This window comes from Hippopotamus amphibius, chromosome 11, assembly GCF_030028045.1.
Source record: "Hippopotamus amphibius kiboko isolate mHipAmp2 chromosome 11, mHipAmp2.hap2, whole genome shotgun sequence".
Classification (NCBI taxonomy): Eukaryota; Metazoa; Chordata; class Mammalia; order Artiodactyla; family Hippopotamidae; genus Hippopotamus; species Hippopotamus amphibius.
This window is the reverse complement of record NC_080196.1, coordinates 24,322,354-24,391,200: the sequence shown is the minus strand read 5'-3', so window position 1 is coordinate 24,391,200 and position 68,847 is coordinate 24,322,354. Positions and strand designations below refer to the sequence as shown.

Here is a 68,847-nt window from a genome sequence, read left to right as displayed (position 1 = left end):
AAAATGTTTGCAATAAAAAATCATTAATGTTTTTGTTTTGTTTTGGCTGCGCTGCACGGCATGAGGGATCTTAGTTCCTTGACCAGGGATGGAAACTGGCCCCCAACAGTGGAAGTGCAGAATTCTAACCACTGGACCGCTAGCAAATTCCCCAAAATTGTTAATGTTAATAATAAAAATAAGATAATTGGAGGCAAGATGTATGAAGATATCTACTACAGCATTGTAAAGGCAAAAACTGGAAACAACCAAAAATCCATCAACAAGGGGCTAGTTAATTCAATAAGAATACAATGGAATTCTCAATTTTTGTGGCTTCTTTATCTTCAGAATGTAACTTGATATTTCTGTGGGTATCTTTTAAAACATTTATCTATCTCCCTTCGACTATAGACTCTTTGAAGGTAGGTATCACTCCAAGTTTTAATAGTCTGAAAGTCAAATATTCTGCCCTGTTATTCCTATAAAGATACAAATAATTTTTTTTAAAGCTTCAGGGCTCTTTGGACCTCTCCCACACTCTTTTTCGGGGCATTCATAACTGATGACATGAGACACCTGACAAGCACGCAAACTAGGCCAGAGAAAAGAGGAGCAGAAAGAGCTCAAAAGCCCTGCTATCTGGTACCTCCACATTTTGTTTAAGAGAAGAGAGTAAAACAAATGTACCAAACAAACGCAGGATAATGATATAAGATCCTATATATCTGCAAGCCAACATTTTGTGACGTGTATGGTTTCAGAAAAGAGAGAGATCCACTAGGGGACGGGGGCGGGGGAGAGGGGACATGTGGCCAGGGGAAGCATTAAGGATTTGGGGGCAGAGGAAGTAGCTTGCTTCTTTGTAGCATATACACTATTTGCCAGGAACTTTAGATAGTATCTCCTTTAATCTTCACAATGTTCCTGCGAATAGGCACCTTCCATTTCAGAGATCTATACCTGAGAGTCCAGAGTTTAAACACTCAGGCTACAACATCACCTGGATGTTGGATGGATACCCAGGACTCCTGCTTCCAAACCTGCCCTGTTTCCATTATCCTATCTCAGGACTCCAAAGAAGGGGGAAGAATTTGAATGGGTGGTGGGACTGGGGATAATGCATGAGATGCATCTGCACTAAAACAGTGGAGAAGCATCCCTCCCTCCTCTATGCCCTCCTCAAAGAATTGAAATCATCCCCTCTGATTTACCCAGAACTCCTTCCTCTCCCTCTCTCCACAATGGCTAGAATTGGGGAGGAAGGAAGAAGAAATTGCTCTTGCCTTTTGTGGACCCTTCTTCTGGGGTCTCTGCCTTTCCACCTTTTACCCTTCCCCACACCAGCCTATTGGCTTCACAATTGAGTGTCTATTGAGTGCCAAGAGCTGTGCTTGCCTCAGGGGATAAGAAAGTGAGTAAGACAGCTCCTGCTTTCCAAGAGTTTACTGTCTTTGGGGAACAAAGACACTAGAGAAAATTGTAATAATCTCCTTCTGTGTTAAAATTAGGTGTCATCGCTATCACTGGAGGGAGGACAGGGATAATTCGGGGAAGGTGACCTGGATGCAGCTGACACATTGCATGTGACAAGTTCCAGAACTCTCTTTATTGGAATTCAAGTCCAGACACAGGTAAATAATGTCTTTCTGACTGAATTCCTTTCAGTCTTCCTGAAAGATGAGCAAGTTCATTCCAGAAAAGGGCAGACAGGTGGGGTGAAGAGACCACTCCCCAAGGACACAGGCCCAGGACACTTGGGTTCTACTGCTCACCACTGCCCACCCACACTTCTCCTAGGTCCATCCTTCTTCCAAAACTCTGACAATCCCTGATTACATTCCAAAGTGTTCACCATGGGTACCATGGCCATAGCAGCCTCAGGACTAGACGATTGAGAAACGAAGCAGAACTGATCCTGGCTGAATTAATAGGGAAGCTGAAGTCTCTTTGAGGCAGAGATAAACCTGGCAGTTCAGCCTCTTTAAAAGCTTTAATTATAATTCCAAATGGCCTGCAAACCCATGAAAGGTCACTCAACTGATTAGCCATAACATCTACAGCTGATAAAGATACAGGGACAGCAGCATTCTTGTGAATGGAAACTGTGGAGACTGGAAACTGCTTCCCTGTTTGTGAACATAATCTTACAATATAAATGAAAATACCTGCCACCCCCGACTCAGCAATCCACTGTGGGGAATATCTTCTATAGAGACACAAGGTGAAGAACATATAAGGATGTTTATTGTAGCTTTATCTGTAGTGTTGAGCTGGAAACAACTCAAATGTTCATTGAGAGAACGACTAGAAAAATTGTGATATAACCATATGATGGACTATTGTGCAGTTATTAAAAAGGAGTTTAATCTATATGTACAGAGGGATGTCTGTGAGTTGCAGACTACTTTGAACAGTATTATCCTATCTCTGTAAAAGCAAAAAATAAAACCCTTAAATACGTGGACATCTGATTGTACGGTCATTAGAGAAACATCTGGAGGGGATACACAGCAGACTGTTAATGTGGTTACCTCTTGGTGGTGCAAACAGAATACACTTGTTAACTTTTCTTTTATAAATTTTTGGATTGTTCACCTATAACAAGAAGCACATATTGCTATTATACTTTAAATTTTATACATATCAAAAGGTTCTTTGTGATGGTTGCACAACAATGTGAATGTACTTAATGCCACTGAACGGTGCAGTTATACATGGTTAAAACGGTACATTTTATGTTATGTGTATTTTACCACAGTGTAAAACAAAACCAGAAAAAAACAGATGCTTCTTCAAATGCTCTGGTAACTGACAATGGAAGTTGGGGCTAGGCAGAGGCTAGGAAATCAGACATGAAAGTAGATTTTTAAAAGCATAATATTTAATTGATGAGGAGGGGTCTGAGCATAAAAACACTCATAATCCCATGGTGACCGAAAGGAACAACTTAAACCCGCAATTCCACACTCAGGATGGACCAAAGCATCGCTATCCATCAGTGTAGGGCAGAATCCCGGCTCTCACTAGGTTTAATCCAATGGGATTCAAGGAAAAGGAAAAGTCCCGCCTCTCAAGCAGCTATGGCCCAATGGGAGCCTCCCCGGGTCGCAGCTAGAGAGCCGGACGGGGTCGGGGGCCCGGCCTGCCTGCGGGGAGATGCGGGACCCAGTCTCCGGCCATTTCCTGCTGGTGTTCCTGCTGTGTTGCTGCACATAACCCCTCCACGCCCGACCACCAACCCTGCAGCGAGAGGCTTGTCCCCCGGGGAAACTGAGGGCAGGTGCCCCACCCCCAACGCTTGAGGCCTGACTGTGCCTCACGTGGGCCTGGTGTTCTGGGATCACTCAGTTGTGTCGACCCTCTTCCCTCCTCTGACCTGTGGCCTTGGCGAATCCCTTTGTGAGCACTTCCTGCCGCCCAGCAACAGAGGCCTGGGGAGACAACGTTGCCTAATCTGAGAGAGGACCAGGCCAGTAGTGTGGGGTAGGGTTTCCTCTGAGACAGGTTACCTCTCACAAGTACATTACCCCAAAGCCTCTCCCGCCGCACTTCAACCTTAACCTTAATCCCTGCACCTAGTCCTACATCAGGGCAGGAGATGAACAGAGGGAGAAAATGAGTTTTATATCAAAATGATATTTGCAAACCCCCACTTACTGATTAACTACTTCGTGCCTGGTGTGAGGGCTCCAAAGATGGATAAAATCTTATCCTAAAGGGTGTCATCTGGTTTAAAACAAAACAAAACAAAACAAAAAAAGCTACTGAGTGAGCAGATTAATGCAATAAAACGTTAAGGATGCTATCACAGCAGAATGTGTAGGGTCAGGGACTTCCCAAGGGAGGAAGTGAATTCTCCATCTGGAGGTGCAGAAAGGCTTGAAAGGAAGTGACTGAAATTCAATAACGTTTGAAGATAAGCAGGACCTCAGGCAGACAAAGCAGAGGCGGGGAAAGGGCGCTGCAGGCCACTGGGCAGTGAGAGGGGCTTCTGGGAATCACAAGGAGATCTGAAAACCCGACAGAGACCAAGGGTAGGAAAGCATAGGCTGAATCAGAGCATGTTGATTTTTAGAGCGCTCCTCTCTGCCCTTGCATTCTGAATGTTTACTAACATTAAACTATTGACTCTCAGCCATGGTCCTTAGGTCTTGTTTGCCTGTGTTACAGACGAGAGAGAGGCTTAGATGTCACACAGCTTCACTAAATTTTTACTGCTGGTATGTTGTTGAGTCAGAGGCATCAATCCAGATTTTTCTGATTCCAAATCCTAGTCAGGTTCATTTCCAACAGGAGCCAGGCGGAGAAACTGACTATTTTTGAAGGCAGTGGGGAGGGTCTCATTGAAGGATCTCAGGCGGGGCAGTAAAAGGATCAGACTTGTATTGAAAAAGCAGCTGTATGAAGGACAGGTGATGGGAGCTGCAAGGGTAATGAGAGATGTCCAGAGGTGAGTGGGTTTTTCCTGGAGAATGTGCAGAGGGTAGGGCTTGAGGAAGTGACTCAGAAAACCCAGTAGTCATGGCTGGGGTACTGGAGCCAGTCTGCGAGGCTGAGGAGAGGAGTCAGTTCCCAGGCAGGAGAGTGACAAGAGGAAGTGAAATCCAGGCTCACAGGGGGCTGAGAGACCACATCAGGTGAGGGCTGAAAACTGTTGGTAGATTTTACAATTAGGAAGTGGATGGTAGGCCAGTCAGCCTGAGCTCTTGGGCACTTCCAGTGCAGCCAGCCTGGACTGACCTGTCGCCCAAGCTGAGTGAGCACAGCTGCTGGGCCCGGCCTGCCTCTGAACACCTGCTGCGGGCAAGGAGCACCTGGATAAAGCATCGCTGAATGCGCTGCAGCCACCCGACTTCAGAAATGAGAATTCATTAGCATTGAGTCTGGAGATGCTCCTGTTCTTCACAGCTTTAAAGATCACTGTGCCTATTGGGTTATATTTCAAGATAAATCTTATTATTTATTTATTTTTTGGCTGCGCCACTGGGGCAGTCCAAATCTTATGTTTTTGAAGGTGCCTCTGGGATGTCCGATAGGGACATCTATTTTTATGCTGTTATTGTTGCAGCGCTCTCCGTCACGTGATGCTGGCCCTCTTTGTTTATGTGACCTGGAATGAAGGCTCATGACAGTGGCTTGAAGGCAAACAGGATTAAAGTGAACATCACCTTTTGATACCATTAAATTGATTTTTTTAAATGGTAAATGACTCTAGGATATTAATGATTTCCGTAAAGTTGAAGGAACATGTTAAAATAAAAAAAAGAACCTGGCTGGTGACCTCAGCCAGGTCAGCATCATGCTGAGATGGAGGCAAAAGCAAGGTCTGATGGGGCAAATATTTACAAAGTGGAAGAAAAAAAAGTTACATAAGAGTAGAATCTAATATTTTGTTTTAAAAAGTGGGTTCATGGAAAGTAACCTTTGACAGCACTCACCAAGCTAATGATAGTGGTTATCTTGGGAGGGAAGGGTATTGAGGGGCCTATCACTTTCTCTGGGTGTTATTCTGAGATAGTTGATGTTACTTTATTATCAGAAAAAAAGCAATCAAGTAAAATATTTTGTTAATTAAAAGTGAATGGGGCGGACTTCCCTGGTAGCTAAGTGGTTAAGAATCTGCCTGCCAATGCAGAGGACACAGGTTCGAGCCCTGGTCCAGGAAGATCCCACATGCCCCAGAGCAACTAAGCCCGTGCACCACAACTACTGAGCCTGTGCTCTAGAGCCACAACTATTGAGCCCTCGTGCCACAACTCCTGAAGCCCACACACCAGGAGCCTGTGCTCTGCAACGAGAAGTCACCAGAATGAGAAGCCTGTGCACTACAATGAAGAGTAGCCCCTGATCTCTACAACTAGAGAAAGCTCGCGTGCAGCAACAAAGACCCAACACAGCCAATAAATAAATAAATAAATTTATTTATTTATTAAAAAATGGATGAAAACCTAAATGTAAGACTGGAAACCATAAAACCTCTAGGAGAAAATATAGGCAGTGCAGTCTTTGATATGTCTTAGCAATCTTTTTTTGGATCTGTCTCCTTAGGTAAGGGAAACAAAAGCAGAAGTAAACAAATGGGACCTAATCAAACTTAAAAGCTTTTGCGCAGTGAAGAAAATTATCAGCAAAACAGAGAGACAAGCTACTGAATGGGATAAGATATTAGCAAATAATTTGTCTCCTAAGGGGTTAATATCCAAACTATATAAACAGCTCATATAACTCAACATCAAAAAAATCAAACAACCTGATTTCTAAAATGGACAGAAGATCTGAATAGGCATTTTTCCAAAGAAGACAAAGAGATGGCTAACAGGCACATGAAAAAATGCTCAATATCATTAATCACCAGAGAAACGCAAACAAACCCACAATGAGATATCACTTCACACTGGCAGAATGGCTATCATCAAAAAGACAACAAACAGTAAATGTTGGTGAGGCTGTGGAGAAAAGGGAGCCCTAGTGCACTGTTGGTAGGAATGTAAATTGGTACAGCTACTGTGGAAAACAGTGTGGAGGCTCCTAAAAAAAACTAAAATAGAACAACCATATGATCCAGCAGCTCCACTCCTGGGTATATATCCGAAGAGAACAAAAACAGTAATTGGAAAAGATATATGTGCCCCAATGTTCACAGCAGCATAGTTTATAATAGCCAAGATATGGAAGTAATCTAAGTACCCATCAACAGATGAACGGATAAAGAGGAGATATACACCTACAATGGAATGTTACCCATAAAAAGAATGAAATTGCGCCATTTGCAACATCATGGATGGACCTGGAGGATACTATGCTTCATGAAATAAATCAGACAAGGAAGGACAAATACTCTATGTTTTCACTTATATGTGGAATCTGCAAAATAAAACAAACGAATGAATGAAACAGAAAACAGGAACAGACTCATCAATACAGAGAACAAACTAGTGGTTACCAGTGGGGAGAGGGGTGGAGGGAGGGGCAAGATATGGGCAGGGGATTCAAAGGTACAAACGACAAGGTATGAAATAAATAAGATAGGGACTTCCCTGGTGGTCCAGTGATTCAGACTCCGTGCTCCCAATGCAGGGGGCACAGGTTCAATCCCTGGTCAGGAAACTAAGATCCCAGGTGCCATGTGGTGTGGCCTAAAAAAAAATAAGATATAAGGATGTAATGTACAGCACAGGGAATATAGCCATTATTGTATAACAACTTTAAATGGAATATATTCTACAAAAATATTGAATCACTCTGTGGTACACCTGAGACTAATATAATATTATGTCAACTATACTTCAATAAAAAAAATTTAGAGGAAAAAAAGTGAGTAGAAGCTAAGGAGTAGAGAAGGACAATTTATCCTAGGAGCTTCTTTTGAGAAGAGAAGGAGTGATTCTAAAGGGAGATATTTCTGGAAAAGGAGCTAATGATAACAGCAGCTATGTTTGATTAACAACATGTTTTAAAACACATAAACCAGTTTTCTTTTTTCTTTTTTTTTTTTTGTTTTTTTTTTGTTTGTTTTTAGAGGGGAGGGGTATTACCTCTAATCCTCGAAGATAGGCACTATTACCTCATTTTATATATGAGAAAAGTAAAGCTCAGAGAGTTAAATTCTTGTCCAAGGCATTATATCTCATGAGAATCACCAATGAAGTGCTTGTTGAAAATAAGTTCTTGGGCCCCACCCAAACCTCCTGAGTCAGGCTCTAGAGAGGAAAGCCCTAGGAAATAAAGAGCCCAGGTGATTCTTAGGCTCTGGCAAGTTTGAGGAGCACTGTCATGAATCCTCCTACCTCTCTATTCCTCTGCTGAATAGAGGGGAATTACCAGGGGATCAAAGGGACGCCAAGGAATAAACTTTGGACAAGAAAGGGATGGCCCCGTTAGCGCAGTACAGCCCATAGATGAGGGTGTGTGTGTGTGCGTTGTGAATTAGCCCACCATTCTCTGAGTAAGAGTTAGAGGTCATCACTGAAATAAAGGGGTGCAGTAGAGTGGTAGATGGTTTGAGCCTGGGTAAGGCTTTAATGCCACTGGTGTACGGAGCAGAAGGGGGATGGGTGTTCTCTTGAGAGTGGACGGTCTCAGGAAGACACTGGGACATGGAAGAGCAGCAGGAGTAGAGATGCTCAAACATCTGTTTTCTGAGAGTGTAGAGTGAAGGGAGTGCAGGCAGGGAGTGGTGGGAGATGAGGGTGAAGTAAGCCTTTGAGGGGCCTTGTTTAGCCTGCTAAGGTGCTTGGAAGTCATCCTGAGGATGAAAGGGAGTCCTTGAAGGAGCAGCAGAGAGCTATGCAGTCAGTCACAGTATTTCCAGATTGATCACCCTGATTATATCAAGGAGGACAGGTTTTAAATGGTTCAGACCAGCGGGAGGGAGACCAAGTGGAAAGACTCTGGCTCTAAACCAAGCAAGCCGTGCTATGGGCTTCTTTGAAGAGCATAGAGAGGAATGTGCAGATTGGAGAAATGGGAAGTTAAAAATGGGCAGGGAGGGACTTCCCTGGTGGAGCAGTGGTTAAGAATCAGCTTGCCAGTGTAGGGGGGACATGGGTTCAATCTTTGGTCCAAGAAGATCCCACACGCTGAGGAGCAACTAAGTTCGTGTGCCACAGCTACTGAGCCTGTGCTCTAGAGCTCGCAAGCCACAACTTCTGAGCCCATGTGCCACAACTACTGAAGCCTGCATGCTCTAGGGCCCCTGCTCTGCAACAAGAGAAGCCACCGCAATGAGAAGCCCGAGCACTGCCACGAAGAGTAGCCCCTGCTCACCACAACTAGAGAAAGCCCATATGCAGCAACGAAGACCCAACACAGCTATAAATAAATAAATAAATAAATAAATAAATAAATAAATAAATAATAATAAAAAAAAGCCCATGTGGTTCAAGCATCTTAGTTTGGTCTGTGAGCCATTCTGTTCTGCCATCTCTGGAAAGCTTCATGGTACTGTACCAGGAGGCTAAAGTGACATCAAGGTAATTTCCCATACTACGACCCACTTCTGACGTAAGCAAGCAGATAGGTTGGATGGTGATGCCATCTGCCAGGAATGTAGGATGAGGGCCAGATTGTTCCCTGGTGGGGGCTAAGAGGATACCCTCAGTTTAAGATATGTTGAATTTGAGGTGATGTAGGACATTAGGTCAAGATGGCCAATAGGTGGTTGGATACACTGATGTGAAGTGCAGGGATTTGGATCGTGGAGTCATTACTATTTGGAACTCTGAGCCTGGGAGACTTCCTAGGTGACGCAGTGGTTAAGAATCTGCCTGCCAATGCAGGGGACATGGGTTCCATCCCTGCTCCAGGAAGATCCCACATGCTGTGGAGCAACTAAGCCTGTGGACCACAACTATTGAGCCTGTGTGCCTGCAACTACTGAAGTCCACATGCCTGGAGGCCATGCTCCGCAACAAAAGAAGCCACTGCAATGAGCAGCCCATGCACCATAATGAAGAGTAGCCCCCAATCACCAAAGCCTTTGTGCAGCAACGAAGACCCAGTGCAGCCAATAAATAATTAAATTTATATATTGTTTTAAATTAAAAACAAAAAAAAACTATGAGCCTGGATGAGATCCTGCAGGGCAACAAGAGTTTCCCTTCCCATTGTTCACTCCCCATACCTCCACCTTACTCTTTTGCTGTCCTAGTGAGGCCTACCTCCTCACCTTCTCACAGAAAACTTGTGGAATCATCTCTCCGTGACAGTGCCCATTAGAGATAACCCTTTCCCACCATTTCTTTTCCCCTCAGCAACCTATTCTCTGCACTGCAGCTTCATGGTTCCTTCCCAGCCCAGCCCTGGGCAGGCCCTTTATGAATTCTCAAGGTCTTGGATGACCAGTCTTTCTAATAGTGCTGCAAGGAGGGCAGGTAGGCAGATCTCCAGGCATCCTGGTCCAAAGCCATGGGCCTAGCGGTTTGGGGAAAGCTGATTCTCAAACTGAAGGCCAAAGCCCAGCAGCTTGTCATCAACTAAGAAGCATCACGGAGCAGAAGAATCAGAGCCAAGGTGATGGGGAGCCAAGGGAAGAGCTCAAAAGTCCTAAAGACATGGAGCTATGCATTTATTATTGTTCAACTAAAATTTATTAAACTCAAAGCCAGGCACCCTGCTGAGCACTCTAGATACAGCACCTTTCACTGAGATTCTGATACTGCCTCCTCCTCCTGGGAGATTTCATCCCTGATTCCAGACACTAGTGTGTACCTAATGGTGCCCCAAAGATTGGATATTGTGTATTGGGTATTGGAAAGAGTAGGACATAAGTGTAAGACTCCTACCCTTCTCTAGTCAGGGAACCAGGCTAGAGAGTTCTCCACTGTCTCAAGACCCCCAAGCTTTCCCTTCAAGTGAAAAAAAAAATTGTATCCAACTTTTTCACATCCAGGGTCTGGGAAATAAATGGCCTTTGTCTGACATAGCCACCTCCCCATCTCCACCAGTAGTTATGGGAACCCCGGACACCTGGTCAGGGTCCCAAGAGAAGTATATTTCTAACCAACATCATGTTTTTTGTGTTGCTTTGTTTTGTTTTCATCTAGCAAATATCTGAGGGTCTGGTAAATGCTGCTCATGGTGCTTTATCAATAATAAACATTACGATTGCAGCTACTGGGACATCCCTGGTGGTCCAGTGGCTGAGACTCTGTGCTTGCAAAGCAGGGGACCCAGGTTTGATCCCTGGTCAGGGAACTAGATCCCATATGCAGCAAGTAAAAGACCCCGCACGCTGCAACTAAAAAAGTTCTGCATGCCACAACGAAGATCAAAGATCCTGCCTGCTGCAACTAAGACCCAGTGTGGCCAAATAAATATATAAAAAAAAAAAAAATAGCAACTACTAGTTCTTGAATTCTTATTGGCAGGTATAGCATCAACACTGGCATGCATTATCTCATTTGATCACTACTGTTATCTCCAATTCCTAGATGAGGAAAGAGAGGCTTAGAGAGGCTCAGTTACATTTGCTATGGACAATATAGTGAGTAGTGGCATTTAGATCTGGGATTTACACATGTTGCTGTGTAAGGCATATGGTAATAACATTTAAAAAAATACATATATATTTATTTATGCTGTGCTGGGTGTTAGCTGCAGCACGTGGGACCTTCTGTTGCGGCATGCGGGCTCATTCACAGTTGTGGCATACATGCGGAATCTAGTTTCTGGACCAGGAATTGAACTCAGGCCCCTGCACTGGGAGCGCAGAGTCCTACCCACTGGACCACCAGGGAAGTCCCCTGTAGTAATAGTTTTGGAGACAGATGGTTACTACTTTTCGTGATGATTATTTCAGAATGTATGCAAATGTCAAATCACCATGCAGTATACTTGAAACAAATATAATCTTGTATGTAAACTATACCTCAATTAAACAAACATGACGCGGCTTCCCTGGTGCTCCAGTAGTAGTGGCGCTTTCACTGCAGGGGGCGTGGGTTCTATCCCTGGTCAGGGAAGTCCCTCATTCTCAAGGTGCAGCAAAAACAAAACCCAGAAAACCAACCCCGCCCCCGCCAAAAAAAAAAAAAAAACCCATGATACTGGGCACAGGGCAAGGGTCCCTGCCTTCAGGAGGGCTCAGTGTGGTCAGTACCATGACTGTGACATGAGCAGTGCATGCTGGGAGCACAGGAAAGAGCCACTTGCTGAAGGGGATGAAGGGTGGGGTACAGCATGACTGGTGGGGACGTGCATGACAGGAAAGATATGTCCTGGAGAATGAGTAAGGGTTTATCAGCTGAGGAAGGGAATTCCAGGCATTTTGGGAAGTGGTGGGAGTGGAGGTAGAGAAAACTAATGTTTTGTTCTGCTGTAACGTTGGAGTTCTGGGACTTTGGCATTTCAGAGTCACACACCCTCCAGACCATGGTGGTCTGAGACTCGCTTGGGAATCGGAGCAGCTGGGGACACTGGCAATACAGCTCTGATGGCCAGGACCCCCTTCTCAGCACGCCTGAGTCTTTCAATTCCAGCAGAAGCAAGCTAGAGGAAAACAGAACTACAGATGGAGAGAAGTGAAAAGAGTAATCCTTCTTGACCAAGAGCTGCCTCTACCCTCTCAGGAAATACCTGGAAGCTGGGGTGGGGCCTCAGCCTACAGCCTATGATAGAAGTGATAGGTGGGGACTGATCAGTAGGGAAGACGAGAGGGCCGAGGGCATGGCGGGCAGGGATGAGGGAGCAGACCTCTATTGCATTAGATGTGTCCTTCGTGTAAGCACAGGGGGTTTTTTGTTTGCTTTTTGCTGTGCCACATGGCATGAGGGATCTTCCCCAACAAGTGCCCCCTACATCCAGAGCACAGAGTCTTAACCACTGGACCGCCAGGGAAGTCCATGCATTTATCTGTGTCCTTCATGAGTGCAGTTCTATTGCTGACCAACCTAGCCACTGGGCTTGCCTTCTCTCACACATATTTGCTCAATCCACTCTCCACTTGGTGTTCAAGTTCTGGCCCAGGGCTTAGCACCCAATGGCACTCAGGGCAGAGCGTTACCTACGGTCACCATGGAATGCAGTGTGAATGGTGCCTGGGTGGCAGCCCCGGTCCTGTTGTGGAGGATGGGTGGCAGTGTGGCAAGACCAGAGGTGGCAAGTCCCCCCTGGTCTAGGAGTCTCTAGGTCTCCTTTACCACCACTCCTCCCTGTCCCACTGGCCTCCTCAGGGCACGTGCCTCTCTGCAAAGCCCCTAGAGGAGAGCCCATCCCAACGTGCAGGGCCCGTGGCTTCTGTCCTCTGGTGTTCAGCTGCCCCTGAATCCTGAGCCTTTGGGACCTCAAGCCATATGATCCCAGCGGGATGGGACTGCTTAGAGCCAGCAGTCCACTGAGATGCACTTTGACACAGCAGAGGTTTCCTGTCTGGTGGCATCCCAGTCTGATGCCGGGTCTCTGCAGGACCTCAGACGAGTAGCCAAGGTGGCCTAGGGAAAGCATGGGGGAGCTAGGCTGCTCTGTCAGTGGCTCACATGCCCACACCTTTCAGAGCCTCCTGGTTCTACGCACCTCACCCCCACTCTTGTCTGGATCTTCTTTAGGCTCCTGGCCGCTGGAGTGGTCACTGTGGGACCTGCACGCACCTTCCTCTGGAAGAAGTGGGGGAAGGGTAGGACAGCAAGTATGCCCAGAATTTTAGAGCTGTCTTTCTTTTCCTCCCTCCCTCCCTTCCTCCCTTCCTTCCTTCCTCCCTCTCTCCCTTCCTCCCTCTCTCTCCCTTCCTCTCCCTTCCTTCCTTCCTTTCTCTTTCTTCCTTTCTTTCTTTCTCTCTCTCTCTCTTCCTTCCTTCCTTTTTCTTTCTTCCTCTTTCTTTCTTTCTTTTTCTTTCCCTTTCTTTCTTTCTCTTTCTTTCCTTCCTTCCTTCCTTCCTTCTTTCTTTCTTTCTTTCTTTCTTTTTCTTTCTTTCTTTCCTTTCTTTCTCTTTCTCTCTCTCTCTCTTCCTTCCTTCCATTCTTTCTTTCTTTCTCCCTTCCTTCCTTCCTTCCTCTCTCTCTCTCTCTCTCTTTCTTTCTTTCTTTCTTTCTCTCTTTCTTTTTCTATAGTTGCGGCATGCATGTGGGATCTAGTTCCCTGCCAGGGCTCGAACCTGGATCTCCTGCATTGGGAATACAAAGTTTTACCCTTGGCCCACCAGGGAAGTCCTGATAGGTTTTTCTTTCTTTCTTTCTTCCTTCCTTTCTCTCTTTCTTTTCTTTTTTCTTTTCTTTTTTTTCAAATGTTAGAGCTGGAAGTGACCTTAAGGATCATCTGGTTTCCCCCTCTCTGGGAGGCTGGAGTCCCAGAGCAGCTATTTAGAGAAGAGCAACTGAGGAGGGAATATGAAAAATATGAAAAGAAGGAGTAGGTTAGGATTTCCATTTTCTCTCTAGCCTTTGGCCTAGGTTGTCTTCTTCCTAACACACACACACACACACACACACACACACACACGAAGTTTTACTTCTTGAAGTGTGTTTCTTGTAAGTTCCCAAATACCAAAACCAAATCAAAACTGGCCTCCCAAACTCATCATATATATCTTGATCAAACTTGAGGGGAGGGACTTCTCTGGTGGCGCAGTGGTTGAGAATGCACCTGCCAATGTAGGGGACATGGGTTCAATCCCTGGTCTGGGAAGATCCCACGGGCTGAGCAGGAACTAAGCCTGTGAGCCACAACTACTGAGCCTGCACTTTAGAGCCTGTGAGCTGCAACTACTGAGCCCGCATGCCACAACTACTGAAGCCCGTGCTCCACAACAAGAGAAGCCACCACACTGAGAAGCCTGTGCACCACAAAGAAGAGTAGCTCCCACTTGCCACAACTAGAGAAAGACTGCGCACAGCAACGAAGACCCAACGCAGCCAAAAAAAATTAAACAAAAAAACAAACAAAAAATCCTTGAGGGGAAACTCTGCTAGATTTCCCAAGAAAACTGCTTGGGGTGGGGAAACCTTTGTCAGCATCTCACTGAGTCCTTCCTCTCCCACCCCTTCAACCCCAATTTCCCTTCACACTTTTGCAGAGAGAGATCAATATTCCCATGTCAACTAAGTGGAGAGGAGAGATAGGAGGGTGTATGGGAGGGGGCTTTTATGTCTGAGCTGGAAGGAAATTTAGGGCTCATTTTGTCCAATTCCTCTTTATTAGATGAGGAAACCAAGGCACAGAAAGGGAGGTGCCGGCAGCTGGGGAGTCAGAGCCAGGACCCAGGACCCTGGTTTGCAGACCCTTGGCTTACTCCTGACCTCTTCTCCTGGCTTCCCCCTCCCTCTTGCTCTCACCTCTCTATCTCCCTGCAGACTACAAGCAGAGAGCGCCTCTTATTTGAGGTATCTGTTTTTTGAGGTAACAGTATCTGGATTTGGGAAAAGAAGATTTCAGTTTGCAGACCTCACAGGAGAGATCATAGGGTCTGTTGTTGCGAAGAAGGGGTTGGTTTATGGTGAGCAGTGGAATATGTGTAAATTGAGACTAAGGGAGATATTCTCCCAAAGTGGGCAAAGCCTGAACCCTTCTCTCCTCAGCCCTCCATTCTTTCCCTTCTTCTGCCTTCAGATTCACAGAAGCCATAAGTCAAAATAAGTGGTCTGCTACCCTGGTCTAGAGCAAGTCTCCGTTGGTCCCCACGAGCCATTTCAGCTGGTCTTCCCAACAGAACAGCGAGGGGATGGCTGGGCTGACAGCAGCAAGGCCACCATCACACCTCTTAGCAACCTTATTGGGCTACCGCACCTGGCAGGGAGTGGTGGCCCTCACCTGCTCTCCCTGGGTCATGCTCTTCAACCAGATACCTGCATTTGTCTTTGTGTAGGACCTTGACATTGCACTGTAATAAGGATGTATGTGGAGAGTTTGTGATCCCAGTCCTAAATTGGTTTTGGGGACTTGAAGTTTTTTAGTGACTCCCTAAGACCCAGGAGAGTGGATGACTGTTGACTGACGACTCAACCCCGCTTCCAGGCTCCTCTGGGCTTGCAGAGAGCTGGCCTGGGCCGAAAGGAAGCTGCCTCCCCACCCTGCAGGAGGGTGGGGAGGGGAGGGGAATATGCCTCAGCCTCGCCAGCCAGAGCCCCCCAGGATGGAGCTGGCTAGGACGGCAGGCAAACTTAACTTTCCATCAAGGTTCTAGGTCAGACTCCAGGGACGCACAGGACTGATCTGGCTCAGATATCTGGCTACAAACCAGCCAGGCACCCAGGCACCCTTCCTTCCTCTGTCTCTCCCTCTGGAATGGGACTCTTGCCCAGGCCAGAAACATACCACCTAGAGCAACTATTGACTGTAATCTAAAAAACAGGAGGTGTTGTTGAGTGAAGGGGAAAGGGGGAGGTGTTTTAGGGACCGCTGGGAAGACAGGGGTGCAGGAGCTCTCGGACCACACGGGGAAAGGGGTTTCTGGGAGCCTTGAGGGCGGCGAGCCAAGGAGCATTGCTGTAGGAGATTTCCTAGGTCTGCCCCTCCCCCTCCTCTGGGAGGCCGTCTTCTTGGCAGACAGCAGATAGATGCATGACAAAGGGGCTGTGATGGCTCTGTCCTGGGGGTTGGGGAGATGGCTCGGGAGGGGCCCCTCCTGGTCCAAAGCACACCTCTCCACCCCCACCAGGCCCCTTAATCTATCTGCCTTTGGGGCACTTGGTGATTTAGAGGTGAATATAGTGCCAGCCTCGCTGCCCTGTAGATCTTCCAGCAGACCTATGGGAAGTATTGAAATGCATGCATAGAATTAGTTGCCCAAAAAGTACTTACAGATGGGCTGGAGCAGTGGCTGTGTGATACAGATTTAGAGGAGAGACAAAAACAAAAATAAAAACAAAACGGGCTCAAAGGACTCCCAGATACCACCAAGTTGAAGACAGCTGGCCACAGTCCAGAGGACCCTCGGCAGGACCCCCAGCTCCTCAGAAGGCAGATACTGAGCCACCGACCCTAAGCAAAGAACCTCAGACTGGACAGAGATGAAGAGGTGTCCAAGTTGGTAGAAGTCCATGACCCAGGCTCAGGATTTTGGCCTTCCAAGCTGCAGGGAGCTCTGGTCCACAGCCTTTCCAGAGGCCCCCCAATTCACCTCAGTGTCTTCAAGTTTGGGGAGCAGACAGACAAACATCATCCGTAGCAGACAGGCTGTCTGAAAGCTATTCTCTTGCAAACAGAATCAAGCCCTATGGCCTGCAGTGCGAGCCCTCAGGACAGGCCCAGAAAAATAGATCCGGTGGGAGAGCTTAGGGCAGGCTTCCTGCACACCCCCTCCAAGTCGCTCTCCACCCCCTCCTCATCTTTTCACCTGCCCCCCTAAACAAAGGCCTGGGGGGCTGGGGGAAGGGTAGATGACGAGGCTGGAAGCCCGAGTCCTCTAGAGGGGGACGGGATACCTAGGTCTCAGTGGGGGGGCCCTGTCTGAGGCTCAGTCTTTGAGGGGATGGGGGGGTTGCTGCTGGAGCTCTTTTAGCTGCTCTGAGGGGGATTCCGTGTGAGGGGATTGGGGCTGGGGGTTGGGGGGCAGGAAGCTGTCCCCAGGGGAGCCATCCAGGCCCATTCAAGGGTTGAGCACTTGTTTAGGGTTAGAGTTGCCCCCTCTGGGGACCAGGATTGTCCAGCCAAGGCCATTGTCCGGCCCCCTTCCCCCAGTCCCTCCCAAGCCCCTTTGAACCTGAAGTCAGATATTTTTTTCTTCCCCCTCCCTCCCTGGCTTTCTGCACCCAGGGCCTAGGGCCGGAGGCCTGGGCTGGGAGCTGGGGGAGGGAGAGCAGTCAACTATGGGCTGGATTATTTGGGTCTCTGAAGAGGGGCGCAAGGAATTGGACGTGTGGGACCCACAGTGGGGGACCTGTGAGGGGTGTCCGATCCTTGAGTCTGCACAAAGGGTGGGAGACTCAGGCCCAGTCATCCCAGAGCCTGGCCCCTAGAAGGGAAAGTAGGGGTTCCATCCCTGGGTCTGGTAGGTGAGGGGGCTCTGGAGCCGGAAAAGCCGGGGATGGAATGGGAGCCTGTCTGGCCGTCTGCCCCTGGTGATGGGGTGGAATTTAGCAGGCTGGGCAGCTGGGCGCCGGGCATCTCAGCTTTGGGATAACCCGAATCTGGCCAGTAGTCTGAAGGGGAATGCCTAGGTTCCTGGATTGGGGGTGCTGGAGGACAAAGGGGAGGTGGGGCTGTTAAGAAATTGAGGGGTAGCCCCAGCAGGACTTGACACACCCATGATAGACGTCTGAGGAGCTGAGAGGGTGGCTGGGCTCGTGTGAGGAGACGGTGCCAGGGTGTTTGGAGAGGGGTCCAGCACCCGGGCCCCTGAAGAACGAGCAGGAGGTGTGGAAGGGATCCTAGGCAGCTCTGCTGTGTGCGGAGCGTGGGGAGGGCCGGGCGGCCTGTTGCGAGTTGGGAGTGAAGGCCCGCATGGGGGACCTGCCCCAAGAGCCTCGGGATCTGGGGCCTGGAGAGGCGCCCGGTTGGAGCTGCCTGGCTTTCGCCTTCCAGACACCACCGCCACCAGCAGGCAAACACCCTCCGCCTCAGTTTCTCCCACCCCCACCGTCCCCTCCCCCACCCATCCAGGGGGCGGGGCCAGAGGTCAAGGCTAGTGGGTGGGATTGGGGAGGGAGAGAGGTGTCGAGCAGTCCCTTGGAGAGCCCTCGTTTTCCTAGGCCCCCGGCTCGGGGCGCCTTCCTTCCCCATGGCGGGACACCTGGCTTCCGACTTCGCCTTCTCGCCCCCGCCGGGCGGTGGAGGCGATGGGCCGGGAGGGCCAGAGCCGGGCTGGGTTGATCCTCGGACCTGGATGAGCTTCCAAGGGCCTCCCGGTGGGTCAGGCATCGGGCCGGGGGTTGGGCCCGGCGCCGAGGTGTGGGGGCTCCCCCCGTGCCCCCCGCCCTATGACTTCTGCGGAGGGATGGCCTACTGTGCACCTCAGGTTGGAGTGGGGCTGGTGCCCCAAGGCGGCCTGGAGACCCCTCAGCCCGAGGGCGAGGCGGGAGCCGGGGTGGAGAGCAACTCCGAGGGGGCCTCCCCGGAGCCCTGCGCCGCCCCCGCAGGTGCCGCGAAGCCGGACAAGGAGAAGCTGGAGCCGAACCCCGAGGAGGCGAGTGAGCTGCTGGGGCTGCGGGGCGGGGGGCGACCGCGCCGGCCGCGGGCGGCCACGCGAGGGGAGGTGGTGGCCTGCAGCTGCCTGGGTCGCGGACCCAGGAGGGGAGCGGCTGGGGGCGGCGCCCCGGGCAGGCAGGGGTGTGCGGCAACTGCAAGGCCGCCCTGAGCAGGGGTCAGGTGGGAACGAGGGGCTGGAATTTAGAGAGAACCGCAGGTGAGGGCAGGGCGGCCTGGGGCAGTCGGAGGCCGGCCTTGCTTCCCCCTTCGGCCCTTGTCAAGTAGGTCCTTCCACTTTCTAGATCTGACCTGGGTTGGGTCCCTCATTACCAGCCCAGCGCCAGACCCAGCTTGGGCTTTGAGCCCCTTCTTCTTCTACCCTGATCCCTTTTTGAAAATTTGAGCCTTATCAGACCCAGGATCTGGGCCTTAGGGTTAAGTGTGGCCTGAGGGTGAAAACAGTGCTTATCCCAGGGTTATTGTTCCAGAAAGTCTAGGGTGTGACTGGTTTCTGATAGAAGCTCCTGTTTGGGCTGTGTGGATGTGTGGAGTTTGGGTCTACCTACCATCAAGTTTAGGGCTTGTCTTCCCTTGACCTCTGCCTTGGGCCCAGTGAGTCACCATCGGGCAGCGTGCACACCCTGACACCCCCTTGTAGAGAGAGCTGGAAACACCAGTTTCAGCCGTAATTTCATAAGTAGTGAACAGGGGGAGAAGAGGGGAAGAAGTCATCTCCAGGCCATTCCCCAAATGTAGGGTTTGCTCAGGGATTGAAGACTTCCGCATCCAGCCCCGCTGGGGACTATTAAGGTTATATCGTCTAGTCCGAGGAAGAGACAAGTGCAAGCAATTAGAGATCAAGTACTAAGCCTTTAGACCGCTCCGAAGGAGGTGTGATTGGTTTCAGCTGACCGAGGAGCCCTAGACTCTTTGCTCCAGGCGACTGCTGAGGCTTGAATAATAATGGCTGCCAATCGTGGTCCATTTCCTAAGTGCCTGGCTGTGGGCTCAGTTTCTACATCATTATCTCATTAACGGGCACAAAATCTCCTAGGGAGGTATTATTAGCCTATTTCACGGGTCTTAACTGCTAAATGGTGAAGCTAGGATTTGAACTGCGGTTTACCTTATTTCAAATCCCCAAAATATGATTTGGAAAGGCCGAGATGGGAACAGCTGACATTTATATAGGTTTGCGACGTCGGTTGAGCAGAAGTTGGGAATAGAAGTTAGCTTATTTGAGTTTGATGTGATTCATGACCCTTGAAATACTTCCCTTAGGTTTCCAGGACTGCACAGTGGCCTGGCCGCTCTTCTCCATCTTCTGGCTACTGGCCTTCACTGGGGAGCCTCAGGGCTCCATCCATCAACCTCTGCTCTTGTCTAACTTTCCTTCCTCTCATCCACCCTCAAGGCTTAAATATCTTCTAGACACGACCATCGCATTTTCTGTCTCCTGCTAGAATGGCTCCCTGCACTGTCCATCACCCAGTAGCTCAAGGCCCAAAGCAGTCACCCTCATTCCTTTCACATCTTACATCCAATCCTTTGGAAACACTGCTATCTTTACCTTAGATATACATCCTAAATCAATCACTTAAAGCCATCCTGGTCCCAGCCACCATCATCTATGCTGGGATTGCTGCAGTTGCCTCCTTAGTCTATGGTCAATACATCAACTGGAGTGAACATTTTAAAATGTAAGAGTCAGGTCAGGTCATTTCACTGCATAAAACCCTTCAGTGGCTTTCCTTTTCTCTGAGTAAACCAAAGTCAGCAGAGGCTCTAGGATCAACCCTGCTCACCTCTCTGACCTCATCAGCTCCTCTTCTTCCCTTTCCTCAGTCCTCCCACCCTGCTCCAGCCGTGCTAGCTTTGCTGCTGGACTTGCTGCTGGCTTTGCTACTACCAGGGCCCACCTACCCCGGGGCCTTTCCACTTAGCTCCTTCCTTTTGCTCAAACATCACCTCTATCTTATTTAAAATTGTCACCTTCCCCATAATTCTCTACTCTGCTTTACTTTTTTTCCATAGCACTTCTAAACATACTGGATAATAATTATTTCATCACAATGAAAGCTCTATGGGGCCAGGGTTTTTTGTTTTTTCAATTAAAAATTTTAAAAAATATATTTATTTGGCTGAGCCGGGTCTTAGTTGTGGGCTTTTGGGATCTCTTAGTTGCAGCCTGCAGGCTTTTAGTTGGGGCATGTGGAATCTAGTTCCCTGACAAGAAATCGAACCCGGCCCACCCCCTGCACTGGGAGAGTGCGGAGTCTCTACCGCTGGACCACCAGGGAAGTTCCTGGGGCCAGGGTTTTTTGTCTACTTTGTGTAGCCACTGGCTTGCAGAATGTGCTCAATAAATCTGTTGAATTAATCAACAAGGATGCTTTTGTATTGCAAAATATACAGTTAAACATAAGGGATAATCAGATCTTTAAAAGTTGAGCACTATATACACAGCATGTTGTTCGTACCTCAAAAGACACCTGCTTTGTAGTGTGTTTGTGTTTGTGAATGTGCATGCCTTGTCATAGTTTGTGGGACCCTCAAAGTAAGCTGGAGAGAGAATACTTGGAAAGAGAACCAGAGACATGGTGCTCTGTATTTCTCTAGACTCAAAACTTCCTCCAACTGAGGTAATACTAGAGTCAAAAAGCTTTTGCATTAAAGAACTAAAGAGCAGGAGCCCCCTTCATAACCTGACAGGTGTTCTCATTGGGGCTGAGGCTTCTCTTTCCATTATCGAATGATGTTCTGCATCTGATGGATGTGTCACTTTCTGGGGTAAATAACATTTGAATATAGTTTATTTCTGGTTGTTAGGTGGGCAGCCTGGAGGCAGAGATACTCGCATAGACTATTTATTCCTTGGGGCTCAAATGGAACGGGGGGGGGGGGGTGGGTAAAAGGTATGTTTATATTCTTACATGTCCTCTGCTTTTCAAAATGCAGTCCCAGGACATCAAAGCTCTTCAGAAAGACCTCGAACAATTTGCCAAGCTCCTAAAGCAGAAGAGGATCACCCTGGGATATACCCAGGCCGATGTGGGGCTCACCCTGGGGGTTCTCTTCGGTGAGTCTCCCCCAGCATGTTCTGACCCACAGAACACAGGGACCACATCTCCCCTGGAAGGAACATCCCTGAATTGGGGCCTTCCCTCCCCACCAAGGGAGTGAGGGAAGGGTGTTTCTACCCTCTTTATGGGTGAGGGGAGAGGGGAGAGAGATACTGTACTTGGGCCTTGAGTTCTCTGGGAAGGGTACCCAGTGTGGGATCTTGGGAGGGTGGGAAGAGGTGGCGCGGCCTGGGTCTTGGGGTCAAGAGGGCCCCTCCTGCTGCCTCACCTTGCTTCTTTCAACCCACCTCCCCAGGGAAGGTGTTCAGCCAAACAACCATCTGCCGTTTTGAGGCTTTGCAGCTCAGTTTCAAGAACATGTGTAAGCTGCGGCCCCTGCTGCAGAAGTGGGTGGAGGAAGCTGACAACAACGAGAATCTGCAGGAGGTGAGGGTGGGAGGGATGCATAGGGACCAGCCTGGTCTCAGCCCAATTTCCACTGCTTCTGTCCTTGGCTGGCAGCTCTCTCTCTCGGAGGCAGTGGTCCTCAATGGGATGGAATGTAATTCCTCACTTCTGCTGGGAGAAGGTCCAGGGCCACTGGTCTAAACCTAACCCTCCAGGATCTTTCTTGTGGCCCTGGTGACACATCCAGTCAGTGCTCCTGAGCAGTTGGCTCTCGAGTCATTGACCCCGTGATGCTGTTGCTTAGCAGGTTCGAGGCTTGCCCTCCCATTTCCTTCCTTGTCCTCTCCTCCCTACCTGCCCAGATATGCAAGGCAGAGACCCTCGTGCAGGCCCGGAAGAGAAAGCGGACGAGTATTGAGAACCGAGTGAGAGGCAACCTGGAGAACATGTTCCTGCAGTGCCCGAAGCCCACCCTGCAGCAGATCAGCCACATCGCTCAGCAGCTCGGGCTTGAGAAGGATGTGAGTGCCTCTGTCCGCATCCCTGTGTGCTCTACCTCCTCTTCCCCAGTCACGCCTCCCAGAGTTTATGATCGAATGTCCCTCTCCCCTGTGTCCTCCGCTCCCAGGTGGTCCGAGTGTGGTTCTGCAACCGTCGCCAGAAGGGCAAACGATCAAGCAGTGACTATTCTCAACGAGAGGATTTTGAGGCTGCTGGGTCTCCTTTCTCAGGGGGACCAGTATCCTTTCCTCTGGCACCAGGGCCCCATTTTGGTACCCCAGGCTATGGGGGTCCTCACTTCACTACGCTGTACTCCTCGGTCCCATTTCCTGAGGGTGAGGCCTTTCCCTCGGTGTCTGTCACCACTCTGGGCTCTCCCATGCATTCAAACTGAGGTGCCTGCCCTTGCCAGGAATGGGGGGGCAGAAGAGGGGGGACAGCTAGGGAGACAACCCTGGGGTTTGTACCAGGGCTTTGGGATTAAGTTCTTCATTCACTAAGAAAGGAATTGGGAACACATAGGGTGTGGGGGCAGGGAGTTTGGGGGAACTGGTTGGAGGGAAGGTGAAGTTCAATGATGCTCTTGATTTTAATCCCCACATCACTCATCACTTTGTTCTTAAATAAAGAAGCCTGGGACCTAGTAGGTGGATACTTCTTTCTTTGATTTATCCAAGTTTCCAGTCTTCCCACCTCCAGCTTACCCTCTAGTTACTGAAGACTGGATGGGGATATTTAATAGTGGATACTAACAGCTCTCCCACCCAAAGGACCCTGAAATCATGGATGCCGTTTAAACTGCTCAGAGTCACAATGTCAGAGGGAGATCTGGGATTGGATCCTAAGTTTATATGTAGAGGGCTCTTATAGGTGTGAGCTAGTTCTTAGGAACCTGTGACCTGGGGAAATTGGAGGTGAACACCTTATTTTTGTCCAAAGATGCAGTTATAACATAGCCCATTCCCTCCTAGGAGGTGGCTTTTTTGCTTTCTCCAGTCTACTCTGGAAGTCCTCAGTGGCTTTGTGCTAAGAAATCAAGTCTTTAAGGTACTCATTTCTTCTGGATATCACCCCAACTGGAAACTCCACTTTGTGCTTTCTTGATACCCAGGTCCATTTGGTTTCCACTTAAGGTTCTTGCCTACCCTGTCTGTAAGTGACTCACCACCCCCTCACATTTTAGTCCTGGCACTTAGGGCCCTTGTGTAAAAAACTCAGGTTGGTAAGTCTAAGTAGAGAAGGAAGGGGATGGACATGCAGGTTGCACTAGGATAGGTCAAGATGGGGCTTTCCTAATAAGACCTATAGAAATGCTGCTTTGACAGTATCTCGGCTTGGTGTATGACTCTCAGAAGAGAATCAATGTAGTGTACTTGGGTTACACTGATACACTGGACCAGGTCGGCATCTGCTCTAGCTGGTGTCTCAGGTTTTCTCTTTCTGGTGGTACTGGTGAAACTTGTAAAAGTTCTGCCACCCTTAGGAATTTGACCAAATCCCAAGTATGTCTTTTGTTTTTGAAATATTATTTATTTTGGCTGTGCCGGGTCTTAGTTGCGGCATGTGGGATTTTTAGTTGTGGCACGTGGGCTTTTAGTTGCGGCATGTGGACTCTTAGTTGTGGCATGTGGGAACTTTAGTTGCAGCATGTATGCGGGATCTAGTTCCCTGACCAGGGGTGGAATTGGGAGCTCAAGTCTTACCCTCTGGACCACCAGGGACGTCCCAGTTCTGTTTTCTTTAAACTAGAAACGGGAATTACCTGGATTCTTTTTTTCCTGTCTTCCCACCTCCAGCTTACCCCATATATTTGCACCTTTTCAGTGAGCAGGTTTGTGTTTCTCTGCCTTGTCTGCTCATCTCTTCCCCTAAGAATCTGAATTAGTTTTCCAGAATTTACCCACTCCATTCTCAAGAATTGGAAAGCATGGAGTACCAGACCCACAAAAAGAGTGTATGCAGCTACTCATTCTTTATTTGGAAATGGAAGCAAAGCTCTGAAAAGCCAGGTTGTAGTCATTATGGTCCGCGGCAGGACTGCCCGCAGTGTAAGGCAGTTTGGGGGCTGTGCCCTCGGTTTTCCCAGAGATGCCTCAGACAGTGCCGTCAAGAACATGTAGAGCTTGCTTGTCAAAGTCTGGGGCTTATAACTCCCCAGGCACGACCTCTGCAGTTGGTGGGTGCTCTTGACCAGATATTCTAGTGCCCATGACAAGGACCTACAGCTTGTGACAGTGGGAATTTCCAGCTCATTGGCAACTTCCTAGAGGCAGCAATATCTTTGGCAGGAATCCATCTCTTCTGTCACCTTGGCCATGAGGACCTGCTCCAGGCCTTGAACTGATAATCCACAGCAAAGGACCCCTGCCTTGTAGTCATTCCCTCCTGGAGAGGCAAGGGAAGAAGAGGGCATCTCTTAGGGACCTATTGGCACCCCAGTGTCCACCCATGGCCTTGAGGTGCCAGCTCTGTCCTCTGGTACTTTGGTGGTGGGCCTTAGCTCTGGATGCCTGCACAACAGCGGGGGCACCGAAAGTCGGCCTCCCTGGCAGCCTGGATGCTGCAGCCAACACAGGCCACGTGGAACCAGATGTCACAAGCATCACACTGAACCCAGGCTACTGTCTCTTCTTGGGGTAGGCAGCAACAAGGGGCCGCGCAGGGCTCCCCGCCCCCAGCTGCAGGGGCAGTGCTGGAGTTGCTCACTGGGTGCTTCCGAGGCCGCCCACGTCGATTTCTGAAGAAAGTGACACAAAAACCAGGGTCACTGGAAACCTGCAGAAGCCTAGAACCTTCCCCTGGATAACTGCAGGGTGAATCTATACAGATTCACTAGACTGATGAATCCGGGTAGAACGAACCCAGGTCTTGTCATTCCAACCTCTGTTCCGTCTCCCATCCCCATCCCCCAAGCAGAGAGCTACCTCCCAGCCTCGGGCGCTAAAAGAATCAAAAAGCAGTGAAATAATGAGACACAATTCTCTCCACTTACCCACTGGGCGTCAGTGGGGTTTTCTCTACACGGAGTTTCTTCCTGGGCTCCATAAGGACAGGTGGGGGGCTCTTGGGAGCCTCTCTCTCATCCTCCAGTTCTGCCAGCACCCGGTGAGCTGATTTCCTCCGGTTTCTTGGGGGTGGGGCAGAAGGGGTGGTCCCCACTTGCCCAGCTGGAGTGGGAACAGGTAGGCTCTGTGGCCCGCCCCCACTCCGTGAGAAGGTGAGGGGCTGGGAGTGGAGCTTGCTGAGGCTGCCAATGGAGTTGAGGATCAGCGTGGCTTTGGGGCCGGGAGAGAGGGCGCTGAGGGGGCGCGGCGGAGCCCCCTGGGAGGGCAGCATGGGCCGGAAACCAAGCCCGGTTCCCTCTTCTCCCCTAGACCGTGGGGTGGTAATGGCAGCAAAATCTTGAGGTTTGACTCGGACTTGCTGAAACAAGTAGAACTCTGAGGGGCTGGTTCCTGGGGGCCCTTCAGGGCCAAAGGTCAGAAGGTCACCATCACTCAACTCCAGCCTGTGACCCCTCGGGAGTCGGACATTATTGACCAAAGTCCCTGTTGATTGTGGGGCGCCAGACAGATACAGAGAACAAAAACAAATGACCGGTCAGAAGAGAAATCTGGACTGTCTGGTTTTCTGGGGAACACAAGGAAGAACATGACCCCTATCATCAAATTCTCACGTTCTAAGTCCCTCAGCAGGTGTCATCAGATACGAAGCTCCTTGTGAGTTGGGAATGAGTTTATTTTTCTTATGCCTCCCTCAGGGCACATGGACCTCAATCCACTGAGGTCAAATTCTCAGAGATGCTCACTGTCACTCAGCTCCAACTCAACACTTATCAGCAAAGCTCAGACGGACTGGGTTCAAATCCAAGCTCCACCACTTACCAGCGATGTGACCCTGGACAAGTGAGCCTCTTTCTGCCTCATTTTCTTCATCTATAAAATGGGATATTTGTGCTCACCTATATTTAATGCACTTAAAACAGTTCTTGGCTGATAAAAGTAAGCACTAAATGAATGTTGGCCACTATAGTTATCCAATCCCTACAATGCTCCCAAAACAGACCTTACAAAGACATTTTTACCTAAGAGGAAGCTAAGACCTGGAGAGGTGAAGTGACAGGCCTGAGTGACACTGTGAGGAGCCAGTAGCAGAACTCAGATGTGAACCCAGGCCTTCTGAGGCTGACTGCCTCCAAGTCAGGGAGTAAGACACATGTCCAGACCGTTAAAACATAATTCAACATATAACTGCCCAAAGCCAAGAACAAGGTGCCTGAACAAATCTGGAAACTGAAGTCTGAGCTTGGCCCCAGAACAACCCCACCGTGATGCTCCAGGCCCTGGATCTACCTCCCAGCCCCTCTCTGAGCTAAAGAGGGTCAGCCCCACAAAGAGCTTCTGACACTGCACATTTCTGGTGGGAAGACAGAGGTCTGGATGACAACCATCCATCCAACCTGATGGGGAGTCTGGGAGGCAGGCAGGGTCCCTCTGGAGACTCTAGTCATTCCAGCCCAGAACTGCGACTGCCCAGGCAAAAGGCTGCTCTGCTCACTCCTCACCTTGGCTGCTATGGTTCTCCAGGCTGACCCTCCAGTCATCACCCCGGCGTTCAGCATGCAGCTCCGCGTGGACTCCAGAGATGAAGCCGGGCTCCTGCTGGGGCCGCAGGGCCACATCACACAGGTCGGCCCTGCAGCCCAAGCGGTAGGTGCAGCCGGCCCCGCTTGGGGGGTGGAAGGTGTGGAGATCGCCACCCTTGCCGCCCCCTATGCGCAGCAGCTGGAAGCAGGGCAGCATGGGCGGTGCCCCCTTCGCGCCACCTCTTCCACTTCAGGAATCCATCACCTTTCCCACTCCCTGGGCCATGCACAGCTGGCCTAAGTTCACTTTCCGTCTGATGCAAACTTGAGCTGTCCTTTGTGGAATTTCAGCTTTGAGCACGCTCCCTGAGCAGGGCAAATTCAAAGTGCAAGGAGCCTAGGACCCGATGCAAACCTGGCTGTCAACAGCTTCGCAACTGAAAAGTTTGGTGAAGGTCCCAGTGTAGTGCAAAAACGAAGGCCTCCTGTGGCACGAAGCTGAATCGAATCCTCAGGCCGCAAAATATTCCAGGAGCCTTCAATCTGTGCAAGGCAACACTACATTAGGCAGCTTCTAGGGAAATTCCAACTGTAGGGGGGGGTGTTGGGGGGATGGGGGTGGGGGCTGCTTCTGTGTGATACTAACGTGTCACCTCAGTGTAATTTGGGGAAGAGAAGCTTTTTCCTGTCAAACGTGCTTATCCAAATAGAGTAACCCTCCTGCCAGCCCACGCCTCACTCTTCTGGCCAGTCCCTCACTTACAACTAGTTAGCTTGAACCCCAGTGGGAAGTGTATCCACTGTCACTCCTCAAAAGGCAGTGCCAACGGGTCTCTACGTTCTCCAACAAAGTGGATCTAAACCCCTACTTTCTGAGTTTTCCGGGTGGGATAAAAACAGAGGAAAGGGATGATTCAAGGCAAACCCAGACTTTTCCCTCCCCGCCCCAGCCCAGATTCGTATCTACCGCGCGGTGCAGTCTCAGAATGGTTCCCTCTCCAGGCAGTGCCAGCCTGTGCGGCAGCCCACGACCTCTCGGGCTCCGGCCGGGGCTGGTGCTCCCGCGGCTGTTTGACAGCGAGGAAACCAGGGCCAGGAGGGGCGCGGCCTCCGCGCGCGGGCAGCGCGGACCCCGCCTTCGGAATTCCTGGGTCCGAACTTCGCGCCGAGCGAGCCCGCCCCCCGCGCCGTTTCTGATTGGCCATCTCGTTTGCCCTCCTTCTCTCCATTGGACGACGCCCTGGGAGGGTCTCCGATCTCCCGCCTTCCGCTTTTTATGATTAGTTCACAAATTTTCCCGGGTTCCCGGAGTTGGGAGGAGCCGCCAGGGCGCGGAGATGCCCCCAACGCCTTAATGGGGCCGGGCTTTAGACACTACTGCGCCTGCGTGCACCTCTTCCCCGCCTCCTTCCGGGGTGGTAACCCTGTAGGCTTTAGAGCCTCCCGCCAACCCGCCCGCTTTGCGCAGGCGCGGTCAGGGGCCGAGGCCGCGTCCGGGAGCTAGGTGTAGGGGGTGTGGCCAAAAGGCAGAGGGGTCCCTCGCGCTGGGTAAGGGGCATTCGGGAAGAGTCGGTTGGGGGCGGGAAGGGGCTGAGAGGGGGTGCGGGGGTCCGCAGTGTGGAGGGGTGCAAGGGCAGGGTGAAGGAACAAATGAGGTGGTCAGAACAGCCTTAGAGCTCAGCGTCTAGCAGGGCGAAGACTCAGGAGGATCTGGGGGAGAGGAGGGAGAGAGAGCAGCTTACTGAGAGATGAGAGAGTGAGGGGCCAGAATAATTTCTTCAGGATAAAAGCAAATTAGGATGTAGGGAGGGATAGGAATCCCAGATTGGGGGGAAAGTAGATGAATTCCGGTGGGAGGGTTCGGAGATCTTGAAGATCGCTCTCTCTGCTCTAGGACTCTGGAGAGGCGGGTGGTTAACAGGAATGGAAGCTGAGGGGACAGTAGAGAGAAACTGAGAGGGAAGCTGCTGGAAGGATTTGGATGCTATGTCAGGAAGCTGGCTTTTCTGCCGAGGGGTCTTGGCTGCCTGGATTCCCCCCCGGGGTCCTGGGTAGGCGTCCTGCTCTACATGTGGCCACATTCGTCAGGGGCCAGGCCTTGGGCCAGCGCTTTGATAGGGAAGGACCCAGGAGTCATGGCTTGGTGGTGTCTGGATGGGCTTCCCCAAGGCCTTGGTGAGCCATGGAGAGAACTCTGGAGATTGGGCTCACAGCCCCTGCACCGCATACCTCCTTTCTCACCTCCATCCAGGAACAGCAGAGACTGTAGAAACTTAAGGAGGAGGGTAAAGGCACTGCCCAGAATTCTAAAAGTATGAGTAAAACATAAGAGCCTCTCAGCCTGTCTCGGTAAATTCTCTCCATCTCATGGCTGTTGCCATAGTTCTATCAGGAACCAGATTGAGACAAGCAAGTGATCTTCGGGTATTTCCTGCTTCTTTTAGGAAGTAGGATAAGAGGAGCTAAGAGTCGGATGGACCTAGCTGTTATTTAAGGATTATGACTTTGTTATTGTAGGGGCTCTCCCTTTGGAAGGTGGCCTGAAAATTGAATTGGAGTGTCCTTGTTTCTCCTATTGTCCAGGGGAGCATAGATGGCTGGACACAGACTCTAGAGACTTCAAATAATGTGGAAATGTTTCGACCTTCAGGTCAGTGGGACCTGGCAGGGGGACTGGTGATTGTGTCTCCCTGGGAAACTGACCATCTTTGTCCTTATAATTCTTCAGGTTCCACTGGGCTGATTCCCCCATCCCACTTCCAAGTTCGGCCCCTTCCAACTCTGCCAAGAATGGCTCCCACGTGGGTCACAGACATTCCCCTGGTCCAGCCCCCCACCCATCAAGATGTCTTAGAGAGGCGGCCAGACAACCAGAGACCTCAAGTGACCATGTGGGAACAGGAAGTTTCTGGCAAAGGGCAGAAGCCAGGGTGGAGAGGCAGGTACGGATCTAATGTTGCTATTTTCTTGACTTGCTTGCCAGTGACCCTTCTTCACTGAAATGGATTCCTTACCCTATTTCAGCCCTTAGTTCCATGATTTGTTCACTTTTACAGAAGCAGTTGTTGGTGCCTACAACACATAAATAATAGCAGTGTGCTAGATGCTCGGCACAAGGATACCAAAAATGAGCAAGAGACATCCTGATATCAAGGAACTTAAAATCCTAAGGGAAGAGATAGGTTGACCCACAGCTGATTGTATTAGGCGTAGTATAAGGCAGGCTGAAGACGTACCGGCTGGGAGTACACGCCGTGTGCTATGGTAGTGTAGCTTCATTCTGACGGAGCTGGCCATGCCATCTGTCGGTGGGTTGGCTGTGAAAATTCTTATTCTTGATATTTCATGTGTCTCTTCCCATATGTACTGGAACATCGTTCTGCCGTTTTGTTCTTGAGTGGGAGTGCAGATGGGTCCTCCTTGGGCCCCATCAGAGGGAAAGCAGCATGGTGCTGAAAGGGCAGCACTGGAGTGAGTGTCAGACAGAGACTCTCGTGGCTAGTTTGTCTACCAGCTAGGGATCCTTTGACCAGTCACTTAATTTCTCTAGGCTACAGATCTCTGCCACTTAAAAAAAAAAAGTGCTGCGGAATTCCCTGGCGGCCCTGTGGTTAGGACTCTGTTCTTTCACTGCTGAGGGCACAGGTTCAATCCCTGGTCAAGGAACTAAGATCCCACGAGTTGCACAGCGTGACCCAAAAAAAATTAAAATTAAAATTTAAAAAAGTGCTGTGGTTCTGGGCCTCAGTGAGAGAGCTGTGTCAAGAGCCGTGTTATAAGCTGGTTTCAACTTTATGTGATGCCAGTAGACTGTGCTCTCCAGCGGCTGGAACTGTGTTATTTATTGAGGTCCTGCCCTCTCAGACTTCTCATGCAGCGTACCTAACACTCAGTAAATGATTTTAACTAGCGCTTGGCCTCGCTGTATTGATACTGGGTGCCATGACCTCTCTTTCCACCTCCATCAAACTTTCTCTTGCCCTTAAATCAGAATTCAAAAGTCTCTGAGTGTCCTTCCAACTAACTTCTCCAATTCAGAACGTGTGGCCTAATGATGTGCATATCTGATGTTTAACAGATCTGCCAGTATATTGCCCTTGAGGGAGGTCACGTTCCATGAACTCAGCTAGCCTTTGGTCCTGTGGGCCCAGATGTGCTTAGTAGGGCTGTCACAAATGGTGATGGTGATGGAAATGCAGAGATCCCCATGGCCCAGCTTCGTCCCCTGCCGTCTCCCCACATGGGAGCAGACGGAACCTCTCCTCCTTCTCCTGTCTCCATTTATGCCTTGGCCACCCTCCCAGCACCAGAGACAGGTCTCACCTGTGCTAACCTGTCTTTGAAGGTCCGTGGAGCTGGCGGGGTCGCAGGCCCTGAGCCAGCAAGCTGAGCTGATCTCTCGGCAGCTGCGAGAGCTGCGGCGGCTTGAGGAGGAGGTCCGGGTGCTGCGGGAGACCTCACTGCAGCAGAAGATGAGGCTGGAGTCCCAGGCCATGGAGCTGGAGGCACTGGCACGGGCAGAGAAGGCCGGCCGCGCTGAGGCCGAGGGCCTGCGTGCCGCCCTGGCCGGGGCCGAGGTTGTCCGGAAGAACCTGGAAGAAGGGAGCCAGCGGGAGCTGGAGGAGGTTCAGAGGCTGCACCAAGAGCAGGTGAATGTGGGCGTGGGAAGGGTTCAGCTACACAGTGGTGAGCTGGACAGGAGCTCCCTGGCAGAGAGCAGGCATTTCAGAAGAGTGATGAGATGTTTGGTGAAGGTGAAAAAACAGGTGACCTGGAAAGAGGGAGACCTTCACCTGGTGAAGGTGAAAAAAACAGGTGACCTGGAAAGATGTGCTGGTCTTACTCAGATTGCCCTTTTCCACTAGGATTCAGGTGACCTCCCACCACGTAAAGCCCTCCTTCCTCTTCCAGTAGGAAGTGGTTTGTCTTCCTGCTTTACTCCAGGTAGCCAGTTCATCTGGGAGCATGGGGGGAGGGGGAGTGAGGGAGGTGGGAGTGGGGCCTCAGGTGGACTGGGAAGGGGCGCTTATTCAGTCAGCAAGCATTCATCCGTGCTTACTCTTTGCCATCCCTGAGACAAGAGCTGGGATGCTGGCGTGAGCAAATCAGCCAACTCTCTGCCCTTGCAGATGGCGTGGACAGCTGAGTGGGAGACACACACATTCAATGCTTAATTTAATTCTAATTAATTAATTGCGATTGGGAGAAGTGCCATGAAGGACAAAGGAGCCCTGACTGGTCTGGGGGTTTGGGAAGGCCACCCTAACCAGTCGACATGTTAGGAAATGAAACCATGAAGAAACTGGAAGAAAATATGGGTGAATTCCTTTGTAACCTGGGAATGGGGAAGCCTTTCCACCTATGAGTCAAAATCCAGAGCCATTAAAGAAAAGGTTGACGTATAGACTTTATAATACCACACTTGGGCATGACAAAATAAAAGTCAAATTAAAGGGTAAATGATAAACTAGGGAAGAATATTTATAGCTCATATCATAAGAAAAAGCTAATATCCCTACTATATAATGTGTACCTAGAAATCAATAAGAGAAAGACAGCAGTCCAGGCATAACATGGACAAAGGAGATCCTTTGTCCTTTCTTGGAGATCCTTTCTTTGTTCAAAGAAAAATATAAAGGACCTTTAGATTCATGAAAGATGCTTAATGATAAGAAGCTGACATTTGTGTTAAGTAGGAGTTGGCTGGTGGGCAGGCATGTGGGGGGCGATGGGGGCGGGTGGGACACTCAGCTGCGTGTAAACGTGAACAGGAAGAGGTCAGAGGGGCTTGAGTACCGGCAAGTTAGAGGGGCTCTGGGTGTCAGGGGGTGGCGTGGGAGGCCTTGGGCCCATTCAACTTTATACTTTACCTTAGGAGCAATGGGTAACCATTGAAAGGTTTTAACGGGGAAATGACATGATCAGATTGATATTTTATGTGTAAAAGGACCAGTTTTGTGATTCATGTCCAAAAAGCTCACAGCGACTATGGTTTGGAGGTAGGGCTAGAGGCGGACGGACCGGAAGTGGGGGCAGCCACTTCCCCTCCTTCACTGGCCGAACCTTGACTCCTTCAGTGTATCTGACACGCTTACCACTGTTGGAGGTCCCGTGAGAAGAAGTCAAGCTCCCTGCCGTGCTAGGGTTTCCTTCCGGATGGGGGAAGGCGGATCGTGAGCACGTGCAGCAGCAGGATCATCTCATAATGATAAGAAGGGCAGGAAGGGCAGGAACAGATGATAGGACAGAGCAGGCGGCGGGTGGGGAGCAGCGGGCCGGGCAGGCCTTCCCCACGAGGCTGCGTCACCGAGATCCGAGGAGCTGGGGGAAGCCCAGCCTCCCGGTGATTCGGAGGTGGAAAAGAGCAGACTTGTTGAGGGGACTGCGGGAGAGCACTGTGGCTGGAGCAGAGTGGGCAGCGGGAGAAAGAGGACAGAGCTCAGAGGAGCAGGCCAAGGCCAAGGCACGACAGGCTTCACAGGCCCGGCGAAGGAGCTGGTCTAAACGCCGTGGTCAGCCGCTGGAGGTTTCTAAGCCAGGTCAGGAGATGGTTTCTGTTGTCCAGGCCGGAGGTGGGGGTGGCTTACCTCAGGATATAGATATGGAGAGAAGTGACCGTGTTTTGAGGGGTGGCCTGACAGGAACTGCTGATGGACTGGAGGGTGATGGGGCGTGAGGTGCCAAGGATGGTCTCTGCTTTGCAGTGCACGGTTGGGTGGTTTCTTGGGTGCTTGTCCAAGGTCACAGAAAGTGGGAGTGAAGGGCAGGGCTGAAGCAGGGGCAGATTTGGAAAGCCCAGGTGTGGGCGAGCCGCTGAGCCCTCCCTTCTCTCCGCAGCTCTCCTCCTTGACACAGGCTCACCAGGAGGCTCTTTCCAGTTTGACTAGCAAAGCTGGGGGCCTGGAGAAGTCTCTGAGCAGTCTGGAAACCAGGAGGTCGGGGGAAGCCAAGGAGCTGGCTGCGGCCCAGAGGGAGGCCGAGCTGCTGCGGAAGCAGCTGAGGTAGGTGGGAGTGGGTGGGTAGGGTGGGGTGACTGGAAGTGGGGGCCCGGAAGTGGGTGGGTTGGTGGGTGGGATGGGTCTCCCGGCTGCCCCCCTGATGGCTGCTCTGCTCCCGTCCAAACTCAGCAAGACCCAAGAGGACTTGGAGACTCAGGTGACCTTGGTTGAGAATCTAAGGAGGTATGTGGGGGAGCAGGTCCCTCCTGAGGTCCACAGCCAGACGTGGGAATCAGAGCGACAGGAACTTCTAGAAACCGTGCAGGTGAGAGAGTGCCAGACATGAGAGGGGTGGGACATGAGGGCTCAGGTCCCGAGCGAAGGGGCCCTGGAGAAGAATCCAGTCCCCGGGAGAGAAGGCAGTGCCATCGGAGGGCATACAGACTGGCTGCCACCTGAGGACCATTGGGAGACCCGACAGAGGTGGCTGTCCTCTCTTTCCCCTGGCCCCACCCAAAGCACCTGAAGGAGGACCGGGACGGCCTGCACGCCACCGCTGAGCTGCTGCAGGTGCGTGTGCAGAACCTCACGCACATCCTCTGCATGCAGGAGGAGGAGCTGGCCCGGAAGGTAGGCCCCTCGCCCCCTGGTGCCGTGCTGCTCCCAGAACCTGCCGGCCTTCTTCCCTGGAACGCCTCTTGCTGTGGCTCCTGATGCTGGGGCAGGACAGGAGAAACAAAACCCACCTCCCAGGAGTTGCCTGGTGGCACAGTGGTTAAGAATCTGCCTGCCACAGAAATAGAGACTCAGATGTAGAGAACAAATATATGGACACCAAGTGGGAAAAGCAGGGAGGGTTGGGGCGGGATGAATTGGGAGATTGGGATACCAAATTGTACACTCTAAATATATGTAGTTTATTGTAAAAAATTAAGAATTAAACAAAAAAAGGGAATCTGCCTGCCAATGCAGGGGACATGGGGGACACGGGTTCAGTCTCTGGTCCGGGAAGATCCCACATGCTGCAGAGCAACTAAGTCCGTGTGCCACAACTACTGAGCCTGTGCTCTAGAGCCCGAGAGCTAGGAGTACTGAAGCCTGCATACTCTAGGGCCCATGTGCCGCAACTACTGAGCCCGCGTGCTGCAAGTACTAAAGGCTAAGTGCATAGAGCCCGTGCTCTGCAACAAGAGAGGCCACTGCAATGAGAAGCCCGTGCAAGCGCAATAAAGAGTAGCCCCCCACTTGCTGCAATGAGAGAAAGCCCGCACGCAGCAATGAAGACCCAATGCAGCCAAAAAATAAGTAAATTTATAAAACAAAACAAAACAAAAAAACACCTCCTTCTTCTGCTCCCCCAGGAGCCCACACTCTCCCCACTTCCTCCACCTGCAGGTTCAGCCTTCAGACTGCCTGGAGCCCGAGTTCACCAACAAATGCCAGTCCCTGCTGAAGCGCTGGCGGGAGAAGGTCTTTGCCCTTATGGTGCAGCTGAAGACCCAGGAGCTGGAGCACAGAGAAAGCGTGGAGCAGCTGAAGGGACAGGTTGCCTGGCGCCCTATTCCTCCCTGTGCTCTCTCCCAGCTCCCTGCTCTTTACAGAAGGGATGGCATTTATTCACCAAATACTTGGGTGGTTCCCACGGCTGGCAGTACAGCCCTGAGCAAAGGCCGACAAGAACCTGCTCTCGTGAGACTTACATTTCTGTGAGGTGGGCCGGCATTAGGTAGGGTGGTCAGGGACGGCCTCCCCCAGGAGGTGACTGTCCAAGGATGGGTGGGTGGCATGGGCAGAGGCCATGGGTCCTCGTGGGTGGGTCACAGGGTGTGGGCACATGGAACATGCTCCTGGAAGGAAATCTGGACTCAGACTCCATTCTCAGGAACCCAGGCTTCTTGTCTCCCTGTGTGGCCTTCTTTCAGAGACATCTGCACCTGCCCCTTCCTTCCCAATGCCCCCCCTACAGCTTTCGGCTCTAGACCTGCCTCCTCTCCTCCCCCAGGTGGCAGAGCTCCAGGAAAGAGTCGACACCCAGTGCCAGGAGCAGGACATCCTGCAGCGCTCCCTGCAGGACAAAGCTGCAGAGGTGGAGGTGGAGCGGATGCGCGCCAAGGTCTGTCTGAGACGGGCAGAGGCTGGGGGAGGGCAGGGAAACCCCAGGGAGGGGGACCCTTTTTATTTCTTGGCCACACCATGTGGCATGAGGGATCTTAGTTCCCCAAAGCAGGTATCGAACCTGTGCCCCCTGTGGTGGAATCGAAGAGTCTTAACCACTGGACTGCCAGGAAGTCCCGAGGGGATCCTTTTCTTTACCTCATCCTTCCTAGGCCCTGCAGGTGGAACTGAGCCGCACTCAGGAGGCCTGGCGCCGGAGGCAGCAGCAGACAGCCACGTCCGAAGAACAGCTGAAGCTTGTGGCCAATGCTGTCAGCAGGTGTCTGGGATGGAGGGTGGGTGGAGTAGCAGTTCTGCTTGGCCAGCTTCCTGGGCATCAGAGCCTCAGGCAAGAGGGACTGGAAAGCTTGCCATGTGGAAGATGCAGGGCTGGAGATATCTAGCCCTGTACAATCTCTGTGTTTGTTTTTTCCTGGGGCAACCCCCCGCCACGTTCACACCAGGGTCACTTATGACTCCCACCCACTGCATGTTTGGCTGGAGGTGAGGTATTACTAACTTCCTCTTGCAGTTAGTAACAGCTTGAACTAAATAGAGCACCTAGGAGGGTCTCCACCTTCAGAACTGTTCAAGGATAGGACGTGTAGACACTTGATCTTTCTTTCTGTCTTTAAAATTTTGCAGGTGTGTCCTGTTGAGTTGGAAAAAATTTAATCTATTTTTTTAAGCTAAACACCCACAGGCATACCTCACGTTATTGTACTTTGCTTTATTGTGCTTCACAGATACTGCATTTTTTACAAATTGAAGGTCTGTGGCAACTCTGTGTCGAGCAGGTCTATTGGTGCCATTTTTTCCAACAGCATTACTTTTAAATTAATGCCGTTTTTATTTATTTATTTGGCTGTGTTGGGTCTTCGTTGCTGCGCGTGGGCTTTCTTTAATTGTGGCAAGTGGGGATTTCTCGTGGTGGCTTCTTTTGTTGTGGAGCGTGGGCTCTCTAGGCACACAGGCTCAGTAGTTATGGCTCTCGGGCTCTAGAGCGCAGGCTCAGTAGTTGTGGCGCACGGTCTTAGTTGCTCCATGGCATATGGGATCTTCCCGCACTGGGTATGGAATACATGTGCCCTGCATTGGCAGGAGGATTCTTAACCACTGCGCCACCAGTGAAGTCCCTTAATGTTTTTTTTAAGCCATAATGCTGTTGCACAGTTGATGGACTACAGTATAGCATAAACATAACTTTTATAGGCACTGGGAAAGCAGAACATTTGTGTGACTTGCTTTGTTGCAGTATTCACTTTGCTGCGGTGGTGTGGAACTGAACTTGCAGTATATCCGAGGTCTGCCTGTACTTGCTTACTAGATATTCCATCTAAAATGTATGCCAGTTTCTTTTTTAATCAATCGCAAGCCTGCTTCTTATACCAACTCCCTAGGTGTTTCCTTCACAGCTATGGTCATATAACCTTAGAAAGATCTCTAAGGAGAAAGTTTCTTTGCACAGGTAACAGCCCCTCCTCAGCTTGGACATGGGGTCACTGGGGGGTCCGCAGAGAGCTCTCAGCCCAGTGTCTGGTTTATTGTCTGCGTTCGGTAATAAATGTTCACTGTTACCATGAGGCTCTTCTGGATGGATCACCTGACAGTTTTTGGCTTAGAAAGATTGTGATGCAGGATGGGTCCTTGCCCACCATCCCTTTCTGTTGGATTTGTACTTTGAGGACCAATTTAACTAAAAAAAAATTTCATGAAAAATTTCAAACATGCATGGCATTAGAGAGACTAGTTATGATGAACTAATACCCAGATTCAATCCATTGCATGTGCCTCCTACCTCCAGGGATACAGAAAGATACACTGTGGACAGGGTTTTACAATACTTTGATGCCAAGACATTACTGAAATGGTCCTTGCTAATGATTTATTGCCAAAAACTCCACAAGGCTTAAGATAACTCAAGCTTGGAGACTTCCCTGGTGGAGCAGTGGATAAGCCTCTGTGCTCCCAATGCAGGGGGCCCAGGTTTGATCCCTGGTCAGGGAATTAGATCCCACATGCATGCTGCAACTAACAGTTCACATGCCAACTAAGAGTCCACATGCTGCAACTAAGGCTAACGAGCTGCAACTAAGGAGCCCTGGAGCCACAATTAAGGAGCCCTCCTGTTGCAACTAAGACCCATCACAACCAAATAAATAAATAAATATTAAAAGAAAGAAATAACCCAAGCTTGGATTGTTGCCAGGTTTGTTAGTCTCTTGATGGCTTGGTGATCCTATCAGGAAAAGGCTTTCCTGAGAGCCACGGTAGGTGTTGGAAACCCCCACTCTTGGAAACCCCACTCACACAATTTTCAGATAAAAGTGATCTCTGCTGTGCCACTAGGGATACAGCTTTCAGCCTTTGTCGTCCTATTGTTTTTCCCCTGGGTGCTACATAGGCCCTCCTCCCAGGGGGCCTATTTAGACTTCTCAACTTCCGGGAGCCACGCTGATCCTGCTTTGGGCACAGCCAGCTGATAAAGCATGTGGACCCGGCCTTCGCTGCTATCTGGGGTTTGTTGGAGAGGATAACTCTGATCTCTGATACATAATAGTGATCAACAAGCAGATTGTGAGAAGTAAACTTCGCAGTACAGTCATTTAATGCCTTCTTGGGGCAAACTGATGGAAGCTACGGGCTTTGTTCCACAGAAAAATGCACATAAGTTCATAAACCCCAGATATGGCATATGGTGCCAGGAGACTCCCCAAACCTGGAGACGCACCTGGGGGCCCACAGGTGAAAAAGTCTAAATCAGCTAGAGATAAGCCCACCTTAGGGCACTCATTTTAGCCTCCCTGTAGAATCTTTTTTTTTTTTTTAATTATTTATTTATTTATTTTGGCTGCGCCGGGTCTTAGTTGCAACATGTGGACTTCTTAGTTTGTGGCATGCAGACGTCTTAGTTGCAGCATGCAGACGTCTTAGCTGTGGCATGCGGACTCTTAGTTGTGGCATGCATGCAGGATCTAGTTTCCCAACCAGAGACCAAACTCGGGCCCACTGCGCTGGGAGCTCAGAGTCTTACCCACTGGCCCAGCAGGGAAGTGGCCCCTCCTGTAGAACCATTGTTACTGAACTCTTTATTATGTGATGGCATCTGAGTCCAGATAAGGTGCAAACCATGAACCTCATTATTGTTTTTACTCCACGGCTGTTATTAGACACTGATTGCCAGGACCCAAATGAGACGCTTACCATAGGTTTGGGACCAGGAATAGCTGTGCTTTTCTTAAGAGCAACTGCATTTTTTTTTAGAGAATTCTTTTGTTTATTTATTTATTTTATTTTTTATTTTTTTATTTATTGGCTACGTTGGGTCTTCATTGCTGTGCACAGGCTTTCTGTAGTTGTGGAGAGCAGGGGCTACTATTCATTGCAGTGTGCAGGCTTCTTATTGTGGTGGCTTCTTGTTGCAGAGCACGGGCTCTAGGTACGCGGGCTTCAGTAGTTGCAGTGCATGGGCTCAGTAGTTGTGATGCACGGGCTTAGTTGCTCTGCAGCATGTGGGATCTTCCTAGACCAGAACTCAAACCTGTGTCCCCTGCATTGGCAGGCGGATTCTTAACCACAGCGCCACCAAGGAAGCCCCAGAGCAACTTCATTTTTATCTGACAATCACTAAGGGGCTGAAGCTTTCAGGTTTTCTTTCATGGATGGCAGGGTTCTCTACTCTTGACTTCAGCTTCTCTTCCCCTTGCTCTGATTCCCCTTCCCTGCTTTCCCCATGTACACAGCAATACAGGATAGAGGGGGTCAAGTCCTTTCAGAAATGAGGTGGGGTTGAAGGGTTGGTGACCTTGTGCCTTCTCCAGCTTTCAGACCTGGCTCCAGAGCGCCGTGGCCAAGGTGGAGCAGGCCGCAGCCCGGCTGCCCAGCCTCAGCAGCCGCGTCAGCTATGCTGTCCGCAAGGTCCACACCATCCGGGGTGGGTAGGGCACCTGCCAGACGCACCCTGCCCCTGCCCTGCCAGCCCTCTTATCCTACACCCACCCTCTGCCTCCTTCTTGCCTGTGTGAGCATCTCCTCTTCCCTTACTCCTGTTTCCCTTCTTCTCCTCCACAAGCTCACCTCTCTGTTGCTCTCTGCCTTTTCTTCTCCAGGCTTGATGGCTCGAAAACTGGCCCTTGCTCAGCTGCGCCAGGAGAGGTGAAGTTTGGGCCACTTTGAGGTGGATCAGGGGCAGGAGTGGGGCTTTAAGGTGTTGGTTGCTGGGACCCAAAAAAAGGGAGGGTGGAGGAAGGATATAGGGGCTTAGGGGCCAGGCGGCTGGGTGATTCCCCACCATCTCTGTTTCCCTTCCCTGTCTCAGCTGCCCCCCACCCCCACTGGCCCCGGATATGAGCCTGGAGTTGGAGCAGCTGCGGGAGGAACGGAACCGTCTGGACGCAGAGCTGCAGCTGAGCGCCCACATCATCCAGCAGGAGGTGGGCCGAGCCCGGGAGCAAGGTACGCCTGGTCCTCAAGTCACCGAGCTCTAGCCGGGGGCCAGAGTCTGAGTCTTGGGGATGAAGAGGAAAAGGGAAGAGCTGGGGTCTGGGGTATGGAGAAGCCTGCGTGGCACCACCTCTTCCCAGGGGAAGCGGAGCGGCAGAAGCTGAGCGAGGTGGCCCAGCAGCTGGAGCAGGAGCTGCAGCGCACCCAGGAGTCCCTGGCCAGTTTGGGGCTGCAGCTGGAGGCGGCTCGCCAAGGCCAGCGGGAGAGCACGGCGGAGGCTGCCAGTCTCCGGCAGGAGCTGACCCAGCAGCAGGAGATCTATGGGCAAGGTGTGCAGGAGGGGACACAGGCAGACCCAGGGCGGGGGCGGGGGCGGGAACCATGAACCAAGGCTCCCCCGACACCCCATGTGCACCTCCACCCCAGCGCTGCAGGAGAAGGTGGCCGAAGTGGAAACTCGGCTGCGGGAACAGCTCTCAGAATCAGAAAGGAGACTGAACGAGGCCCGCAGGGAACACACCAAGGCTGGTGAGATTGGCTGGGGTGGACACGGGCTTCCAGGAAGAAAGAGGTGCTGAGGCATGAGGTTATTTTAAACACTTTATTTTTAAAGCTTTTTTTGAAGTGTGCAAGTCGGGAAGTTATCAAGGAAGATGAATTCTCAGGTGGTAAACACCTGCATAGCCAGCACCCAGATCAAGCAGCAGCACTTAACCAGCCCCAGCCCGTCCGTCACCCTCCTCCACCCGACATCTCATACCAATGATTACCCCCAACTTTTTTTTTTTTTTAAGAACTTTTATTGAGATACAGTTAACAGACAATAAACAGCATATATTTAGAGTGTACAATTTGGTATCCCAATCTCCCAATTCATTCCCCCCCAACCCTCCCCGCTTTCCCCACTTGGTGTCCATGTGCTTGTTCTCTACACCTGTGTCTCTATTTCTGCCTTGCATTTCCTCTTTCGTAGTTGTTAGCATTTGCCTTATGTATTGAGGTGCTCCTATATTGGGTGCATATGTATTTGTAATTGTTATCTCCTCTTCTTGGATGGATCCCTTGATCTTTATGTAATGTCCTTTCTTGTCTCTTGTAACATTTTTTATTTTAAAGTCTATTTTATCTGATATGACTATTGCTACTCCAGCTTTCTTGTGATTTTCATTTGCATGGGATATCTTTTTCCATCCCCTCACTTTCCGTCTGTATGTGTGCCTAGGTCTGAAGTGGGTCTCTTGTAGACAGCATATATATGGGTCTTGTTTTTGTATCCATTCAGCCAGTCTGTGTCTTCTGGTTGGTGCATTTAGTCCATTTACATTCAAGGTAATTGTTGATATGTATGTTCCTATTACCATTTTCTTAATTGTTCTGTTTTTGTTTCTATAGGTCCTTTTCTTCTCTTATGTTTCCCGCTTAGAGAAGTTCTTTTAGCATTTGTTGTAGGGCTGGTTTGGTGGTGCTGAATTCTCTTAGCTGTTGCTTGTCTGTAAACCTTTTGATTTCTCCATCGAATCTGAATGAGATCCTTGCTGGGGAGAGTATTCTTAGTTGTAGGTTCTTCCCTTTCATCACTTGAAATATATCATGCCACTCCCTTCTGGCTTGCAGAGTTTCTGCTGAGAAATCAGCTGTTAACCTTATGGGAGTTCCCTTGTATGTTATTTGTTGTTTTTCCCTTGTTGCTTTTAATAACATTTCTCTGTCTTTAATTTTTGTCAACTTGACTAATATATGTCTTGGTGTGTTTCTCCTTGGATTTATCCTGCCTGGGACTCTCTGCGCTTCCTGGACTTGGGTAGCTATTTCCTTTCCCATGTTAGGGAAGTTTTCAACTAGAATCTCTTCCAATATTTTCTCAGGTCCTTTCTCTCTCTCGTCTTCTTCTGGGACCCCTATAATGCAAATGTTGGTGTGTTTAACATTTTCCCAGAGGTCTCTTAGGCTGTCTTCAGTTCTTTTCATTCTTTTTTCTTTATTCTTTTCTGCATCAGTGATTTTCACCATTCTGTCTTCCGGCTCACTTATTCATCCTTCTGCCTCAGTTAATCTGCTATTGGTTCCTTCTAGTGTATTTTTCATTTCAGTTATTGTGTTGCATATCTCTGTTTGTTTGCTCTTTAATTCTTCTAGGTCTTTGGTAAACTTTTCGATCTTTACATCCAGTCTTTTTTCAAAGTCCTGGATCGTCTTTACTATCATTATTCTGAATTCTTTTTCTGTAAGGGTGCCTATCTCCTCTTCATTTAGTTGTTTTTCTGGGTTTTTATCCTGTCCCTTCATCTGGTACAAAGTCCTCTGCTTTTTCATTTTCTCTATCTTTCTGTGGCTGTGGTTTTCAGTTCCACAAGACGAAATACTGCTGATACTGCTTGATTCTGCTATCTGCCCTCTTGTGGAGGAAGCTATCTAGGAGCCTCCTGTGTGCTTCCTAATGGGAGGGACTCTACCCCCAACTTTTTATTGGGAAAAATTTCAAACACCTAGCCAAGTTAAAAGAATCATATAATAGATACTCATATACCTTCTTTGATGAGAGGCAGCAGTTAATAACTTTTGGTCACATTTCCTGTCTCTCTGTATATAAACACATATTGATGTATATACGTACATTTTGGGGGGAATTATTGAAAGTAAGTTGCAAACATCCTGACCATTACTGCATCTCCCACAAATAGAATATTTTCCTATGTAACCTCAATACCATGGTCACATTTTAAGAAAATGAACATGAATTGCACAAAATCTGATACCCAGTCCCCATTCAGATTTCCCCTAGGGGTCTCTGGGAAGCTTCAGTGATGGGGGAGGATCCCAGAGCATCAGCCCCCTCTCCCTCTGTACGGAAGAGACTGAAAGCCACAAAGCATCAGTGGTTCCCCTGAGTCACAGAGCTGGGGACCCAGTGTTCCTGCCCATCCTTCCAGGCTTGTTTTCACGGTGCCTCACGGCCTCTAGGCTGCCCAACACCCGTCCCCTCTGTGGCCTGGCTTTCCCGTAGTGGTCTCCCTGCGCCAGATCCAGCGCAAAGCCACCCGGGAAAAGGAGCGGAACCAGGAGCTCCGGCGCCTGCAGGATGAGGCCCGGAAGGAGGAGGGGCAGCGGCTGGCCCAGCGCCTGAAGGAGCTGGAGAGGGACAAGAACCTCATGCTGGTAGGAAGCAGGAGACTGGACCCTTCTTGGGCTGGTTGGGGAGCAGAGCTGTGGAAAGGGGAGGGGGCTCTGCCTGGGCTCGGTGGCGTTTAACCCTCTCCTTCCCAGGCCACCTTGCAGCAAGAAGGTCTCCTCTCCCGTTACAAGCAGCAGCGACTGTTGGCAGTTCTTCCTTCCCCATCGGATAAGGGGATACCTGTGGAGACCAGCCCCAGGCCCTCAGAATCTTCAGCGCCTGCACCTCCGGCAGCGGCTGTATGCACCAAGGAGTCCATCAAAGGTAAGGGACAGGTGGCGGGAGACTTCAGGAACCTCTCCTCCAAGCACTCTGCAATGCATGAGCCTTGTTCTCTGTGACCCCTGGAGGTGCACAGCCTCTCTTATCCACGCCCTCCTTGGACCAGGAGCCTTCTCCCTCTAACCCTCACATCCTGTGGCGTGACTGTGACAGCCTTCTCTTGTCCACCTCCTGTCCCTTGGGGTCTTCTTTCCCAGGATCCCTTTCTGTCCTGCTCGATGACCTGCAGGGCCTGAGTGAGGCCATTTCCAAAGAGGAAGCTATTTGTGAAGGAGACAGCCAGACCTCTTCTGTCTGCCTCTGAGCAGCTGCAAGGACCGGGAGGATGAGGATGGAGGAAGAGTGGATCAGGGAGGGGGTCCAGCTCAGCCCCGTTCCCCATGCAGGTGCCCTCAGGGACACCAGCCACCAAGATGTTTTGAATTCTCCCGTGGCTCAATAAAGTGAACTACAGTAGGAATCATTGTTTGGGCAGTTCTCTCTGGGAATATAAGGAAATTTTCTCCCTGGAGCCTCTCTTGTCCAGGAAATGTGAGAAGTGGTCCCCCACACAGCTCTTTCTCTAGATGGTTCCTTTCACAAAACCCCTTTACTAGGCTGCCTGGAAGTTTGGAGAAGCTCCAAGTTTCTTTTTATTCTCAACTTTTGTTTTAAAACTACCTCTGGAAGATGATCAGTGCCAGGAATGAGGCAGGTAAAACATTCACGTTTGACAGGAATCACAGAGCCTGGCAGTGTCCTGCCCCGGGGGTTGCTCCAGTGGGCTTGATGGGCAGGTCCCTGCTCGCGTGGCACTTACATTCGGTGGGAGAGACAGACCACAGGCAAATACCTATGAGGGTGAGTCAAAACTTATCTGCACTCCAGTTATATTCAAACTTCTTATAAATTCTACAGCCAGAGTGTGGATAAGTTTTGACTCACCCTCGTACATAAACAAATGTTTCAAACAGTAGTAAGTGCTATGAAGAGAGAAAAAAAAGACGATGTAGAAACTGGCTGTGTAGAGAGGGCAGCATTAGATGGGGGGACAGGCAAGGGCTTTCTCAGGAGGGATGTGGAGCTGAGGCCGGAGTGAGGTGAGGAGCAGTCTGTGCAGCCGCCTGGGAGAAGCACGAGGGCAGGCACAGTGGGCAGGTGCACAGGCTGGAGGGAGCCCAAGGGAGCATGCTGAGGGGAGAGGCCAGGCCTGGTGTTGCTTGGATTTCACTCAATAAAAAGCCCTTGGAGTACTTTTAAAACTGAGAACAGACACAGAATTTGAGTTACATTTTTAAGAGACCTGTTGGCTGGCTGTGAAGGATGAGTTTTGGGTGTGGCCATGGGAAGAGAGAGAGAGGAATGAAGTCCTCACAAAAAGTGACCTCACAGGGGTGGACTTCCCTGGTGGCGCAGTGGTTAAGAATCCGCCTGCCAATGCAGGGGACACGGGTTCGATCCCTGGTCAGGGAAGATCCCACATGCCACGGAGCCTAGAGCCCATGCTCTCCAACAAGAGAAGCCACCGCAGGGAGAAGCCTGCGCAGCCCCCCACTCACCACAACTAGAGAAAGTGTGGCGCGTGCAGCAATGAAGACCCAATGCAGCCAAAAAAAAAAAAAAAAAAAAAAGTGAGCCACGGGGCGGGGCAGTGGTTCCGCCTACTGCAGGGGAGCAGACCGGGCTGGGGGCTGGGGGGGGATGACACACAACCTGGGGAGGAAGTGCGCTCTGTTTAGGACACGTCTGAGAGGCTCACTGCCGAAGAAACGTTCTAGGGGGATCTCTGAACAACTCAGACCTCACAGACGGACATCTGAAGGATGCAGGGAGGGAGGGGGTGGGCGCAGAGAGTTCGCAACAAAGACCCGGGGAGGGCCCGAGGGGCAGTGAGGAGGATTCCAGAGGGAGGAGGAAGAGGCTGAGATGCCTGGGGGAGCTGAGGCAGCTTGTTCCCCAGCCTCTGGGTGTGACTGATGGGAGCAGCCCTGGGGCGGGGCGAAGGAATCAGGAAGTCCTCGCACTTCCTCCTTCACCTGCAGTCACCCCAGGTGACACCTGGATGAAATTCCTCAGATGTCACTGCTGGGGAGGCCCCCTTCACCCCTAGAGAAGGCTTATGCTGGGAAGTGGAAATTCCAGAAAGAACGGAGCCCCAGGGAGAGGGTCCACACTGGGGTGGATGGGGGAGGCTCGGCGTACCAGTGGAGACCGTCCCAGCCATGTCCCAGGTGTTCAAGGGAACACCCCCGTGCTCCCCCTCCTTGTCCCCCAAATCGCCCACCCCCTGCCTGGCATCCCGCCTCCCAGCCCCTGTAATTACGCTGCTTCCCCACGCGTGGCTTGCTCCCATTCCTTGGCTTCCAATGACCTAGAGATGAGAGGTAGAAGTCCCTGTTATTAGGGATTGCTGTGCGGTGTGGATGAAGGGAGACACAAAAACAAGGGTGGGGTGACCAAAGGCTGGGTCATCGATAAAGCCCGGGTGGCAGGGTCCTGAGCTGGGGGACTAAAATGAGGGACGCCACTATCATAGGTTACACATTAGCCATGGCCTTCCAAACAGGTTTGACCAGTTAGGTTCCGATGTGATTCCTGTATGACTGGGCCAGTCCTCCCCCAGAGGTTGGTCTCCTCCTCTCCCTCCTCCCCTATAAAGCCTCTTGGGGTTCCGAAGCACCCAGCCTCAGCCAACCCCTGACTCTGGGGGCCAGGAGACAGCCAAGATGCTCAACTGGAAGCTCCTGGGGATCCTGGTCTTTTGCCTGTTTGCTGGAGGTGAGCTGGGAATGGAGGCCCGGAGTCCGATTTGGGGTGATGGGGGATGGTCAAGATGAGGCGAGGGTGAGATGGATGCATAGTGATAGGGAGGTTCTGGGAATTCACAGGAGGGGATGGAGGGGATGCAGGAAGGTGCCCTTTAGAGCAGAATAAATGTTTTGCTGGTTTGGGTGTAGCTCCATGTGGCGATTTAGATCAGCATTCAGGAGTGCGGGCCAGTATTCAACGGAGCTGAGATCTGCGGTAAGGGGGCAGCAGTCATTGTAGAGATGGGATCTGGGTGCCATACGGGGCCAGTGTGTAGACAGCTTTGGGACTGCAGACACATACAGGGGCCCCGCCAGTGGGGGGTCCCAACCAGGGTTGGATGGAGCTTATGCGGGGGGAGGGAGGATCCTGTCAGTCTAAGGTTGGTCGAGTTAATAGTTCAGGACAGGGTTTCATGTCATTTTAAGATCACTTTGGCATTTTGTGACTGTGTAGAGAGTTACTTTTGAGTTTTGTCTGTGGGATCAGCTCAGGCTGTGGTCCATCTCAGAGAGGTGATGCTTCCTGGGTCCGTAGCTGCCGGGAGAGGGGGGATTCTCACAACCGCTTACCTTTCTCCTTCCTCCTCTACAGGCATCTCAGGCAGCGGAGACCACCCATCTCCCTCATCCACAGAGGCCTCAGAGGAGGAGGCCCCCCCAACATTGCCTCGGGGCCCCCCAATCCCTGGTGACCCCTGGCCAGGGGTACCCCCTGTCTTTGAGGACCCTCCACCTCCAGGCCCCAGTGGTCCCTGGAGAGACCTGCCTGCATCTGGAGTCTGGCCTCCTGAACCCCCTAGAACTGACCCCCCTCAGCCTCCCCTGCCTGATGACCCCTGGCCAGCGGGACCCCAGCCTCCAGAAAACCCCTGGCCCCCTGCCCCTGAGGTGGACCACGGGCCTCACGAGGAGCCAGATCTTGACCCACCCCGGGAGGAGTACAGATAGCGGATCCCCTAGAGGCAGCCTGGGCCTCTGCACTCGCGCCCGTCTCCACCCCTCTGACCTCCCTTGACTTCTCCCCCATTCAGCCTAACTCCTTAACTCCTCTCCTCACTCCTTCAGTTTTACTCTGAACCTCGAAGGTGTTCTCAATGTTTTCTGCCCCCTCTTGAGATTCCGCACTTTCCCCTTCCCTTTTTTCTCTCACAGCTGAAGAGAACGCCTGTATCTCACCTCCAGTCCTCGCCCCTTCCACCTCCTTTTCCCCACCCCTGGGACTCTGGGGGCAGGGCCGGCAGCACTGTGTCCTCTGCTGCCACCTGGTGGCCGACAGCTGGGACCTGTCAGGAGACCATGGTGCTTCCATGAAATGGAAAAATAAAAAACCATGTTTTCTTAATTTTGACTCTAGGCTGCTTCTTTGCCAATGAGCAGGTCTTTTCACATTCAGATGCCCTCATCACAGCCACAAACCTACAGAGATCTGGAAGTCATCTCAGTTCCTGTCTTGTCCATATGCCTAAGGATGTGGAACTTAGCAGGTTGAAGGATGGAAATGCAACTATCAGAGTTACAAGGACACGTGGACCCACATTTCTCCCATCCTGGGATCCCTATTTGGAGAATGAGTAACCATGTTAAGGGCTTCCCTGGTGGTGCAGTGGTTAAGAATCCACCTGCCAATGCAGGGGACACGGGTTCAAGTCCTGGTCCAGGAAGAGCCCACATGCCTTGGAGCAACTAAGCCTGTGTGCCACAACTACTGAAGCCCCTGTGCCTACAGCCTGTGCTCCTCAACAAGAGAAGCCACCGCAGTAAGAAGCCTGAGCGCTGCCATGAAGAGTAGCCCCCGCTCTCCACAACTACAGAAAGCCTGTGCGCAGCAATGAAGACCCAACACAGCCAATAAATAAAGAAATAATTTTTTCTTTAAAAGAAAGAAACCAAGTTAAGTTTCTCTTTAATAGCTTATGGTTTGCATACCTCTGACTGAACATGAAAACTCTCCTGGGGCATGTGGGCAGGACCAAGTTTTAAGGGGATCAATTTCCAGAAGCATATGCATTCCTTCCTAAAATGAATCTGCCTGAGAACTATGTTCTTTTCCACGTGCTTCCATTAACAAATGACCCTTCTGTCACTAGACAGGAAGGCCGAGTTCTCTCGCATACCCTGAACCAGACCAGGGTGCTCTCCCTGGAGCTGCCAAATGAAGTCAATGGAAAATAAAAATCAGCCCTTTCCATCTCACTAAGGGATGCATTTTTAGTAGAAGTTTACTCTTCTGTTTAATCATTGTCAATATTTGTAGTTTCGATCAATTGCATCTTTTAATATTTGTAATTATAAACCCAAGGCAGAATAACTGTTTTTAACATAGTCTTATGGTCACAGGAAGTAAATTTCAATTTATTGATATGTATGTATTTTTGTTACAGGGATGTACAATAAAAGATTTTCCAAAAATACACTAAAATACAAAAAAGGTGATACAATGAAAAAAATATTTCATTAGGACAAAACTCTATAGGGAAAATGAAATGGAAAAAGGAACTAAAAAAAAAAGGTAAACTTGCTGACTGGCTAACGGACGTGTTCACTTATTAAAAGGATGTTACTAAGCATGAAAGGGGTATGGTGTTATATTCCATCCACTATATTTAAAGGAGTCACGTGACTTTCTAAATGTATACGTATTTACAATTTCCCAGGAAGTGTACCCTTTGCAGTATTTAAACTTAAGATTAAAAATGTTAGCTGCTGACTTTAAAATGAGTAAGGGGTACATAGTTTCCCCAAATTCTTTAAGGGTGTATTTGAGCAGGAAAGTTGGAAGGGCAGGAGCCCAGAGATCCCAATGGCCTAATGTCAATCAAGTGGCTGGCAGCGGGGTTGAAGAGGGGCTAAAAGAAATGGGGGTTCCCTGACCTTAAAATCCACCCCTTAGGACCGAGTTTGCTTATATGATAACTCCCATCAAAACCTGTATGTGACTGGTTTGAAAACAAAACAAAACAAACAAAAACGCCTCTAAGTTTAGAATCTGGAAATAATCTTAGAACAGGTAAGAACTGTACGGGTGAGCCTGTAATTTAATAAGCCTCAAAGTGGACTAGATTCACTCATTCATTCAATCTTTATCTCATACCCTCAATATGTCCTCCAATGTCAGGTGCGATATAAAGAATAAAAATATACAGTTCCCACTCTCAGGGAGCTTGAAATTAGGCCAAGGGAGACAGGAATTACATGTAAGTTAAATGACAATGTCACAGACTGTAAGGATGCACTAAATAACATGAGGAAACATCACAGTAATAGCCTTGGTAGTAAACGCCATGAATTCAGAAGATAGTCACGCACGGGGAGCTGGAGTAGTCAGGGGAGGCTTCCTGGAGGAGGCCTGAAGCGGGCTGGCAGAAAGGCAAGCTGTGTGGCGGGAGGACCCGCCAGGAAGGGGCGGACCCAGGGCTGCAGGCGCAGGAGCAGGCGCCGAAGCTGGCCTACCCCGCCGCCCCACCCCCACTTGGTTCAGCACCAGCCCTGAGCTTCTGCCCACGTGTGCTGTTGCCGCTGCCTGGAGTGGCCTTCCTCTCCCCAGCCAGTTGTATTTATCTTCCGTGACGCCTCTCCCGCGCTGCTCTCCACCCTCCCCTGTATCCCCTGCCTCGTGCCACCTTGCTCATCGGTGCAGCTGTGCCTGGGACAGAACTCAGATGGCAATGTTTATTCCCATCTCCCCTCCTAGGCGCCAAGCCTCTTGGAGGCAGAGACTGTGTTCTGCGCATTTCTTCTGGGACCTCATCATCATTTTGGTTCCTACTGACTCCCAGTGTGCTGTCACTCCCGGCAACCCACCTATGCCTCGGACATTGCCCTGTGCAGGGAGTGCTGGAAGCACCTGTAAGCGTTTCTCCGCCCCCCCCCCCCCCCCCCCCCCCCCGCTTCCCCGCAGCCCTTGATGGATGACGGAGAAATATGCGCGTATCAATACTCCAGTCTTAGGAGCCCAAATTGCCGTCTGTGGGACTTTGCTGGGTTCCACACAGTTGCTTGGTCTCCTTCCCTTCCTGATCTCACTTCCCCACTCCCTTCCCCTCCTCCCCACCCTTATAAATTTTAATAAATCCCTTTTACTTGAATTGTTGTCTCAGGATCTGCTTCTGGAACATCCAACCTAAGGCACAAAGTACGGTTTGCTACAAACCCTTGCAGCGGCTTTTTACTGCGCATGTGCAGTAGGCGCCCAGCGACCCAAGGCGTACAGATTAAGCGCTCACTTAATTTGCACAATAACCCTATTGTTATCACCACTTCTCAGAAGAGAGAAACAAAGGCCCAGAGAGGTACAGTGACTCATGCAAGGTCATACAGGGAAAAATGGCAAAACTGGGATCTGAACTGAGGTCTGTCAGTTTTATTTATGGGATATTTTTAATTATCTCATCTCTATTCATCTGTGTAAATCTGACACGGAATACATGTCAGATGCCTGGGCCAGCATGGACACTTAATATGTTGTATGAGTCAGGGTTCTCCACAGAGAAAAAACCAATAGAATGTACGTGGAGATTTATTATACAAATTGGCTCTTCAGATTACGGAGGCTGAGAATGCCCACGATCTGCCGTCTGCAACAGGAAAGCCAGGGGGGCAATTTAATCTCAGTGCGGAGGCCTGAGACCCAGGGCAGCCGATGGCTTTTAGTCCCAGTATGAGTTCAAAGGCCCAAGAATCAGAGGACTGAGGGGGTAAATCCCAGCCTGAGTCCAAAGACCGAGAACCGGGAATGCCGATGTCCAAGGGCGGGAGAAGATGGATGTCCCAGCTCAAATAGAGCGGATTTGCCCTTCCTCCAGCGTTTTGTTCTGTTTAGCCCTCACAGATTGGATGGTGCCCACCCACGTTGGTGACGGCGGTCTTCTTTACTCAGTCTACTGATTCAAATGCTGATCTCTTCCAGAAACACCCTCACAGACACACCTGAATGTAAGGTTTCACCGGGTCTCTGGGCATTCTTTAGTCTGGTCAAATTGACACATAAAATTAACATATTTTGTGAAAGGCTGAATTCATTAACGAATGGTGAGTTTGGGCAACACGGAGTAGATCAAAATGTTTAGAGTGAAGGGTACATATATATATAACATATATATTATATATATAATGTATTATGTAAGTATATATTATATTACACATATATACATATACACACACACACACACATATATATTTTGCCCCATCATGAGGCTTGTAGGATTCTTCCTACAGGGATCCCCCAACCAGGGGTTGAACCCAGGCTGCAGCAGTGAAAGCCTGGAATCCTAACCACTAGGCCAACAGGGAACTCCCAGAGTGAAGAGTTTATAGCCTGGAGAAGAGGGAGGTGTTTTGGGACAGGTAGGATGGGTGGAATTTTGGGGGGGGAATTAAAGAAGGTCTTGGTGCCCGGCTCAAGAGCTCGTATTTGAAAGTCCCTCTCCTTGGATAGAAGTGCGTTCTTTGTGAGAAGGCACACATAACCTGTCTGGGGTGCCGTGGCCAGGAGGTATGGGATGGAAGGGAAGGAGGAAGTCTGGATCCCTCAAACTGGCCCTCAGCAACTTCCCAAGCCAGTGGGATGGAGTTTATTGGGAATGGAAAGAGAAAACATTCTTAAAGCAGAGAGAAAGTGAGGGAAAGAAGTGAGTCCCTGATGTAACCCAGGAAAGGATCTCAGGCTCTTTACATCATTTCCACAACATAATGCTAGTTTCCATGTCTTTCTCCCCTTGTAAAGTATGAGCTTCTTGAGGGCAGGGATTGTGCCTTGTCTGCCTTTGTATGCCTTACTTCTCTCCTAGTACTTGGCCCACAAGGTGTTCAATAAAGCAAATTATTAGCCCCATTTCATAGATGAGGAAACTACTGTTGACAGAGGTAACTCACCTTCCAAGACAACACAAGTGCCAAAGTCAACATTGGTTGTAGGCTCCAAATCAACTCTTCCCAGTTTGACACAACAGGTGGATGAGTGGGAGAGGGAAGGGAAAGCAAGAAGTAATTGGAGATTTTAATACCTATTAATGGGCAGCAGATATTGGTACCTAAAAATGCTGTGTTTATTCTCCGGGAGGAGGCTGAGAGGGACTGGATGGTATGGAATATTAACAGAGGGGAATCCATTGTGCCAGCTCATCCTTTCATATTGGACAATGTTGATTCTTCCCCATTCGCCTTGGCTGACCTCACCTAGAAGTTAATGCAGTGGGGACACTATTGCATCTTATGTCAACATGGAGTCATAGAATTAAATAATAGAATAGGATCTCTAATTCAGAGAACAATGGCTCAGTACCTTGGACATGGCCGGTAGTCAATAAATGCTTAGGCGGGGGCTTCCTAGGTGGCGCAGTGGTCGAGAATCCGCCTGCCAATGCAGGGGACACAGGTTCGATCCCTGCTCCAGGAAGATCGCACATGCCACTGAGCAACTAAGCCGGTGCGCCACAACTGTTAAGCCCAAGTGCTGCAACTACTGAAGCCCACGCACCTAGAGCCCATGCTCCGCAACAAGGGAAGGCACGGCAATGAGGAGCCCGCGCACCACAACGAAGAGTAGCCGCCACTCACCGCAACTAATAAGAAAGCCTGCGCACAGCAAAAAAGACCCAACACAGCCAATAAAATAAATAAATAAATAAATTTATTAAAAAAAATGCTTAGGCAATAAGAGAAAAGAACCTAGAACTGGTATCTTGGTATAATCTAATTATAGAAGCTGAGTTACCATGAGAAAGCATTGGGCACAGCCCTCAGCCTTTGGGCAGGCGCATAACGTCTTTGGACTAGACAGAAGAGGTGGTTGTTCTGCTCTTCTTTGAAGATCTCTAGGCAGGGAAACTCCAAACCACTCATTTGTTTATCCATTCGCCCATATAATAGTCATTTATTGAGCGTCTACTGTATGGGGTGCTAGGCGATGGTGACTATCTCAGTGAGAAGTTTCAGTCCTCCCTGCCCTCAAGGAGCTCTGTGCCTAGAGAGGAAACAAAGATGTATTAATAAATCATGACAATAAAATGTGATAAAAGTTAAATTAGGGAGGGGCACACCCTAAGGCATGAGCCCAGGAGGGAAGTCCTATCTTCTCTGCCTATTTCATGTTTCAAACTCATTTGACCGAAGACTTGCTTTGGTATAAACTTAAGCTCTTGGGACTTCCCTGGTGGTCCAGTGGTTAAGAATTCCCCTTCCAATGCAGGGGACGAGGGTTCGATCCCTGGTCTAGGAACTAAGATCCCACATGTCAGGGCAACTAAGCCCCCCTGCCATAACTAGAGAGAAGCCCGTTGGTGGCAACTAAGACCCAACACAGCCAAAAATAAGTAAATAAAAGAACTTTAAACTTAAGCTCTCTTACTGTACATTTTCTCCCTCTAATCTTTAATTAAGTGCCCACCAGGTGTCTAGCACTGGCTTAAATAACTTGTTGAATTAAACCAAAACCCTCTCCAAAGTTTTTTCCAGCTAATACCCTTCTCTTTTGCAGCATAATCTCAACTGTGTTGGGGACAGACAGGATATCATAGCGGTGAAAGCATCGGATTGTGACCCAATTCATTGTTCCTGGTCTGCCATCTGATGTCTGTGTGGCCCTGGGATGTGACTTTAGGGGATTTCTTTAATAATCTCTAAATTCCCACAAAATGCTGAGAGCCTCAGTTCCTGTGATGTTCCACAATCTACCACCAGAGGGCAACATAGAGACTCCTCCAAGGTGTTTCCCTCCAGAGTCCTTGCTCTGCCTCTAACATCATCCACTCCCTGGGCCTCCATCAGGCCCCACTAATGCTCTCTTAGTCGCCAAGGTGACTCCTCTAAGGTGAGTCAGGCACATGGGGTGAAATGAGGCAGGCACTGGGGCCCTCAGGGAAATTCATGTCAGGGCGCTTGCCCAAGTGGTCCACATATTCATTTTCTATTCTTTCTCTCTTTATTTACTGAGTTCCTTCCACGAACCAAGCAGTACTCTGGAGCTGTGGAAACAGCGGTGAGTCAGAAAAAAGGGCCTCACCCTCAAGAGGCTTACCTTCTAGTGGAGTAAGTAAACAAACAGATGCATACAGGATGTATGTAATAGGATATCACGTCCTGATAAGAGCTATGAAGAAAAAGAAGGCAGAGGAAAGACATAAAGAATGATGGTCCTTGGGACTTCCCTGGTGGCGCAGTGGTTAAGACTTTGAACTCTCAATGCAGAGGGCCTGGGTCAGGAAACTAGATCCCATATGCATATTGCAACTAAGAGTTCGCATGCCACAACTAAGGAGCTTGTCGGCTGCAACTAAGACCCGGCGCAACCAAATAAATAATAAAATAAATAAAAATTAAAAAAAAGAATGATGGTCCATGAGTGTGTGTGGGGGTGGGGAGGTATTTTTTTTTTAAAATAAATTTATTTATTTATTTATTTTATTGGCTGTGTTGGGTCTTTTTGCTGTGTGCGGGCTTTCTTTTTAGTTGTGGTGAGTGGGGGCTACTCTTCGTTGTGGTGCGCAGGCTCCTCATTGCCATGCCTTCCCTTGTTGCGGAGCACGGGCTCTAGGCGCGCGGGCTTCAGTAGTTGCAGCACATGGGCTCAGTAGTTGTGGCTCACGGGCTCTAAAGCACAGGCTCAATAGTTGTGGCACACGGGCTCAGTTGCTCCGCGGCATGTGGGATCTTCCTGGAGCAGGGATCGAACCTGTGTCCCCTGCACTGGCAGGCGGAGTCTCAACCACTGCACCATCTAGGAAGCCCGGGAGGTACGATTTTAAATAGTCAGAGAGGGGCTTCCTAGGTGGCGCAGTGGTTAGGAATCCGCCTGCCAATGCAGAGGTCACGGGTTCGATCCCAGCTCCGGGAAGATCCCACATGCCGCGGAGCAACTAAGCCCGTGTGCCAAAAAAAATAAAAATAAATAAATAAATAGTGAGAGAGGATTTCACGCCACAAGGACTGAATGAAATGAGGGATTGAGCCAGGTCATGTAAACATCCAGGGAGATAAAGGAAAAGTTGGCTTGGTGCTGTGTGTAGGCTACAGTATCAGGATTCGAGGTAAAGTTCCCAGCTACTGGTAGTGAGCGTCATCTTAACGCCCTGAACTTGTCTTCAGTTGCAAAAGATAGATAATAATTTCTGAGAGAATCAAGATAAATCCTGCATGTGCAGATGTTTATGATGAGCTGATTGTTACATGCTGTCGAGGAGTCAGTGTCCTTCTTTGGTTCTAGTCCTGGGGCCTCAGAGAACAGAGCTGGACAGGGGACATGGGATGCCAGCCTCTCCAATAGGATTCTCTGTGTACTGGTGTGTTACCTGCGTGTGCAGGTGATGTATCGGGCGCTAGGGACACACTATGGGGTGAGAGAAGCTCCTTGCCCACAAGGAGCTCTCAGTCAGAGGGATTTGGACACACGGGAAGAAGAACAGAAGATGCACCCCTGCAGATTCCACCTGGAAATTCTGAGGGCCACACCCCCGCCTAGAAGTCCCGCCTGGTACAAGTTCTTCCAACCTCTAGCAGAGGCACAATCAGACTGTGCCCCGTCCCTTCCATCACCCTTTCCGCTGGATTGGGAGGGAGCTGGGTCTCTAATTCTGGGTGGCCAATAACAATAAAATGCAGGAATAGCAACAGGGGAGAGAATGGCTATTTAATAGCTGAGCGTAATGAGCAGACAGTGAGTGCTGGTTTCCCTAGCGCTCGCCCCACAGAACAGAGAAGAGGGAAAATATTATTGTTACTCTGAGAGCTAATCACAGCCTTCCTATTCACCTCCTCAGAAGACAGGAGGCCTGGTGGCCAAATCAGATGTGGCTTAAACAGAGCTATGATGTCTTGGGCTCAAGGAACATGACCTTCACTCAGCTGACTCCCTGCTGTTTGCAGGAGGGCAGGGAGAGGAAAGGAAAAGAATGGGGATGGGGGAACAGATAGCCCAGTGGGCAGAGCCCCATTGGCCAAGTTCTTCCTCTACAGGATTCACTGGCTGAAAATGCTCCTGGTTCTGACCCTGCTCTTCACGCCCAGGTCCCTGCTGTGCTACCCGGGTTCCTTGGAGGGTGCAAGCAGGGCTGCTAAGAGGGTGACAACAGGGCCAGGAAGAGCAAAAGTGGATGCTGGCCAGGCCAAGTTCCAGGAGGTTAGTCCTAGAGGAGAGAGTAATGGACCAGGGAGCCGAGGGGGAGAAGAAGGAAGGGTGTGGCTGAGTATGGACCATACCATGGAACGTATTTTGAGGGAGTAGATGTATTTTGATGGGGTGGAGACTGCCCCTCGGAGCAGTAATTCTCAGCTAGGAGTCACACATTATGCTGGGGTGAGATTCCCTGAAAGAGTCACCTAGGCAATTTTTTTTACACAGCACTGCCTACCCCACCCCAGCATCAGACGAATGTCTTGTCCAGGGGGAAATCCCAGTACTTCCTCCTCCTGGCCCTGTGAGCTCTGCTATTTGTTAATAGAAATGTGCTGTATCCCTCAGAGGAAAGAGCTCATCCAGGGGAGAGAAGAGTGGCTCAAGGGAGACAGTCACTCATGAGGAATGAGGGCGGGACAGACAGGCCCATGAGAGAGCACGGGTGAGTAGCTCTGTGTCACAGCCAAGTTCATGTGCCTGCTGCCTCTACCTGGCTAGACCAAAAGCACTCTTCCTTGGAGGCTGGGCCTTGGCTGTATCCCACCCAGCACCTCTAATGGGCTTTGCAGGTAGTAGATGTGGTTGGGAGGAGTGGAGGGCACAGAAACCGGAGAGAGGGAGATGTGTTCCAGAGAAAGGGCGAAGGGGAGGAGGGTGGCCTGGACACATTCACTCATTGTTTTGTTCCCCCAAATCACCAACTGCCTAAGTGCTTGGAATTCAGTGGACAGACATGTGCCTTGCCTACTGCTTTGGAGCCCACAGTCCAAGGCCAGAGGTTTCTGCCTCATGTTGAGGTCACATGGGGGCTGCATAGATGATGGACTACAGAATCTGCCTGAGAAGAGGGTAAAGGAGTCAGGCCAGCTGGAACGTGGGTTCTGCCCTTGATCGTCTGCCACGAGGAGGGCAGAGAAGGTGAGACCAAAACTGAATAAGGTTTAGCCGGTCGCATGGGCACACCTGGGCTAAGGAGCACCCACCCCGTGCAGAGTGGGTAGGAACCGCCAAATGCACATGCATCCTCTCCTGCTATGTTCTTGGTCATGACAGGTGCCAGGTGGAGAGTGTGGATGACTCAGGGCCCCCATCCCCACCACGGGAGAAACAACTCCGGTGGACCCAGAGTGTCAGCTTCCCGTTGAGGGAGGATGAGTCCACCACAGGTGGAGGGAGTGTGATGGACAAAGAGAGAGGGACTTCCCTGGTGTCCCAGTGGTTAAGAATCCACCTGTCAATGCAGGGGACAAGGGTTTGATCCCCGGTCTGGGAAGATCCCACATGCCGCAGAGCAGCTAAGCCGGTGTGCCACAACTACTGAAGCCTGCGCACCTAGAGCCCAAGAGCTGCAGCAAGAGAAGCCGCCACAGTGAGAAGCCTGCTCATCTCAATGCAGAGCAGCCCCCACTCACCACAACTAGAGAGAAAGCCCGAGCACAGCAGTGAAGACCCAACACAGCCAATAAATAAATAAATTAATTAATTAATTTAAAAAAAAAAAGAAAAAGAGAGAGCTGGAGAGGAAAATGGCTTTGACTGGCGCAAAGGAGAGGAGAAGCCACAGGTCTTGGAGCCCAGAGCGGCCCCGGTGGCCTCTCTACCTCTCCCCACCACAGAATAACCTCCTCTTGCAGGCTTTTTCGCTTCTTATTTTTGTTTTTTCACTCCCTTTCCCCCCTCTCTCAAGCCTAAGCCTTAAGTCTACCAAGGACCCCTGCATAGAACACTTGTTCTAGAACTTCTATCCTTACTTTCAGGCCCATGCGAGAAATGCAGAGAAGAAAAGGTTGAGTGGGAGGGACTTTCTCACTTAGGATTTACCTTTTGACACTTTGATGACACAGGAATTTGCATACATTCTTATAGGGTTTGAGGAACCTCTCATGTCTGTCCACGGACCACTGCCATTAATTTCTAGCATGGTGTCAGGTGCGTGAAAAAATGGGGCCTATGTGGATTGAGTTTGGGTCTTTTCTAAACTCTTTTGCTGGTTATCAGCTGGTTCGGGCAAATAATTTAAACTCAGTTTTGTCGTCTGTGAATTGGGGGAGAAAAAACATTTACCCATAGTGCTGTCTTGAGGATTAAACACCAGAGCACGCGTCGAGTACATGGGACCATATCTGGTCCACAGTCGGCAATCAGGAAACGGTGGTTCTCTGCCCCCAAGCCTCCTCTCCCCAAGCTCCGCCCACTCAGACCCCTCAGTTCCTGCGCCCTCCTTTCACCTGGTGTTATGATCACTGCCTGCTGGTCCACGCAGCCCATCCACTCCTCCAGCCCGCTGTTCCTCTGCGTGTATGCTTCCCACGCCAACCCAAGCCAGCGCCCCTTCTAAATATACCTTCAGCACCGGCAGGGCCCTGAGTCTGAGCTGCCTGCAGCCTGCTCACTGCATCATTCCTCAAGGGCCAGGGAAAGTCCTGCCACCTCCTCAAAGCCAAGTACCTACCTCCTTTCTCCAGGCCAGCCTTCTCTCTATGCTGTGAGTTCCCAGCTGGACTGCAGCTCCTCAAAGGCAAGGACAGTTCAGCTTCCTCCTTGTTGCAATTTAGGACCGTGCAGTCTGAACCCATGCCTCGTGCAGAACGTGGCAGCACAGAGCAGCCCAAGGTGGCTTGGAGGGGAGGCAACCTGCCTTCTTCAGACACGGGGGACAGGGACCCATATGGGAGGCGTGTCCTTTACGCTTGGCCTTGTCTGGCGGGGGGCTTGTCCGGCCTCCCACACTCTCTCACTCAGGCCTTCCACTGGGCAGGGCACTTGCTGGCAGGGTGAGGGGTAGACTTGGTGGCTGGGGAACACAGCAGATGCACATGCGCTGCCGTGGGCCTCGTCTAACTGGTGAGCATCCCGAGGTGGCCCTGGCTTGGGCGGGCTCTCAACTAACGCCCTTCCCCGACCTCCTGGGCCCCATCAGCTTCAGATTTTCGCTGCCTGAGCTGAGAGAGGGGTTAACAGTGAGACCCAGGGACACAGCAGAGTAAAACACATCGGGGCAGATTTCAGTAAGAAACAGGGAGAGCGGAAGAGAGGGGCTCAGAGGGCCCACATGTGGGCAGGCGGCGGAGGAAGGGGGCAGACGTGGGTGGGGGATGGGTGGAAGGGGAGGACAGGAGGACAGCAGTCAGGAGGAGGAATGTGGCCGCACCACTGCGTTGTGTGGGTGGCTGGAGATCTGGCGAGAGGCCCAGAGAGACTGTGCCTCCTGCAGTCCCAGCCTTTCAGCCAGGGTTGGGAGGGATGGGAGGAAAAGATAGGACCGACATTGCCACCTCTGTTTGTGTTGGAAAAGAATACCCTACAGAGCTCAAGCCATTCCTCCTTTTCTCCCGATCCACAAGGCTCCTCTTCTCTCAGCCACTCCCCTCCCTGCTCCCAGGGCTTCTCCCTCCTTCCAGCAGGGGGCCTGAGATTCTAGGGAGGAACTGACTTTCCAAAGGAGCAACATCACTTTAAATAGCACCCCTGGGTGCACGTGTCTGCTGCTCTGCAGGGGGTGGAGGGGGTGGAGAGAAGACTCCTCTAGGTCAGCGGGGCTGGAGACAGGGAGCAAGGGCCTGGGGCTGTGGGTGAACCCGTCCTAGTTGCCTTCCCCCGGTTGGAGGACACAGAGAGGACGTGCAGGCTCCACCTGCCAAGTGCCTGTGCCCAGAGGGCCACCCCCTCGTCCCACTTAATCTTTCTGATAATTTCCCATTTGATCCTCACAGAAACCCTGCAAGGTAGACATCATTTAAAATATTCCCATTTTACAGATGAGGACACTGAAGTTTAGAAAGGTTGGGTGAGATGCCTAAAGCTGGGAGGTTAGCTGGGACTTGAACCCAGGTCATCCTGATTCTAAAAACCAGCGGGTTTTTAGAAGTCCCCCCAGTTCAGTGAGGGAACTTCCTTGGTGGTTCAGTGGTTAAGACTCTGTGTTCCCAATGCAGGTGGCCCGGGTTCGATCCCTGATCAGGGAACAGGATCCCATGTGCCGCAACTAAGAGCCAGCATATGGCAACAAAAATCCCACGTGCTGCAACTAAGACCCGGCCTAGCCAAGTAAATAAATACATATTTTAAAATAAAATAAAACCAGTGGATTTTTTTTTCCCTCCCTACTGCATCAACCCTCTTCAGGGGCCGCATTCTCACTACCCACTCTCCCACAGCCCCCACAGCCCCTCTCCTTTCCACTCTCATTGTGGGTGCTGGTGGACAGTCAAGGGTTAGATTTGCTGGTAGCCACTAGCTGCATGTGACTATTTACATTTCAGTGAATTAAAATTAAGTAAAATAAAAAATTCAGTCCCTCCAGTTGGTCACATGAGCCCCATTTCAAACGCCCAGGGGCCACACGTGGCTGGTGGCGACCGTACTGGGCAGCACAGCGAGAGAACGTTTCCATCATCGCAGAAAGTTCTGTGGATCGTGCTGAGCTGGGTCGGAAGCAGGGCAGGAGGCAGAGAGAAGGAGAGGCGAGCCAAGGGCTCCGGGGGTGGGGCTGCCTCTGTGAGGAGACGGGCGGTAAGGGCATGAGAGTCCAGGCCAGGGGAGCAGGGAGAGGGCTGGCTGGGCTTGGGAAGGAGGCAGAGAACCTGAGCGACTCCCAGCTCCCTGCCTGTCACACTGATACTGATACTCTTGGCAATACCAGTGAGCAATTAGTTGGCTGGGGTGGGGTCGGGGTCAAAGCTGGAGGGAGGGGAACGCGACAGAGGAGGAACCACCCCCTCTTAGCAGATCTCAGGGCCCAGGTCCTCCGGTCCTGCCCTTCATCCTTCAGGGACCCATCCTGCTGACCCTCCTGGGTCCTACCCAGGATCCTACCCAGACCGAGCTGCCTGCTTCCTGTTCGCTCATCCAGGCCGGGCAGCCAGTTAATGGGCGGCAGGGCCACCACCTTCCCAATTAGTCTTATTAGCCTGTGAGTGGCCTGTGAGTAACCGGGGCCCAGCTACGACAGGGGTCCCCAACCCAGGCCTGTCCCCCGACTGAGGCCCTGGTGTCCAGCACCTGTGTGCTGTGTCCGGAGCCCCCAAGAAGGGAGAGGTCAGGGAACTGGTTTTGGAGGGCAGACTCCAAAGGTTCACTCACTGATGGAACACATAACAGGTGTGTGGCAGGCATGGTACTTGGGCAGTGACAGCAGGGGGTGGGGTGCAGATCCTTATATCTGGAGAAGGAGAGTGGAAGCTGAGTGATGGGTCTCAAGGAAAGGGGCGGGGGGATCCAGAGGCTGTGGATGGGATCCCAGGCGGGGTTAACCCTGCGGTGGGGGCGGGGGCGGGGGCCTCAGCAGGTACCTGGTACAGAAGGGAACGTTGAAATGCCCACATCTGCGCTTGGAGGGAGGATGGGGAGTCAGAGAGGCCACCACTGGGGAAGGTAGGAGGGTGAGGGAGCCAGGTGACTGGGCCCCGTGATGAGAGTGGCCGCCCACAGTGGGCGGCCGTCCGGGCAGAGCGCCTGGTTCCAGGTTAGGCAATGAGAAGCCAGGGGCAGGTCGGCCAGGCGGCCTCGTGGCCTTGGTACCCCACACTGTAGCCACCCCTGCTGCTGAGTAGGCAGATGCCCCAACGGATTACTTCAGCTCCGCCAGGCCACACCAACTTCCCCCAGGCACCTACCCCTCCACCTCTCCTCTCCTCCCCACGGTGACTCCTGCCTGGAGAATGTCCAGCCCTGGCATAAAGGCCCTGGGTGTCCACGAGTCGTGTGTCACTCAGGAGGCCACGCAGTCCAAGATGGGCTCTTCGCGAGCATCCCGGATAGGGCGTGTGGGAGGGCGAGGGATGTTGGCATTGCTGCTGGCCGGTCTCCTCCTGCAAGGTAGGAGGCTGGGGGCCCCGGGAGCAGGGAGTGTGGGGAGAGGAGGGAGGCAGGAACGCAGATGCCGGGTCAGGGAAGGCTGCGGGGAGCACTGCGTGGGGAGAGTCCAGGAGATGACCCAGCGAGGGGGGACGCGCAGGTGCTCTGGAACCTGATGCTTGAGTCTGGGGGCTGCTCCTCAGTGTCTTGGCATCTCGGGTAAGCTACTTAAATTTACTGAGCCTCCGTTTCTGAAACTCTAGCAATGAAGTTAATGCTAACACCGAGCTCTAGTTTCTCTATGAGTCTCTAATTAAATAATGGATGCGACAGTGCTGTGGAAATTCTAGAGGGCTATATAAAGTTGGCTGTTGTTATTATTATTACTAGAGCGCTAGAAGATGGAGTCTATATTTGTCATAATAATTGCTACCATTCATAGAGCCCTTCTTATGTGCCAGACACTGTACTAGCATTTTCAATACATTAGCTCGTTTGATCATTGGAAGAATGGTGTGGAAGAAGTGTCCTCATTCTACACAGGAGGACACTGAGGCTTAGAGAGTTTAGGAAACTGGCCCAAGATCCCAAATTAGAAAGCAGTTAAGCCGGGATCCAAACCTCAGGCTGGGTCACGGCAGGGCCTGTGCTGTTGATCACGAGTGACCTTGCCCATAGCCCTGTGGGCGGGAGCAAGCTGTGTCGCAGCAGGGGAGCAGAGGAGGAGAAAGGGGACGCTGGCAGATTAGTGTGGCCAAGTGAAGGGGGCTGCAGGGCAGAGCTGGGGTTTGGTGTGGGGGTGGAAGCACTGAATTTCTTTTTGAGGAGAGAATGGGAATCTCACAGATTGTGGAGTCCTGGGTTTTGGTGGGGGGCTCAAGGAGAAGGGGCAGTAATAAAGCATGTGTCTAATGCTTTCTGTTTTTGTGACGCACCTTCTCATACACAGATGATCACATCTGGTGCTCACAGTAACGCTGTGAGAAAGGCAGGGCAGATCTGGCCTCTCCAAATGTATGAGCTGAAGTACATGGCTCTGTCCACGCCACTTGGGACCAGAGGGGGTTGAGGTGGGGAGCAGAGGAAGGATGGGAGGAAGGTGGAGGCTGGGTGAGGAGCAAAGGGTCAGTTAAGGGAAGAAGTAAAGGCAGAAGCAGTCAGATGTGGGCCTGGGGGCAGGCAGGTGTGTGGTGCTAGCCAGTGGGGAGACAGCTGATAAAGGTCGGGGCCTCAGAGGAGGGCTTCATCCTGGTGTCCCTGAGCTGGGCCAGGAGAGCAGGGTGGCTCAGGGTGTGGTGTCCTGTTGTGCTGGTACCAGCAGGTGCTGAAGCAACAGTGCGTGCCCCCACATCCGGGCCCCCACCCAGCTTTCCTGGCATGCGCAGCGCCGAGATGGGAAGTAGAATTTCCATTATGTACCCAAGCCTGGCCTCTCGAGGGGAAGCTGGTGACCGAACCATAGTCCTCAAGTGTCCTGTCCTCTACTGCAGTCCCTCTGCCCCTCTCCCGCTTTCTCTTTTCTCAGCATCTCTTTGGTTATTTGCCCTCCTTTCTCAGTCCTCTGTGGTTCTGTCTTTGGTCTCCTCCATCCATTTGGTCCCACAGTCTCCCCCACCTCTCAGAGTCTCAGTCTCCTCCACGCTCCATCTCTTTGGGGTCCTTTTTTTAGACATATTTGTTCCTACCACTTCTCCATTCCCTTTTATCTTCCTCTGAGACCTCCTGCTTTGGAGTCTCATTTTCTTTTTCTCTGGTAGATGTCTGGCCTCCTTCCCACCTCTTCTCCCAGAACAAGGTTGCCATCTCACTTTCCTTTAGATGCAACAGCTACTTCTCCCCAACTTTTCCACCCCGAACTCTCCCTGGGCTCCTCTCGGGAGAGATCAGAGTAGCAGATAACTGAGGTAGGTCTGGGAGGGGAGAAAGAAAGCCCAGCCTCTCTGGCCCTTGCTAATGACGACTTTCCTCCCCAGGGACCTTGGCTAAGAGCATCGGGACATTCGCAGACCCCTGCAAGGACCCCACGCATATCACCTCCCCCAGTGACCCCTGCCTCCTGGGGAAGGGGGGCTCCAGAATTTCCAGAAGTTTCTTTTCAAGTTCCAGTGGCTCCATTGGTGGCTCCAGTGGTGGCTCCAGTGGCGGCTCCAGTGGTGGCTCCAGCGGCGGCTCCAGTGGCTCCAGTGGTGCTTCCAGTGGCGGCTCCAGTGGTGTTGCCAGTGGCAGCTCCAGCAGTGGTTCCAGTGGTGTCTCCGGTGGATCCATTGTTGCCAGTGGTGGTTCTGCAGGATCTTCATTCATTAAGCCAGGAGCAGGGTATTCCCAGACAAGCTCCTCTGGATATAGCTATAGTCTAGAAGATGCATCTAACTCCTTCCAGTCAGGAAGCACCGGCTCCCAGTTTGGAGAAGGCTCAAGCTCTTCTGTTTCTCAAACCAACTCAGTGTCCAGCAGCGGTGGCCAGAAGGTCAACACCAAGCTGCGCCCTTGTAGTTCCAACATCCCTGATTCTCCCTGCAGCGGCGGGCCCATCGTCTCACACTCTGGCCCCTACATCTCCCACTCCCACTCCGTGTCTGGGGGTAAAAAGCCTATAGTGGTGGTGGTGGAGCAGCACGGCTCTGATGGCCCTGGAGTGGGTCAAAGGGTTCCCTGTAGCAATGGTGGCCATCCAGGCAAGCCCTGCCCCCCCATCACCTCTGTAGACAAATATGGCAGCTACGAGGTGGTGGGTGGCTCCTCCGACAATTATCTGGTCCCAGGCATGACCTACAGTGGAGGCAAAATCTACCCAGTGGGCTACTTCACCAAAGAGCATGCCATCAAAGGCTCCCCAGGGGTCCCCTCCTTTGCAGCTGGGCCCCCCATCTCTGAGGGCAAATACTTCTCTGGCAACCCCATCATCCCCAGCCACAGCTCTTCTAGTTCCAACATCCACCATTCGGGAGCTTCCTCGACCATTGTGTTCCAGCCAGTAGGCTCTGGTGGGGTCCAGCCCTGTGGATCTGGCAATAAGGGGCCCTGCTCCTTCTCCAGCTCTGGAGTCCACAGCAGTTCTGGTTCATCTTTCCATCCCTGTGGCGGTGCTTCCCAGTGGCCCTGCTCCTCACCAGGCACTGGCTTCTCCAGTGGCAGCTCTAGCTCCCAATCTGGTGGCAAAATCATCCTTCAGCCCTGCGGCAGCAAGCCCAGCTCTTCTGGTCACCCTTGCATTTCTGTCTCCTACTCCACATTGAGTAGGGGTCCAGCTGGCTCTCCCCAGCCTGACCCCTCAGCTGGTGCCAAGCCCTGTGGCTCTGGCAGCTCTGGAAAGATCCCCTGCCGCTCCATCCGGGACATCCTAACCCAAGTGAAGCCTTTGGGGCCCCAGCTAGCTGACCCTGAAGTTTTCCTACCCCAGGGAGAGTTACCTAACAGTCCATAAAGCAGATTTTGTCTACACACACGGGCAGGCGTGCGCGTGCACGCACACACACACACACACACACACACACGCCATCTCCCAGGTGGGAGAAGTCCAGGGGCCCAGCCATGGGGATAGCTCAGTTTCCTTCCACCCTCCCAAGAGAGCTGCTCTGCTTCCCTTATTGCCCCAGTGTGGCAGACTCTCCCTTATCACCTCTTCTTTCTTTACCTCCCCAAATCGAAGGCTCCAAATCCCTTTCTTCATTCTCTCCTACTGTTTAGATTCACACTGTACTGCAGTGTCCTCCCTGCCAGGTACCCACTCCCTAGAATTTCCTCTGCCATTTCTTTGAGATGGTATAGTCCATTGGCTAAGCTTACCCATTCGGATTCTTGACTGGGAACCCCCTGAAATGTCCTACAGTAACTGTGATGCCTGGGCAAGTCATCCTCTCCCCATACCACCCTACTCCACCCCACCCCACCCCACCCTTTGCCAAATAAAGCACAATCCAAACAGTTATTTGGAAATAATGACCATGTTTCACTCATTTTGCCACCTGGTCAACCAGGGTGATATGCTATTGGGTTCTCACACTGCCAATTCCACTCCTACCCTCCATTATAGAGCTCACCACACACTTTGTGAGTTCCCAACACTCCTCCTTGTCTCTTGAGGTCTCCACCTCAGTCCCCTTTCCTGGCTGCCACTTCCCTCAATGCTCAGATGCTTCCCTATTTGTCGGAGACACCAGAGTATCTGTGGAGGCTGGAGCAGGCTCCCTGCTCTCTCTGGGTCCTGGAAAGATGTCTCAATAAACTGTGTGAACTAGATCAGATTTTTTTGCCTTCTTGGAGTCCTGGGTCTCCTCTTGGGACCTCAATGATGCTCTCCTATGCCTCTAAAGGTCCTGGGTCCCCCGGTTTCATTCATAAATTGGCCCAGTATTTCTTATATCTTACAGCTCCTCCCACAAAGGATGAAAATCATAAATATTTGTTGAACTGAAAGCAAGGGTTGCTTGGTCTCCCAGATCATTCCTCCCACATCTCTTCTCTCTCATTGCCCCAGGAAATCCATTCTGTCTCCACTGCCCATTCACCCTGTGGTCCTCCCCTCTCCTTACATAGAGCCCTAATGATTCCCCTCCACTCCCCACCAGTTTCCTTCTCCTCAACCATTAGTTGGCCTCACCTTCTAGACGTCATCCTCTCTGACAGTCCTGAGTGTTGATTTCCTGGGTTTCTGGGACACCTGGAGCCTTGGGAAGGCTGGAACGCAACAGCCCAGACCAGATTCCTGGGGACTGAGTAGGAGCCAAGGCGAGTGGTTTTCTGGGAGCTGTGGGTGGAGGGAGAAAAAGACAGAGAGGACAGGAGCATGATGGGTGTGCAGTTAAACACAGTGACTCACTGGCCTACATCAAGATGCCCCGGCCCACGGCAGAACACAGCCAGCTGTGTCCTCTCCACCTCCACACTCCTACTGCCTCTGCTGTGGTTCCAGAGTGAGAGCTGGCAGAGGTGAGAGGGCAGAACACTACAGTGGGGAAGGGGAGGCGGCCTTCACGGGAGAAGACTGAGAAAGTGGACAGGCTGAGGGCCATGCGACTATGGCCTGGAGACAGCAGGGGAGACGCTGAAGCCGAGGAAACTCTCATGCCCCAAGGAGGGGAGGGTGGGCTGTGCTCATCCCTGCAGGAAGGGCCTCACTCCAAAGCACAAGCCACCTCTCAGAGCCTCTGCCTGGCTGCAAAGGAGCTGACCCCTATCCTAAATCTAGCTCATTCCCTCCTATTGGGATGATGTCTGCTGGCCCCAAATTTAGGGCTGTTGTTGAAATTCTTGAATGAGCAGAAATATGTTATGTGGATCAGAAACGACCTGGGGCAGCTGAGCCAACCTGCAGGGTTGACTGAAGACAGAGGAGGGCTCCAGAACAGTCCTGTTTCTGTCATCAATGTGGAGTTACCCTTGGTTACCATCCGGCCACTGGATTGCAGCCAATGACAGGAATTGAGACCCTCAGAGGTTCCATGGACCGGAATTGTGGGAGGGATGTAGCCTCTGATATGAGTGTTCCTCTAGTTTCTGGTGTGTTCTAGGTCAAAAAGTTTTGCAAAACTGATGGATGTCACAGTCACCCCACAAGGCTGCTGCCCTGTTCCCGCTGGCCAGATCTGCATTTTTTTTTTTTTTTAAAGCTTTTATTGGAGTATAGTTGACTTACAGTGTTGTCCACTGGGCAGATCTGGAGAGGAGCTCTTTACTCTTCCAGTAGCCAGCCAGCAGCGTCTGGGGATGAGGATGGAACAGTAAAATCTAACAGCTAATATTTAGACGTCATGCAACAAGGGAAGCCTAGTCTGGGGGCATCCTGGAAGCAACAGAGAAACAAAGGCATTTAAACACTTTTTATTGTAAAAATTTCAAATATATTTAAGAGTAGACAAAGTAGTTAATGAATCCCTATGAATCTTAATGAATCCCACTCAGCCTTAACAGCGATCAACTCATGGCTATTTGACAAAGCATTTCAATGCCCTCCTTCTACTTAGTTGGAAACATCTGCATTCTCTCTGTCTCTCTACTATTCTGTGGACACATTTGACCGTCTAAGGTAGGCAGACTGGTGCCCTCCCCATCACCAGAGATGTCCATGTCCTG

The 68,847-nt window shown here is 50.9% G+C and overlaps 4 protein-coding genes and 1 pseudogene across 4 annotated transcripts; 4 read left to right on the top strand and 1 right to left on the bottom strand.

The window, feature by feature from the left end:
- Window positions 1-4,503: 4,503 nt before the first annotated feature.
- On the top strand, window positions 4,504-5,138 carry LOC130830856 (vacuolar ATPase assembly integral membrane protein Vma21-like; annotated as a pseudogene).
- Window positions 5,139-18,130: 12,992 nt separating this feature from the next.
- Window positions 18,131-23,152, top strand: POU5F1 (POU class 5 homeobox 1). Its single transcript, XM_057699875.1, has 5 exons — window positions 18,131-18,535; window positions 21,496-21,616; window positions 21,916-22,046; window positions 22,370-22,528; window positions 22,636-23,152. Exons 1-5 carry the CDS (start codon window positions 18,131-18,133, stop codon window positions 22,900-22,902), a joined length of 1,083 nt encoding a protein of 360 aa, XP_057555858.1. The 3' UTR covers window positions 22,903-23,152.
- A 1,305-nt stretch (window positions 23,153-24,457) lies between these two features.
- TCF19 (transcription factor 19) lies at window positions 24,458-28,194 on the bottom strand. Its single transcript, XM_057699873.1, has 4 exons — window positions 28,061-28,194; window positions 27,073-27,636; window positions 25,501-26,056; window positions 24,458-25,245 (listed from the first exon to the last, which is right to left on the bottom strand). The coding sequence occupies exons 2-4, from the start codon at window positions 27,308-27,310 to the stop codon at window positions 25,005-25,007; spliced, it is 1,035 nt and encodes a 344-aa protein (XP_057555856.1). The 5' UTR covers window positions 27,311-27,636; window positions 28,061-28,194; the 3' UTR covers window positions 24,458-25,004.
- Window positions 28,195-28,563: 369 nt separating this feature from the next.
- On the top strand, window positions 28,564-48,213 carry LOC130831584 (coiled-coil alpha-helical rod protein 1-like). The gene is given in 20 exon segments (XM_057699838.1): window positions 28,564-28,641; window positions 29,677-29,743; window positions 29,822-30,035; window positions 31,439-31,742; window positions 33,931-34,094; window positions 34,221-34,356; window positions 34,551-34,661; window positions 35,427-35,576; window positions 36,034-36,144; window positions 36,359-36,465; window positions 40,007-40,119; window positions 40,295-40,340; window positions 40,504-40,640; window positions 40,769-40,957; window positions 41,055-41,156; window positions 43,633-43,784; window positions 43,893-44,064; window positions 46,721-46,764; window positions 46,767-46,839; window positions 47,464-48,213. Coding segments are annotated over 19 exon segments (2,697 nt in total). The 5' UTR covers window positions 28,564-28,641; window positions 29,677-29,727; the 3' UTR covers window positions 47,820-48,213.
- A 14,425-nt stretch (window positions 48,214-62,638) lies between these two features.
- CDSN (corneodesmosin) lies at window positions 62,639-67,014 on the top strand. Its single transcript, XM_057699365.1, has 2 exons — window positions 62,639-62,796; window positions 64,749-67,014. Exons 1-2 carry the CDS (start codon window positions 62,640-62,642, stop codon window positions 66,197-66,199), a joined length of 1,608 nt encoding a protein of 535 aa, XP_057555348.1. The 5' UTR covers window position 62,639; the 3' UTR covers window positions 66,200-67,014.
- The last annotated feature ends 1,833 nt before the right edge of the window (window positions 67,015-68,847 follow it).

Bases quoted from the DNA above. Each gene is read 5' to 3' on its own strand.
- POU5F1 (XM_057699875.1), top strand. From the start codon at position 18,131: ATGGCGGGACACCTGGCTTCCGACTTCGCCTTCTCGCCCCCGCCGGGC. The intron at 18,536-21,495 runs GCGAGTGAGCTG...TTCAAAATGCAG, and splicing joins TGGAGCCGAACCCCGAGGAG to TCCCAGGACATCAAAGCTCT. The intron at 22,047-22,369 runs GTGAGGGTGGGA...CTACCTGCCCAG, and splicing joins ACAACGAGAATCTGCAGGAG to ATATGCAAGGCAGAGACCCT.
- TCF19 (XM_057699873.1), bottom strand. From the start codon at position 27,310: ATGCTGCCCTGCTTCCAGCTGCTGCGCATAGGGGGCGGCAAGGGTGGC. The intron at 26,057-27,072 runs GTGAGGAGTGAG...CACAATCAACAG, and splicing joins GGAGAACCATAGCAGCCAAG to GGACTTTGGTCAATAATGTC. The intron at 25,246-25,500 runs GTAAGTGGAGAG...CACTTTCTTCAG, and splicing joins ACCCCACTGACGCCCAGTGG to AAATCGACGTGGGCGGCCTC.
- CDSN (XM_057699365.1), top strand. From the start codon at position 62,640: ATGTCCAGCCCTGGCATAAAGGCCCTGGGTGTCCACGAGTCGTGTGTC. The intron at 62,797-64,748 runs GTAGGAGGCTGG...TTTCCTCCCCAG, and splicing joins GGCCGGTCTCCTCCTGCAAG to GGACCTTGGCTAAGAGCATC.